The sequence below is a fragment of the Populus nigra genome, chromosome 2 (assembly GCF_951802175.1).
Source record: "Populus nigra chromosome 2, ddPopNigr1.1, whole genome shotgun sequence".
NCBI lineage: Eukaryota > Viridiplantae > Streptophyta > Magnoliopsida > Malpighiales > Salicaceae > Populus > Populus nigra.
In genome coordinates, this window is record NC_084853.1 from 47,870,227 (window position 1) to 47,922,982 (window position 52,756).

Sequence of the window (52,756 nt, forward strand, 5' to 3'; positions counted from 1 at the left end):
TAACTCCTTACCCTTTAAATCTAACAAAACCATCAAGTATTCCTAAAACCAAAACCACTGTTGCAAAATTAGCATAGTACAAAAGCTTTTAGCTATTAACTTTTGTCTAGAACCCTCTTACTTTGATTAAAGAGCTAAGCTTTGATCAATATTTGAGGGAATCCACCCAAAAACCTAGAAAAAACCATATAAATACTCTCTGGAAATTAGAAGGAAAAAAAAGGAAACAAAAGGAGAGAAAAAATGTGGGGAAATACTCTATTAATAGATACTATTATAAAGGTTCAAGATCTTAACATAGAAGGTCTAACAAGTTTTGAAAAGAAAGAGAGTGAAAGGAAAAGAAAAGAAAAAACAACAACCTATAGTCAGTAAGTTTGGAAAAGGTATAAACATGTAAAAACTCAAGGGTGGAGTCTATAAATACTCTCTTTTGATGTTTTTGAACTTATTTTAATGTTATGATGTTTTCTAGTTTTATTTTGTTTAATACATAAAAATATTGTTTTTATTGTTTAAATCTTGTTTAGAGTTGCGGTTAATGTTACTAAGTATCAAGATAATATACTTGTGATTGATTTTAATAAAATATGGTAGTTTTGTATTTGCTAAAAGTTGGTAAAAAAGAATTTCTTCTTTTTTGATTTCAAGAGTTCTGATTTATTACATTCTTAAAATTTTTATTTTTATTGATGATGTCCCAAAAAATTCAAGTTATTTGAGAACAAGGTTTATATGTTCGATAATAGACTAATATTTTATTTTTGACAATCTGATTTATTCTTCTTAACCAAAGTGGCTAGTGGTTGATGTCTAATACCTGTAAAAGATCTTCTTTTTATGGATTTGAAGACTTTCCGATGAGTAAGTGAGTGAATTTTTTATAAAAAAAACAATGATATTTTTTAGAGAAAAACTCTGAAAATAAATATGTAATCGTGAGATAAATTGTCCGAGAAAAAATATCTCTGATTTAAAATAAAGGATGACAAGATTTTTATAAATACATGTATTTAAGCTCAATAATTAGCTAATTCTAAGGGTAATGAGTATAATAGCTCATCATATTTATTTATGTGTTGGTTCAGTTCATAGCCGAATTCAATAATATTAGATCTGGTAGCTTAACAAACCTATATTAACTGGAGCTTTATCCTTAGCTGAATTTAAAAATACTACTTGTCTAACTACTTGAGAATTAGTGGATCTCTTATCATTGAGATGAGTTCAGCGATGTTAAATCAAACTACTTGTCAAATTCATCTCAGCATTTAGTTTGTCTCGAGAATTCTATTTCTATTTCTATTTCTATCACGAGGTTGTCGATTAATGACATGGAGATTGTTCTAATTGAATATGTAATTAAAATAAATAAAATATTAAAACTTAATTCACGTCACTGAAATCGGTACAAATTTAACTAATTAAAAAAAAATTGATGTCCTGACTCCTGATTCAGACTTTATTTCGTAAGGGCATTTGGTAAGTTCGAGACTCATCGCGCATGGGCCTATCGCTTCCCCCACATTAATGCGACAAGTTATCATCAGTAGTGTTGTATTTACACTCTCACCACCCATCTTTCCTATCTTCTCCATTTCCTATCTTCCTCTGCTACAATCTTCTATAACGAAATGAGCTGGTGGTGGGCTGGTGATGTTAGTGCTGCCTGGGTAAAAAAGATCATATTTAATTTTATACACACACACATATATACTTGGTCAATTATTATAATTTTGTGACCTCATTAATTTGTTTCTCCTGCCATGGCTCATTTTGCAGAAGAAACCGGCAGTTCAAGGGGGCCAAGGAAGCGTAGCCTTGATAGTAGGAGTAACGGGAATTGTCGGCAACAGCTTGGCAGAAATCCTCCCACGATCCGACACACCAGGCGGTCCATGGAAAGTTTATGGAGTGGCCCGTCGTCCTCGTCCAAACTGGCATGAGAACTGCCCAGTTGAGTACATCCAGTGTGACATCTCCGACTCGGCGCAAGCAAAATCAAAGCTTTCTCATCTCACTGATGTTACTCACATTTTTTATGTCACCTGGGCCAGCCGATCCAACGAAGCAGAGAACTGCAAGATCAACGGCCTCATGTTCCGAAACCTTCTTCAGGCTGTTGTCCCCATCGCCACTAATCTCCGCCACGTCTGCCTCCAAACCGGAACCAAGAACTACATTGGCCCTTTCGAGTCATTTTATAATTTTGAATCCCATGATCCTCCTTACTCGGAGGATCTGCCGAGATTAAAGGTTGACAATTTTTACTACACTTTGGAAGATGTTATGTTCGAGGAAGTGGCAAGGAAAGAGGGAGTGACTTGGTCTGTTCACCGTCCTGATATCATATTTGGCTTCTCGCCCTATAGCTTGATGAATATAATTGTAACTCTTTCTGTTTATGCTGCTATATGCAAGCACGAGGGAGCTCCGTTGATGTTTCCAGGTACTAACGAGGCGTGGAACTGTTACGCGATCGCATCAGATGCCGATCTGGTGGCAGAGCAGGAAATCTGGGCATGTGTGGAGCCTAATGCTCAAAACCAAGCGTTCAATATCCACAACGCAGATTACTTCAAGTGGAAGCATCTATGGAAAGTCCTGGCCGAGCAGTTCGGGATAGAAAAGTACGGGTTCGAAGAGGGGGGGAAAAGAGCGACCTTGGCTGAGAGGATGAAAGATAAAGGGCCTGTGTGGGAGGAGATCGTGAAGAAGAACCAGTTGTCTCCTACGAAGTTAGAGGAGGTTGGGGGCTGGTGGTTTGTGGACACCATGCTTAGTGGTGATGCTTTTATATCTTGCATGAATAAGAGCAAGGAACATGGATTCTTGGGGTTTAGGAATTCCACCAAATCATTTGTGCACTGGATTGGTAAGATGAGATCCCAGAAGATAATCCCTAATTGAAGTAGCTTGTTTTCCATTTTGCTTGTATTAGCTGCTTCATGTTGGTAACTTTGCTGTAAGCCAGAGTCGAAAAATAAGAGGATGATGGAGAGGTTGGATTGCTCACATCAAATTTCACCCAATTTTAATTTGTGTTGACATTTAAGATTATATCGACAATGTGCGTTTCATCTTTGGCAAGATTGATGCATGTTTCTTTGCAGCTCATGATTTGTGTGTAGTGGTTTAGATGCGTTGATGAAGAAGGATTGCCATTTTTCTTGTTTTCTAGGGTAGAAAAGTTTAATTATTTTAGTATATTAGTTTAATATGAACAATACATTTTTAAAATTATTTTAAAAATAATTTATTTTTCTTATTAATATATAAATTAGTGTGAATATATCTGATCATTAAAAAAAATGATTTTAAGTTGTCAAGATGTTATTTTATATAAACTATTAGGAACCTCAGTCTTTTAATTTTAATATAAAGAAAAAATCGAGAACAAAAATGTGTTCATCGCCAAGAGAAGATTTGATTTGTAAATTAACAACCGATTTTATCCATTATCCCATTTCAAGAAATTTAAAAATTCTATTAATCTCTTTTACTTGTTTGTTTGTAAGAATATAAATTCTTAATAACTATATAATTTTTCCAAACCATTAATCAATTATATATAAAACTTCAAAAGCCCTTGACGACGAAATGGAAACAAATAAGATAAAATATTTTAGAATGGTGAAATAAAAAGAAATTTGTTTTTATGATAATTTTTTAGTAAATTTCTATACTTTAAACTATATAGAAAAGGGATATATTTTTTTCACCCATTTTTGTCAATATGATACAAACATAAAAAAACAGAAAATTGGCTGAAACATGGTTAAACACAAAGAATTTTTTAAAAATATTAATATGATAAATCCTATCTTTATATGATATTTATAATTTTTTATATAGACTTGAAATCGACCTTGACAAGATAAAAAAATTAAAATTCTAAAATAAATAATAAAATTCATAATAATAAAAAAAAACTAACAGAATTAAATTAAACAGAATCTTCGTAACCTGATTTAAAAAAATTCATGTAACAGATGGACTAGAAAAGTGATCCTCTGTGAACTTAAAAAATTTCCTATAAAAGTTTTACCTGAATTCAATAGTCAAATCGAATATTTTATCTTCCTTTAGTTATTTTACTGGTTTAACGTCAACAGAGTTTTTTTTAAGCTATCACTATCCCACTAGAATATTCATTCACAGAATCTGACCTCCATATCTCCGTAGAACTAATAAAAATCTTGAATTTATGCTACCCAATTAAGGCATATTTCATATATATATATATATATATATATATATGTTTTATTAACATGAATATATATATTAATTAATTTTATAAATTTTAAAATTAATAATTATGTAATTTTTCAATGATCCTAATATTTATATTACTTGAATTATTGATAATTTTTAGAAAATAATTTTACAATCTAACTAATTAAATTATTTTTTATTATAAAATTATATAAATATTTGATTGAGACACGAGTGGTATGATAGCTGATAGCGGATATATAAAAAAAAAAAAAACAATTTGCTGCTGTTGGGTTGGATGTTTCGAAAACAGCCAAGAAATCTCCTAATTCCAAGGTGCCCTGCTTTTCCTTTTATGACCGATATCAATGCCCACCTGCTTTTCTTTTGCCTTTACGTGTTCTTTTGAATCACAAGTCGAGATCCACTTTAAACACGTGGGCATTCAGCATTTCTTAATTATTAGTATAAATACTATTGATTTTTAAATTGAAGCTCTTATGTTAATATTTCCTGGAAGAATTATTTTATTTTATTTTATTTTATTTAATCTATCCTTAAATCAAAACAGGATTCAGTGAAATTGTTAACAGAAAAAATGTCACGTGTTAGCAGCGTTGGGAGATTAAAAAAATCCTTTCCGACAAACAAAAACCCGTCAAAATTGATATTTTACCCCCCTCTCTCTGTCTCTCTCTGCGATTCCAGCAAGAACCACGGTCAATCTGTCTCTCTGTTTGCAAATTTAGCAAGAACCACCACAAAATATGGTAATTAATGGACGAAAAGATAGTAGACTTAACAGAAAGATTAATGGCGTTTCGATCAATAATTTCAAATATTAATTTAGTATTGACCAATAATTGAGGTGATTCTGTACAATTTTACCATGCAACCAAGAAAAAAATCTCTTAATTATCAGTAATAATAATAAAAAAAATAAACTAGAAAATCCTTGGAGGTCGGCCGACGACTGTGTTCTCGAGCTCTTCGCCGAAGGGATCAAAGGCCCAAGAAGTAAAAGATATTATTGCTTGGGCTGTAGTGTTTCCGACTTTCCGTGAAGTTCAATTCAGCTCGCGCCACACTACTGTTATGAAATTCAATTTCTCAAGTTGTATGGGCGCCCAGTTTTAAGATACCCTATAATTAGTAATTGGGGTAACTGGCCCATTTTAAATCGGGAATTTGGAGAAAGATTTCTTTTGGTAACCATGGCGGATTAAAATGGTAGATACCGTTAATTAAAACAATATTGTTATGAATAGATTTTTAAAAATATAAAATTAAATTTTAATTGGATTTACAAATTAAACTGTATCAACTCCTAGTTGGTTTTTTTTTAAATGCAATATAAACTACGAATAGATTTGACCAAGTCAAGTTTAATAACAGTGAATAATAGGTTGGAAGGATTTATCTTAAATTAAAAAAAAATGTTAAAAAAAGGGAAAATGAATTTAGAAGATATTATTGCTAATTTTTAATGGGTGTTTTCTTGTTTTATTTTGCTTGAAGATCGAAACCTAAATCTCGAGATGGGGCTAGATCAAAATCCCCCTTGACCTGTTAACATTTAGCTGTGCATGTATTGATATCCAACCCAAAAAATATAAAATGACGAACATAAATACATGTAGAGTGGTGGACAAAAGAAAAATTCCATCGCTTTAACGCTTCCAAGTTTCGATCCCCCATCAAATGGTACATAGTCAAATGGTGATGTGAGCCTAACTCAAGTTTTTATTTAAATAAATTTTAATATTGATTTAATTAAATTAGAAAAATCTAGTAAATTGATTTGCGATAAATTGTCTTAACCAAACTCAACTAAATCAAATAACTAATCTGGATAATTATTGACTCTGTTTATTTTACGGGTCAAACCCGAACAAGGTCATACAACCATGGGTTTCAAACCTTTCTCCTGAGAACTATTTCTTTTTTTTCCTGCTTACTGAGAGATAATTATAAGTGATTTTGTGTTTCATTACTGAAACCGATTAATTTCACAACGGTGCCTCTTTGCCATCGCCTCACAGCCGTCAGCTAAACAATCACGCAAGACACTGTATTCATTTCAGGAGCCAAACTATTCTCATGTCCAGACTATTCCACAATTCATAAAAGCAACTAGATACACGTCAGTGCTCATGTCATCTGCCCGCTCTTTTTTCTTCAGAACTCTCTTATAAATCACAACAGCTAGCCTCCTTGATATTTCACTAACTAGAATTTTCCGTCTCTTTATCGATTATCCGATAACAAAATGAGCTGCTGGTGGGCTGGTGCCCTTGGCAATAACCGGGTAATTAAAACACAGCTCCGATATCTTTTGCCCCTGTTAAATTTATTTTACTAGAAAATATGTATGATTCTGTTAACGTATGTAGCATCTGAATGGTGTTGGGGTGTTAATTTTTGCAGAAAAAAATTGATGACGATGACGGGGCATCACGGGACTACAAGAGTGTGGCGCTGGTGGTGGGTGTAACAGGAATAGTTGGCAACAGTTTGGCTGAGATTCTCCCACTTGCGGACACCCCTGGCGGTCCATGGAAAGTCTATGGTGTTGCTCGAGGTAAGCGGCCTAACTGGAATGAAGACAACCCTGTGGAGTACATCCAGTGTGACATTTCTGACAGGAATCAAACACAGTCAAAGCTCTCACTGCTGACGGATGTTACTCACATCTTTTATGTTACCTGGGCCAGTCGAGAGACGGAGTCTGAGAACTGCAAGATAAATGGCCTAATGTTCCGCAATGTTCTCGAGGCTGTCATCCTTAATGCTCACAATCTCCGCCACATCTGCCTCCAAACCGGCACCAAACACTACGTTGGGCCCTTCCAGTTCTTCGGCAAGATTGAAGCCCATGATCCGCCCTTCACTGAGGATCTGCCTAGATTGGAATTCCCCAACTTTTACTACACTCTGGAGGATATTCTGTTCCAGGAAGTGGCAAAGAAAGAAGGATTGACTTGGTCTGTTCACCGACCTGACAACATCTTCGGGTTCTCGCCTCATAGTTTGATGAGTATTGTTCGCACTCTTTGTGTTTACGCTGCTATATGCAAGCATGAGGGAACTCTAATGCGGTTTCCTGGGGTGAAAGAGGTTTGGAATTGTTACGCAATCGCCTCAGATGCTGATCTCATCGCGGAGCATGAAATTTGGGCGTGTGTGGATCCTAGTGCCAAAAACGAAGCATTTAATATCCACAATGGAGATGTGTTTAAATGGAAGCATTTGTGGAAGGTTTTGGGAGAACAGTTTGGACTAGAGGAGTATGGGTTTGTGGAGACAGAGGAGAGGATAAGCTTGGCAGAGACGATGAAAGAAAAAGGAGCAGTTTGGGAGGAGATAGTAAGGGAGAATCAGCTTCTGCCCACCAAACTGGAGGAAGTGGGGGCGTGGTGGTTTGTCGATTTGGTATTTGGCGGGGAAGTTTCTATACCTAGCATGAATAAGAGCAAAGAGCATGGGTTCCTGGGGTTTAGGAATTCCAAGAAGTCGTTCATTTCTTGGATAGAGAAGATGAAGGCTAGCAAGGTTGTGCCTTGAGAAACTTGGGCATGCTGGCTTTTGTTGGTAATGTGATTTTTGTACAAAAATAAGAACCATGTAGATTGTACCATGGGGACAATGGGGAGAAACAACGTTGTATCATTTGTTGAGAACAGTCAGTCTGTTTTGAACTACTAATAAAAGAATGTAACATAGCCTGTTCATGCACCATTACGCCCTTCTAAAGAAATTTCCTGGTGTCAGATCTAAGCTTCCGGGCCGTTTTCTACACTGTTTGGAGCTGAAAACCATAAAAAATGATGTTTTCAAGCTTGAAAGGCAAACAAACACGTAGACAAACGGACACAATTTGCCTAGAACCAAGTTAAGCGAGATAATCTGCACACTGTTTCCCCTCTATTTTTTCGGAAACATTATCACATAATTTGCTGGATTGGTAATTAAGGAGACAGTTCATTTCTTCATGACAAGAATTCTCATGGATTGCTCGTGTTTCGGGCCAAAACATAAACAACCAGGTCTCCACCTGGGCACCTCACATCCTTTGGAAAAACTTACCCCGACAATATTGCTTAAATCACTTCGGTTTGGGGACTTTTGGGCTTCAGGTGTACCGAACAATCCCAGAAAAATAAGATGCCATCATGGCATCAGCTACCACTACTACAGTGTTAGATCACACGTGAATGACCAGACTCATGGTGTTAGCGCGCACGTGACCAACCAAGATCAAAACCTAACCCCGTCCATTTTTATAAATTACTTGCCCGACTCCCTTGGATTCCCATGTGCAAAATGGCTGGGCAGAAAACTTTCACTCTCTCACAGGTGGCCCAACACAGATCCAAAAAAGATTGCTGGTTTGTCATCAACGGCAGAGTAATCCTCTCTTCGGAAACATATACTCCTATATTTTTCCGTTTATGTTTTGCGGGTAACGAAGTTGTTTCGTTTTAACAGGTGCTCGACGTGACAAAGTTCTTGGACGAGCATCCAGCAGGAGGAGAGGTGCTTGTAGAGGTTGCAGGAAAGGATGCGACGAGGGAATTCAGTAACATTGGACACAGCAAGGAAGCCCAAAACTTGCTCCTGAAGTACCAGGTTGGTGTTCTTCAGGGTCACGCTTTCAATGAGGCAGACAAGAATGCTTCTTTCGTGGAATCCAAGCACAAAGAAATGAGTGCCTTTGTGATCAAGGATGATAAAATGCCCAAGTATCAAGCTTTTCTTGAGTTCGTCCTGCCATTACTGTTTACTGGTTTCTACTTTGGTTACCGGTATCTTTAAGAGTTGTCTGTCACTTGATCAGCGACTACCTCTGTAAGGCTTATCGTGAATAAAATGTATCAGGAACATTTCCTTTCCTTCTCGCATTTTTTCACTCATCTTGAGAGGCTCCCTTTAAGCACATAATCTAGGTGATGTCCAATTGTAGTCAGATAGTTCCAATTCCCCCACTTCATGAACAACTATATTTAAGAGTGATCACTTTTAGTTTGGTTTAATTTTCACATGAAAAAATTAACCAAACCAAAATTATTATTTTTAAAAATTTAAAACTGAAACCAACTCAAACTAATTGGTTTCAGTTCGGTTCGACTTCTGTTGTTTAAAAACCAGCAAAACCAATAAGCAAATCTCATTTTTGTTGTTCAAGATCTTGTTTCCGGTTTACATGATTGAATTCTATTTAAAATACAAGCAAAATCAAAGTTGCAAATTACAACATAATAAAAAAAACAAAAACCCACAAAATATCAAGGAAAATAAAAACTAGAGATCGATTGGGATCGGAAGGAAAACAAATCTACTCATAATGAATGAGTTGCATCCAAATGAAAGCTTAAATTTATACTTCTGTCAGACCTTAGTCATTTTGAAGAAGCAATTAAGCAAAGGCATCGTCATTCTAAAGAAGCAATTGCTCTAGGTTGAAGTAAATAGTGAAGTTGATGAATTTATTAACATGAAGAGAAGAGAATGTGACAGAGAAGATAAGATTGAGGGATGAACTTGAAGAGATAAGAGGCAGAGAAAGAGAGAAAACGAGGGGTGCTACGAGCATTGATTTAGATTAATGATTATAAAAGGGTGAGGAGGCTGCGAGAGTTGGTTTAGGTTAGTGATTATTTATATCTTTTTTTATCTTTTTAAAATTATAGTTGAACCGATTTAGTTTATTCCAATTCAATCAGTTTTAAATATTTAAAATCGAACCGAACCAGAAATTATTTTAGCTTTTCTAATCGGGTTAATTTAATATTTTTTCTCAGTTTGGTTTTTTCGATTATTCTTTTATAATTTTCTTGGTTTTTTGAATTTTTTGCTCGTATCAAATGAAAATTCCTCAGTAGCTTTGAAAAAGAAAAGAGAACTGTTTTTTACCAAACTGTAAAAATACGACACCAAAGTGGCTTTGAAAAAAAAAGATGTATTACAGGATCAGATGGCACTTGAGAAATGTTCCTGGCCAACTTTCTCCGCCATCTCTTGGCTCTTACAATCAGACAACATAATCAAAAGTTTAGGAGGAAGAGCGAAATGGTGGTCAGGAAGGGGAAAAAATGGGTGAGCAAGGGGTTTATTTACAGAAATAATACTGGCTACTGCATAACAGGAGAACACATACCTATACTGAACCAGTCACTTGATAATAATGAAAAGCTCTTGTTCTCTCAAAAACATCTTTCCGCATATCACCACTGTGATGCCCTCCGAGCCATTTATTGCCCCAGGCTGTAATTTGTAGGATGAACAGCACCTTAAATTGCACGGAGCACAATTAAGACTGCAGATAAACCAATAAACATAAGCTTCTATAAACCAATAAACTCATACTAAAATTCTTTATCATCCAAAAACTCTTTAAAAAAGAACCATCGTAAGTTTTATTGATATGGGTTTCTAGATATGTCCATGGCTGTCTTCACAAGTTTTGTTTTCCTCATTTTATAAAATGATAGTTTACCATAATTTTACGATTTTTTTTGGTTCACAATGAACAGTTATTCATAACAATATTACTGCAGTTACAGGTGGTTTGAATGCTTTCATTCACTTATCATTCCACTCAAAATTATGTCAGTTGCATTGTAAATATTGGAAGAAAAACAAGGGAAGCTTCGTAGCTTTATTTGCATATCAGTTCAACCTTGTTTACACCTGTTTATACCAAATTAGTATTGACCAAACTCAATCCAGTGCTAAAGAAGCAACACAGAGCAGTGCAAAAAAGGTAACAAACTACTCTGAATGATGACTGACTTCAAAATAAAGCAAACCTATGATGGCTCATATGTTTCTCCTTTTCAGTTTTTGTTTAAAAAAACTTTAGCAAAAGCATTCCCAAGTGCACACCCAATTAAGAAAATTACATGATTCAAATAGAAAGTCCTTAAGTTGATAGACAACTATGATCATCATTTGATGCAGCAGCTTCTAATTTCTACCTGAACTATGCATTACCTATTCATCTAATAAAATGAATTAAATGCCTGATAGCAAAATGCAACGACCAAAAATTAACAACAAAGAACATAAAGTAATAAACATCATATATACCACATCATCTCATCTTGTTGCAATCTTGAGATTTTTTCCAATCTAATCACACTCTTAAAATGCTTGTCAAACTACATGCATCCAGTAATTATTTTACGTCAATCAATTTATATATATAACCCAATTGCTGTAAAGCCTAGAGTGCTTGTTGGAAATGCAACTACAAAATGAAGAGTGGCACATTTGTAGCAACATATATAACCCCACACATGCAACAAAACAAGATTTGAACGAATCTAAATAGCTCACCAATTAAGCAAAAGAGAAAAACAACTGACAAGGCTGCTTGGACAGGCCGACTATATTGCATTTGATACTGGGACCGTTGAAGTTGGCGCTGCATAGCTCCATACCAGCCATAAATTTGCTTGTCATAACATTCATTATAACTATCTAGGCAACTCTTACTTTTCTCATAGCATGCATCTATGCCCTATACAAAATGTTAAGAATACCCATTTCTATTAATTAACGATAACATAAACATAATAAGAAAATCAAGAAGCAAATCCCAATCAACAAGTCAAATAGAATAGAAATACACCAACCCTAGTTAACTGTGAAGATTGCAATGGTATTGTATCAGATTCTTGTTGACGATCCATTGCCTTCCATTTACGAACTCCATTCTTTGGCCAGTTGAATTTAGAAACAGATTCCATAGAAGATACGATTCCAGACAAACTAGGTACCTTTCGTGGGGGTCGCGGGATGGGGGCCTTCTCATTACAAGGATCAGACAGGCAAACATCTTCAGCTATAGCAATTTTCCACGCACCAATATCAGCACTAGCACTAGCCGTCCTCCTATGCCCATGCAACTTCTCGTCCCTGGGCTCCAAGGAGGAGCACATGACCAAATTAGTCAAGTTCTTTGAAGAATGGGGGGTAGACTCTTCACCTCCTCGTGTCATCCCACTCTCCATGACATGATTTTTTGATATATTCTCTCTAGATGTCGTTGGTGGCCCTGACAAAAACAATGCAAGTTCATTGCACTCCCCTTCATCCAAATGCACCCAGGGCAACGAAGTCTTGCCCTCTGAAAGGGCACATTCCTTTAACGAATTTTCTATTCTTAATATATGATCTTCGATCGCGACAATAAAATCACGATGCCTGTCTCTCGCATCATCAACAGAGCTTTTGACATAACTCGACCCGACAGCCCGAGCAAACTCCTCTAACTGCATTGAGTTTTCCCACCCCAGATCAAATTAAACTCAACTAAGGTGATTAAAACAGAACATTCAATAAAGAGTAGAGGGAGAGATGACCTGCCATTTGGTGGTGCCTAGCGCAGTATGTAGGTCCCGACATAGTTGCTCGGAATCCCACATGCTAGATTCCTCTTTCTTTGAATGAATCCATGTTCTATACGTTGATTCCATCCTTCATATAGCATACAAATTTAACAAAAAAATATATCAACATAAAAAAAAAAAACGTCAATAAGACAGGCATACTCCCTCAAAACAACTAGCTTTAATAAAAACCTTAAAAGGATAGAATAAAAAAAAATTGCCTTCGCTTCCTAAAAGTACGAAAACAATAAATTAATCAAATATTGTGTTGTTTCACCTAAACTTTTTAGTACCACAAGCGAAACTTAAGAGGTAAGGTCAGAATCTCTCGTAAAAAAAAAAAACCTAAATTTAATCAGGAAAATATGAAAATCTCTAATAAAAAAATAAATTTAATCAGGAAACAAATAATAAAAATTCAAATCTCTCATGAAAAAACTATAAATTAGCTAATATTAATTAGAAACGGTACCTGTCTGCTGATTCTTGAACTTCCTCAGCCGCAGAGAAGAACGGATCCTTCTCCCACCGATCAAAACTTGAAGCCATTAAAAAAAAAAATTAATCGAAGAAAAAAAAACCCTACCTTGTAGATTCTGTGAGTATTAAGCTTCTTCACAGCATTTGAATGAAGATGCGGATCCAAAGCAATCTAAATATTTGCGAGAGAAGAGGGGGGGGGGGTGCTTTTTTTTAATGATTTTAATTGTGTTTGATTGGAGCCACAGGATTTTAACAAATAAACTGCATCGACGACCGAGGTTATTTCTGTACTCGAATGGTTAGGCTGCCGCGAAGGAGAGTGTTTTTCTGAACGATGACGTTTCAACGCGGGCAGTTTAATCAAACTGCGGTCAAAGTTGGTGGATTTATTTGGGATATAAAATATGGCAAACGTCATTACACTAGCGCCAAATTAAGAGTAAGAACTTTACCATGCAATCGGACTGTTTTGCCAAATCTCCTTATCCGTATTAATACGGACAAGTTCTGTTGCTTTTTATTTTTTCAAGGAAATTCATTCAGATAATACAATAATTGTCGTAATTGATATAGAAGAAATTTTTTACTGTCCGAATTAATTTGTATATATTTCAACTAATTTTATAAATTTTGAAGTTAACGATTATATAAGCCTCCAATGATCATCATATGAACAACTACAGGGCTCGAACCTGAGATCACATAAGAAACAAACCTCTTGGTTCCGAACTCTTACTACTAGGATCTAGAAGAATTTGAGTAACTAGGTTGTGAAATTAATTCCAACGTTATTAGATAAATTTGAATTAATTATGTTTATTAAATAATATTTTTTATTTTTTTAGAATTAATACTAGTTTAATCGTGGCTAAAAGAAATGCTAGCACTAATAAAAAAAATCAATAAAACCTATAAAATTTCATGGAAGTAAGATGAAATTGATCCTTTTTTTAATTTAGCAGTTATTTTATTGGATTAACTTGTAGATTATTAAATTAATCTAAATCAATTATTTTTATTAAGTAATATTATTCTGTATTTTAAATTAATTAAAATTATCCCAACTAAATTTGACTGGGCTACTAGATCATCAAAAGTCAATTACGTTTGAATAAAATGTCTAATCGATGAAAAATAATTTGTTTAGAAAAATAATAGATAAAACCTATATAGTTTTAAGGAGGTAAGATGAAATTGATTTTTTTTTCCTTTTTTTTCAGACCGATATTCATAATCAAAAGGCAAAAGCCCAAGGCCGAAGTGTAGATTAACTAAGAAAAATAAAGAGCCCCCAATTACGTTCGAAATCGGGCTAAGCCCACACAAGAAAACCATCAGCTCCAGCCCACCAAACCAAATTGAGGAACCAGAAACATACCCGATTATGCCACGTAGCTCTCATCTTAGCCGTCAGACTCACCGGGAATTCCAAAAGAAAGGCACCTCCATTTCTTAAAAAGTCACTGGACTCTGGAGCAGGGTTTCACTATTATCGCGCGCAGCCATGGACGAATTCGAAATTCTCTGCGAAGCAGCGAAGAACGGCGACGTAGACAAAGTTAAATCTCTCATAAACTCAGGAATCGACGTTACTTACTTCGACAGCAATGGCCTCACTCCTCTCATGCACGCCGCCAAGCACGGCCACGCCGCTATCGTCAAGGACCTCCTCGAAGCTGGCGCACCGTGGAACGCACTCTCTCCTTCCAATATCTCCGCGGGAGACTTCGCCATGGAAGCTGGCCACCAAGACGCCTTCGAAACTCTCCTCAACGCTGGTACGATAAAAAAATTTATCCTGGCTCCTCTTTAATCAACTCCAATCGTAATTAATTAAAACAGCTTCGGTTTCGTTATAATTACTAAAATAACCTCTAATTGAACAGGGATTCAGTCTGAGTTAATATTAGGAACAATTGCCAGGAAAGAGAAGTCAAATTCTGGTTGTGGTGAGAATTACTTGGAAGATAGGGTTAGTTTTAGTGAAGACAAGATAATGGACTCGGATAGCAAGGCGATAATGATGGCTTGGGAGAAGCCATTGATGGAAGCACACGCAAAGGCGGTTTGCTCAGGTGGTGGTCATATACTGAACATTGGCTTTGGAATGGGGCTTGTGGATACAGCTATTCAACAATATAATCCGGCTATGCATACAATTGTTGAGGCGCATCCGGAGGTTTATGAACGGATGATTCGAAATGGTTGGGGTGAGAAGGATAATGTGAAGATAGTATTTGGGCGGTGGCAAGATGTTCTTTCTCAACTTGAAACTTATGATGGTAAATCCACGATGCCCGTTTTAAACATGATTGTGTTTGTATTTATATTTTTGCAAAAGGTTGTGGCATATCGTGATATGCATTGTTATTGTTGTCATTTCAAAGTAACAATGTATAGCTTCTGTGATTTGAGTTTGTTAGAGAAACCTACATTGCTGGCTAACAGTTTGTTCATAAGTTCATCGTATTGTTTGATGAGAAATTGAGAATGCATACTTTTGCACTGCTTGTTTAACTCACAATAGAGTAGTAATTTGTTTAGCTCTTAAGCAGATTCTCTTTGCGAAGATGCACTGTATATCTGAATTTATGTTCATACGAGGAATATAATATGCTGTACTCTTTTGTGGTGTGTGCACGAGACAGGTACTGAGAAATGGTGCTTCTTTTGAATTTAAACCCCATCAACTTCCTAAAGAAAATAACCCAGTCCTCATTGTGGATCTTCATTTAATGTCAGCATTGAAAAAGTCATACATTGTATCATTGGGAGCATGCAGTGCAAATGGATTCATGTTTGGTCATGAAGTATACTAACTTGAGTTTCAACTTCTCATATTGCTCCACTTTCCTTATAAATCTATCTTGAATAATTCTTATCTACCGGTAGTTTGAGTATGGATATTATTTTGGTCATTCTGTAAAGTCTTAGCAGTGTTGCAGACGTAAGGAAAAGTTTCAAGAAGTTTTGTAATGTCACCAATATAATGAAGTGTATTCTTTGAAATGACAGCAGAGCAATTGCGTATTATATAACTTTCTGAAATATGGGCTAAATTTGTGCAGGTATTTTCTTTGACACTTATGGAGAATATTATGAAGATCTGAGGGAGTTTCACCAACACTTACCTGCGCTATTGAAGCCTGGAGGAATCTACTCTTTTTTCAATGGACTTTGTGGAGGCAACGCATTCTTCCATGTTGTTTACTGTAATTTAGTCTCGCTAGAACTCGAGCACTTGGGCTACTCTACACAGTTAATTCCCTTGCCTGTTAAGGATTGTTTGGGAGAAGAAGTTTGGCAAGGTGTGAGACACAAGTATTGGCAGCTTGATACATACTATCTCCCTGTTTCTCAGTCTATCGAGGATTCATGATGTAACCTTTTCTCCATTTTTTAGAAATCTATAAATTATACTTGACAGTTCAGTTTTGTAACAATTTTATTCATTGATGCAATTGAGGAGTATCCTTCTAATGTCTTGAGGTTGATGGATTGCTCACTGCATTTTGTTAATTTGAGTCTATTTTAGCATTGGAATGCAACCTACCATTGTTTGATCAAGAATGAACCTTAGGTTATAAGATTATGAAAAATGCATTAGCAACAAAAGTAATTAGTTAGTTAATACTTTTTCTATGATGCCGTAGCCCTGTTAGTGAATCAGTTGAACCAGGCAATTGCTAAATTTGGAGAGTTTTGAAATTTAGATGAAGGTTAATAAGAATTGATATCTGCTTTCGATGTAAAGGAATGACATGGAGGAATTCATTTCGTAGGGTGTCAGAACGGTTGAGTGGCAGGAATATCCACAAATTTTCTTGGTATAAGAACTTAACACTACATTGTGTCTATATTGTACCTCGTATCTCAGTTAAATTAGCTCGAGGGATGTATTTGATGATTTCACACCCCCTCATCTTATTCATCTTAGGTTGGGCTTTGTAAAATTCCTTTTCCCAGTTAGTTTTTGGGCATATGTTAATTTCACCTAAGCAGTCACAAGAAGTTCAGTGTGTGAGCATTTTTGTTCTCCTCGCCTGTCAAGCTCAGTTTGATTTGATGTATTGCTATGCAAACATACTCAAGTCCCTCGATCTCAGCCATGCAGTGTAAATTGTTAAAGGATTCAGATTGAGAGGCACTAAAAGCAACTGGAGAGTCATTTTCAATCCACACAGTTCTTTCCATTATCCTCTGTACAATTATTTCCCCCCCTTCTTTTTTATATGCCCTCTGATCACCTCAGAGAGCAATTATGAACGCAACAGCTTGCTGTACTGGAACAGCTGTTAGAACATCAGGGAAGAGATTGAAAATACATACAAATTCAGGCACTTGTCCCGTGAATGACAATCATTTATGGGATTTCTTCAGGATTTCGGATCATGTCCAGCTGAAAGCTATTGGACTGCCTACAACATGCTTCCCATCTGACCACTCCAGGTGAGCAAAGCTGTTTGTACCGGAAGGCATGGATGTAGCAGTGAAAGTCACTGTATAAGTCTTTTTCTCGTATTCTTTAGCAAAGCTCAGGGACTCTGGCTCAACTAGGATCTTAACTGACGGAGTTTTTGAAGTCATGGAAAGCTTGTATGTTGCTGGAGCACCCACATTTGTCAGAGTCCTGGTGTATTTGACTGTACTTGTTACACCAGCTCCGCCCCCTTTGCCTGAAGCAGTTTCTAGTGGAACAGAGAACGATGGGTAATTAAGATCCCCCAGACTGTATTTCTTGCTCGAGTCGCAAGTGAAGTCTTTGTTTGTGATTTGTTTAATGTCAGATGCACTATAGTTTAGAGCACAAAAGAAGTTGATGTAGTCATCAACAGAGGCATCATAGACAAGGCCAGGATCAAGGGCTGCTACTGGATTTACATGTCCGGCGCCAAAATCAAACGGCGTTGATGGTTGTCCCGTAGCCACGTCTAATATGTTCTCTCCATTTTTGTATGTTGCATAGGCTGTGGTCATGAGAGCGGACTTGATGGCTGCTGGACTCCAGTCCTGGTGAGCAGCCTTGACGAGCGCAGCTAATCCACTGACATGAGGACATGACATTGATGTACCTGAAATGATATTGAAGCTCACATGCCTCTTGTCGCTTGTTAGCCCAGTTGGACCAACTGCCCCGGTCCATCCCGCCAGAATGTTGACTCCTGGTGCTATTAGATCTGGTTTTAGTACTTCTGGAGTTACCAGATTTGGACCTCTGGAACTGAATGCTGCTAACACTGGCGATGGCTCAACTCCAAGCTTTGTGCCTCCAGAAGCAATCGTGGCCATTGGCTTTGGATCAGAGAAGGCATAATTCTTAATTGCATCGGCAGTTCTTTGCCCTACAGTGGATGTGGGTAGAAGATGTGCATCAGCGACTAGCTCTTCTCCATACAGCTCTGTGTTTGCTAAAATCATCCCTAGACCACCGGAATCTCTCACCACCATGCCCTTTTGAACCCTACTATTCAACCCTCGATCACATATCACAATTTTTCCTGCAACTTGTGAAGGAACCAAAGTTCCTGTCATGCAAAGGTTGCCGCTTGTTGAATTGCTCACATTACCAGCATAAACAAGTGGCAACAATGAATCAGATAATGGCTTTCCACTATAAAGTGATATGCCTGAGAAGTTCTTTCCATTTCCAAGGCTCACATAAGCTGGGAAATCACGGTCCAACGTTCCAGCACCCACAGTGGTTATCCAGGGAGCAACATTAGTCAAGCTGCCTGGGCTGGGCCCACCATTTCCGGCCGAGCATGAGACAAGAATTCCCTGTGCAACTGCCCTGAAAGCTCCAATCGCTACTGTATCTCGATTGTAATCTGAGATTCCTCCTCCAATGGACATTGAAATGACATCAACGCCATCTGCAACAGCCTTTTCCATTGCTGCTAAAATATCAGAGCTAAAACATCCACCCAACCAACACACCTTGTAAGCTGCTACTCGAGCTCGTGTAGCCATTCCACGCGCTGTCCCAAAAGCATACCCAAAAAGGCTAGCTCCTGAGACAGCTGACCCTGCTGCTGTAGTTGCAGTGTGAGTTCCATGGCCATCATCATCTCTTGGTGACTTCGATTCCATTGTCTCATCGATAGGTCCAAATGCTGCTTCATAGCCTTTTGAGAAATATTGTGCACCTATCAGTTTCCGGTTACAGCTCGATGAATTGAAGTTCTTACCCACCTCGCAAGTACCTTTCCAGGTACTTGGGATGGGGCCAAGCCCTGTGTCATCAAAGCTTTTTATCTCTGGCCAGACACCAGTGTCTAGTACTCCAACGATCACCTCGCTTACGGAGGCAGACGCAGGGGGCACAGCATCGCTTTTCTCCAATCCAAGGAACTCAGGGGAATGAGTTGTGTGCAGCTTGTAAATCATTTCAGGGAGGACCGATAGAATTCCGGGTTGTTTTTCAAGTAATTCAGCTTCCTCTGGTGTGAGTCGGGTGGAAAATCCATGGATTATGTTGTTGTAAGCGTAAAGCATGTTAGCAGATTCTGATACAGATTTTAAAGATGAATCGTACCATTGGAAATGATCTTCGTAAGTTGCTGCCATCTTGGACATGTCCATGTGAACTATGAAAGTCTTCTTCGTCTGCTGCCTCTTCTCTTCTGCTACCACGTGTGTGTAACAGCAGCACAGAACCAGAAGTGTGGCTATCAGTTGAAGCCAGAGGTTCGAGTCTTTCACCCTCATGACCTGTCTTTCCATCTTCATGTTGGAGAATTCAGGCAGTATAGTGTTCAACTTCTGACGACTGTTCTTTTTTTAAAGTGCAAGGAGAAAAGAAAGTGAGGTTTGCATAGGACAGGGAAAGATTCTCTTGGCTCCAAGGTAGGTCTCCATGAGGTTTATATATATAGCATGATGACAACTGGTTTGACTCAAATGAATTATTGTTTAGAACTCTGAAAAAGATTCGGAGCTATGCAGAGGAGGTTATGAAGCTGATCAAAATTAGCAGTGTTTTATAACTAATTATTTAACCTCTGGAATCTCTTCAAATGGCACTGCTGTAGTATACTCTAGTTTTGTTTTATCCAGAAACCAACCAAGTTTGAGGATAAATGCACGAGTAAAAGCATTAAAGTAGGCATGCACGATGATGGCCGATAAAAGGCATAGTTATCGAAACGGGTCCGGGCTTAACCCGACTTAGAAGGCTTTTATAGCAGGTTTTAATTAGATCACTTCAATGATATTATTTTAATTTTTTTATCATTTCATGATAAAAAAAAAATTCATTAAATTTGACTTGGTTGTATCAACCAATCAAACCGGTTCGAACCTGGCCGGGCCATATTCTATATCCATGAGTTACCGGGTCGACCAATTCAACTATTTTCTTACGCGGCTTCATTATCTGGATTCCCGAATCTCATTCCAGTTAATGGCCGGCATATTTATCTGTGTTAAAAGGAGAGCTCTAGAGGTGATGTATTTTGCCAAAAAAAGGGCGTTGCTTGGGACGCCGAACTTCCAATTCAAAAGGGTGGGATGTCGAAGAAGGATTACGAAATTTCGTGTAACATTCAAGATTCCGAGGCGTTTGCTAGCATTTCAAGTCCAATGTCTTTGGATTTCTCTCAAAGACACTTGAGAAAGTGCCTGATCAATGATATTAATAAGCACTTAATTCTTGCAGCCACATGTTTTGTAGACGGATGCAGGTATACATCCATGTCTTAATTCTCCGCAAGCAGTTTGGCCACATGATTTGCAGGTTCTATCTGAACAATCCCACTCAAGAGGATAAATGAGATAGACCTTGGTGGTGGGCAGGGATTTGTTCAATCTGCCATTGTTTCTAAACTTTACAGGTCATCATGCATAAGAACAAGTGCTCTTGGGTATCCTTGATGCTTTCAAATTTGTCAGAAATCATGGAATCCTGCGTTCCTTTAACGTAATAATAAAATAGCTGCATGCACTTCCACAACTTTATTGGGAAAATAAAGTTTTCATACAGGACAATCGAAGTGTGTTTTACTAGGCGAAGATTTTTGCTTGGCTACGAAGAACGCCAATCATCAGAGAGCTTCGACAATTATTTCTGTGATTGCAATTTTTTGTTATCAATAATATATGTTATCCCCATCTGGTTTAGGTGAAAGATATGATAAAATATGTGATCTGTTTTTACCCAACACATCACTTCACTTGCAGAAGATAATAATCTGCTTAGGTTTAGTGGAAATACCACCAATTGTTTATCTCAATTATATACAGAAAGATTGAAGTCGAGCCCCTTAATCATAGTTTTTACATCCAATTAGGAAACTAAACTGAAAAGTTTTTTTATTTTAATATTGATTTATCGGGATTTGAACTTGGACTGAATTACTAAAAAATCAAGAATTTTATCGTTCAATTTAATTAAAAAAATACAAGTTGGTCCGAACACCTATAATAAACCAAAAATAAATCAAACCCGAATCAGTGCTTTAATTCCAGATTTTCTAGATGAACATGTCGAATCCAACAAAATTTAACCAGTATCCCTCTAACAACTGTCTTGACGGTCAATTATCAATACCAGATTGTGGTGGGTGGATGCCTAGTCACAGGTCAGATTTTTGGGGCATCTAGATTGAGTAATGGATGGTGGAGAAACGAGTACTATACGAGAATACTTTAAAGAAAAAAGAAAAGCCAAGAGCATTAGGTAATGCTGTGCAATTATCAGAAAGTGATTAGAGGCCCTAAGAAAAAATAGCCTTTTCTTTGATTAGATAATTGAATCGTTGTAGTGTTTAATCACAGCAGAGATCCAAATGGGTGTTCCTCACAATCTTCCAGAAATATTTTTCTTGACAACAAGCTGGAATGGACCACCACCAGCACTAATAATTGCTTGATTGTTTCAGAACCAGGAACAGTTTCTGCATGTAAATAATTACACGCTTATCCATCAATCACCGTAACTTGTTAGTCTGCTTTTGTTTGATTCATGTTTAAATGCGGATTAGCTGTGGAGAAACGGACTGGCACCCAGGTCGAATCAGAATCCTGTTCATTTAGGCTGGGTTTTAAAATTAATAGGGTTAATTCAATATAATCTGATTAAGAATTCGGGTTAATTTATTACCTGTTTTTTTTTTTAAATAATCAAAACATTTTGTTTTAATATTTTTTTTAAAAAAATTAGTTTAATAAGATCTTGCACATAATCTAAAACTTATTCGGAGCCAGGATTAACACCTACAGTAATATAGTGTTTGGTAGTGTAGTAGCGGTTGTTTTTCAAATAAATTTTAGTGCTAAAATGCATGTCAATGATTTTTTTTATTTTTTAAAAATTATTTTTGACATCAATACATCAAAACGATCTAAAATATACAAATCATATTAAATTTTAATAAAAAAATTATTTTTTTAAAAAACACGGTGCAAACCGCGTTACAAGATGCATTCTAAATATAGTGACTGTCAACAGATATATGTAACTGCATATGTTCTAGCAGTATATTTTGCTACAGAGTATTTGTATCTCACACTTTTATCATAAAGAATGTGATTACCATAGATAAATCCAGTCATTTCTCTTCAGTTTTTGGGTTTTGATGGAGTCGGTGTTGTGATCGAGCAGTTAATATGTGAAAACAATGTGAAAATTGGACCATTTTCCGTGCTCAAACTTCCTTTTCGTGCTGGTATCTCATCAATTGCAGTTATCAACAGTCTAGTCGGCGAACACTTTAAACAAAAGGTATGAAAAAAAGAAATTAAGGATGGAAAGAAACAATGGTTGGCTGTGGTTTAATAACTTTGAAGAGCTGTCTGGCTCTAACTTAATTAAGATCCCTGTCCTTGTACAAATCCCCTTGCAGTGGGGTATGGATTATGATCGTTTGGAATCTAGATTTCCATGGACAAAAGGATGGCAATGGTAGCAAGTGCTTGTTCCTTCCTCCATATCTACGATTCTGTATACGAGTTTTATCAATTTGTCACTCCTCAAATTACAACTTTCTTTATTTCATTGCATGACCATGATAGATGTCGTCTTATTTATTAAATCTTGCCGAGTTGATGCAAGTAATTTATAACTCAAGTTTTATGTAGGTAGTGTTTGTAATTGAATCAAGTAGAATTTTAACTTGGTTAAACTCATTTAACTTGAACGATTAACCTGTCTAAATCTAACGAAGTTAATTTCTTGTAGAAAAATAAATTATTACTGTTTTAATTAAAAAAAATGATGATTAAAGATTAATATAATGATCGATAACTCAAATTTATTTTTAAATTGTTTTTGAGACGAGGTTTGACAAGTATAAATACCATCTTTTCTCTATCAACTATCTCTCTATCAACTATCGAAACCCACAATAACTAGTAAGAAATTTTATGAATTTTTGGATAGTTTGCTTTTGATTATGATAGTGAGATAAATTTAATTCCAAAACGTGAAAATTGATCACAAGAACCATCTAATCCTAGACCGAAAATTAAGAACAATAATAATTAATATAGGTGTAGCCAGGAAATTTTTATAGGAGGATTAAGATTAGAGAAAAAAAAAATTGGAGGGTTAAAATTTAAATTTTAATAATTTTAATCGTAAAATTTTAAATTATTTAAAGAGAAACCAAGATTTATTTATTTTTTCAGGACCAGGCCTCCCCTGACTCCGCTCCTAGGGTTGCTGTGCGCGCTGATTTTCTTGCACTCCATACATGAGTATGCTAAGATTTGACCGTGTATTTTATGTGTTGAGTTGTTGCCATTGCATGTGTAGAAAATGGACAGCACCAACCATTGACTATTGACAGCCACCATTGTTGAAGAAGAGCTGGAGTTGACAGCCACCTTTGTTGAAGAAGAATAGGAGTTGGTGGCATCATTGTTGCCTATAAAAGGACACCAAGAGTGAGAGCAAAATGAGATGAGAGTAGTGAGAATGTGAAGAGTGTAGAGAGAAAGTGAAGGGCTACAATGGCAGCAGCTGCAAGTGCAGCAAGAGAGCTAGGAGTAGAGTTTGAGTGAAGTGATCCTCCTTCTCCATGTATTGTGTTGTAATCCTTTCTCTATCTCTAAATAATATGGACTCTCTCCCGTGGATGTAAGCGGTTTTGCCGAACCACGTTAAATATTGTGTCTCAGTGTGCTTAAGCCTCCAATATGCAAATATCAGAACATTACCGGTCGGAATTCCCAACATTATGTTGGTGAGAAATGCTATTTTTTTAGTCGTCAATTATTGCCAAGAAGATTGATAAGTACTTACTTGTAGTTATTGATTTTTTCTTCCAATCACTTTAAATTATCGAAATAAATCACTTGTTATTATTAAATTCAACATGAAATCATAATTATTAAATTTAGCTTAGAATTTAACCCGTAAAAGTTTAAATGATTGAATTCTTAAGTTAATTTAAGAATCACTTATTTATATTTTTACTTAAAATATATAATTATGCTGAGATTTGACCGTGCATTGCATTTTATTTTCCTGATCAAATTATCTCCTCGGTGCCAAAATAACTTAGGTTATGAACCATGCATGTCTCTGCATTTGGACAGTGACGAGAAGTGCAATTTTTTTTAATCGTCAATTATTGCCAAGAAGGTTGATAAGTACTGACTCAAAGTTCTTGGTTTTTTCCTCCAATCACTTTAAATTATCGACTTCATTTACGCTTTAGATTATTGGATTGTTGAGTTAAATATGGGAGGATCCCTCTGATATAACCCAAATCTATACTTTTGCTTAAAATAACATTGTTTCAGTTTATTTTTTAAAATGAAATAGTGTCGGCCTAAACAAACCATGACTAGTTTTGCTTTGCATGCGTTAACCTAGTCTTGTCAACCGAGTTTTGCCGAGTGAGTGACTGTTACTTGAAACTTAGCTACAGTAAGATTCTAATCGTATGTTTTCCAATCAACCCGGGGTTTCTCTGGTTAAAAAAGCACGCGTAAAGTCGCTGATTGTCAGAAGCAGATTTGAAAGGAAGGCGGCTGCATTAGGCATTGATTGAGGTTCACTGTTGCAGACTTGGAAATAAAGCGATCGACCACAGCAAATGTTTTCAGAATCTTCCCAGGGTTGCTACCATGTCACTGTCCCATGCATATCGACAGTCCAAATAATTGAGAGAGCAGTCAGTCAGCAAGGAGTCGTTTCTCTTTTGAATGCTCGCAATCCTCAGTGGTCCTCCTCTGATTACTATATTCACAGCCATTCAAGTTTTTCGTAGGCTAAAGTTAAAGACCTCCCCCCTGCAATTATACAGAGGGTAGGGTTCTATTCACGAACAGTCTCAACAATCATTAATTATGACAAGTCGTTGTTTCGCATCTGACCCAAGTCGAGCTAGTGTGAAAACATTGTTCTTGTTATCTTTGCTTTTCGAGGTCTCACTATGTTTTTTTTTTTTAAAGTTAATTATTAATTTAATATTTTTAAATCGTTTTAAAAAGTTAATTATATTTAATTGGTTATTTCCAGACAGAAAGTTATGAATACAATGTGCAATGAAGGAAAATTATTTCCATATCATACGGCTAAAACTTACAGGCAAGGATTGAAGGGCAGAAATAAAAAGTTATCTGGTTAGATAAATAGCTTTTGTTTGATGTACTGGATTTATATATAATTGTGTTACAAATCTTGTTTTATAAAAATTAAAATAATATTATTTTTATTTATTTTATATGTAAAAATTCATTTCTTATTAATTTTAACAAAAACATATTTTTCAAAAAATATATAATTAAAAATATTTTTATTAAATCAATTTCTTCCTTAATGTTAAAAGACATTATTGCAAAAATCCCATCAATGCGCTGGAGCTCATCGTTGAAAGAATTGGCTATCTCATTAAATGCTGACACGTGAAACAAAGACAAAAGTGCAATAAACTGAAAGAGCATCAGTAAGTTGCTTTCTAAAATTTTCTTTATTTAAAAACATATTAAAATTATATATTTTTTTATTTTTAAAAATTTATTTTAACATTATTATATTATAATAATTTAAAAATACAAGTAATTTTTTTTCATAAAATACTATTTCGAACCGAAAACATTGTTGTCTGAATCAAATAATAACTTTGATTTTACAGAAATTAACTGAAAACACAGTTATGATAAATCTAAAAACTGACAAGAAAAAATTCTGTGATGTTAAATTATCATATCAATTTATAATTTATAGATTATTGAATTAATTATTCTTATTAAAATAATTTTTTTTTATTTTAATATATACATATAAATTCATTATTACGGTGGAGACCAATTTTGATAAAATTACTAAAAACCTATTCAACTCAAAGATTCCTCGAATAAGCACGCATCAAGTTCAATAATCATGGTTAAAACAAACAGAAATCATGGGCCGTCAGACAGTCCTTGAGATTCTCGTGGAACCCATGTAATGATCCGAGCAGAAAGAATTATTCGTTGTCTTTAATATGGGTTTGATTGTAGGATCGAAAGATGAAAATCTTGGTTACCTAATACTAGAAGAAGGGCCCATGATCACTCTTCTTCATAGGCCCCAACTTCTAATTTACGAGCAAAGTCTTTTTCCATCAACCGTCTATTCGGTGAAAAAATTATTAAGGCCCCATTCATTTATTAGTACTAGTTTTTTTTTTTTTGAAAAATAAATATTTTGTAAATGAATTATTTTTTGATGTTTAGTAGTGTTATAAAAAATAAATTGAAAAATATTTTTTAGTGTTTGGCTATGTTATTAAAAATAAGCTGAAAAATAACTTATTAATATTTTTTAAAAGTTTATTAAAATAATAAGAAACAAATCTTACAAATTAAAAGGTTGAATGATAATGAAATTGAAGATAAAAAATTAATTTCATAAATTATCTAAAATAAAATAAATAATATTTAAAATAATAGATATGAAATCTAACATGTAAAAAAATTGAAAGATGATGTAATAAAAAAAATAATTATAATATCATAAATTATTTTAAATAAAATAAATAACAGTTAAAAGAATAGAGATCAAATCTATTAGATATAAAATTTTAATGAAAAAAATAATAAGATAAAAAAATATCAATTATAAAAATAAAGACCAAAATTTATAAAAATCAAATTAAATCAGATTTTAAGGGGTGAAATTGAAAAAAAAATCAAAACAAAATATATAGTAGTAAAAAATTTAAGAACCAAAATTGATAAAATCAACAAATAATATGATATTTCTGAATTTTTCACAATTTTTAAAATGTATTTTCCATCTAAAAAAACACTTTTTTCTAAAAACAAAACTAAATTTTATTTTAATTTATTGATGAGTTTTTCAAAAAAAAAAAACGCTTTTCATATTGCCTAACGAACTCGTATTCCTGTTTGAAGCGCCAGAGAGCACATTCTTTGATCTTTAACTCGAAGAAGTCTTGAACACGAAGGACACCTTCACGTAAATTTATCTAGCCTGTGTGGCCACTTGAAATTCGACTCTGGCCTCACCAACAAGGCCGTAATCGTAAAGCTAAGGCCTATAGCCCAGCAACTAACTTCCATGTCCATGACACCCAAAACTCACACACCAACACCGCATTGCAGTACCCTTGTGCTCATGCAAATAGCTCCCATCACCAGATTAAGCTGGCACGCGTCATCCAATCAGGCACAATCTGCAGGCATGCCCACCCCCTGAACCTGCTTCATAGCTCCTAGAAGCTAAACGTAGAATTTCTATATATAGCTTTAGCCTTCAGGCCACTACCACTACCAACAAATACTCATAGACTACTACCAGTGAGCTTGCAATAAGAGCGAGGCTACTAGACAGTAGACACTGTACCAGATTTTCATCCTTTTCTTTTCTTTTCTTTTGTCTCCCTCATCCGTGTTGTTTTTCTAAGAGCAAGGTTGGTTCTTTGTCAAGGTGCAGTTGATTTTTGAGTGACAGGAGGTATGGAGAGACAGCATGTGGTGTCTTGGCTTCTCATCCTCTTAGGACTCGGCCTTTGTAGTTATGTGCTCGCTGACGCAAAGAAAGAAGGGAGATTATTGAGGGGAAGAAGTTTTATGGACCGTGAGGTGAAACGTGTACTCGGAGTGAAGGCTGGATATCGGGTGTCTTCTGGTGGTTATGGTGCAGGTTCAGGCAGTGGTTATGGACAAGGGGGTGGACGAGGCGATGGTAATGATAAGGGCTATGGGCCGGGCAGTGGAGGTGGCGGGGGCTACGGCAGTGGAGGTGGCGGTGGCGGTGGAAGTGGAAGTGGCGGTGGCGGTGGCGGTGGCGGTGGGAGTGGGAGTGGGAGTGGGAGTGGCATGGGCCAAGGTGGTGGGTTTGGTGGCGGCTGGGGTGGCGGCTTTGGAGGTGGGTCTGGTTCGGGTGGTAATGGTGGAGGAAATGGGTATGGCTCGGGTTATGGTGGAGGCATAGGTGGTGGGGGAGGCGGGGGATATGATCACAACAATGTCCATATCACAGGATCTGGGTCAGAAAACCGATCTTGATATGGCGATGAGAACCCCTATGTTTCACCAATGAAGAATTACTAATTTCCCTAGTGTCTTTAAGCAGAGGATAAGGATGAAACCTCCATAGTAGCTTTTTATGTATTCTCTATCTTAGTGAGTTTGTCGATGTTTAGCAGCATGCTCTAATAAATAGCAATCGTTATCAGTATCCAGTGCTAGGGTCATCCATTGCTACCACAAATAAATGCGATAAAACAGTTAATATGGAAGCCGTCCCTAACAATTGAAACGAAATCTAACTTATTTATGCACTTCCAACACGGAAAATTAAAATCTGAGAGCCCTTGGAACAATTCTGGTGGACCAAAATCATGAGCTGGCAGTGCACCCAAATGGCCTTGGTCGTGTAACTTGCCATGCCAGCAACCATGAAATTCTTGCAAATTGTTTTACGGATCCATATTTCTATACTTATTTGGGCTGTACACCCAAATAATACCCTTACCTCGGTTGAGCATGTCTAAACTCCAAGCGAATGATATCCACCCTGTCTCATCTAAATCCCAATCAACATCAAGGGATGCCCCGTATTATTGGAGTTTACTGCTAGGGAAGAAAAAGGAGAGTTCTTACCAAAAGAAATAGATAGACTATAGACAACTACTTTCCCTCTCAACAATTCCAAACGTGAGGAGCACTTCAATTGCATGTGAATGTATTCTCGATAAGTATTTGGCAAAAATAGCATAATTAGTGCAAAACCCTTAGCACATTCCTTTCACGTAATGCCAATATCGCTTCATATATTCTCATGGATTAGAATAAAGAGTCAAACAAAGGACCACAAAGACTGGCATAAGCATCGAGTCTTAACCATGCCTCGGAAAGAATGGTGCATAAACATCATATTATAATTCAATGATTCCAACCAGCAGGGTGTATATACAAATGCATCAATGCACAACGCATAAATGTTATTAGTATCACACAATGCATAGTTCACTTCTAGGGACATATAAATGGTAGTATAAACAGGCAAGAACCTTACATACTTGAAACAGATTATACTTGGCAACAGTAATCGGTCTTGTTTGTGGTCAAGCCAAAGGAGAAGGGCTCCATGGTTATCTCAAGCAGCAGGGCAATGCTTGTCATTCTTTGGCCTGAAAAATTTCATGTTAAATAGGTTATGTGCAGCCCTAATTGGCTTGCATATTGAAATCATTGCAAGCATGACCCTTCCATAAGAAAGAAATGAGTGGCGAGACTACATGAAAATTCACTAGAGCAGTGCTCGGGAATATGACCCAAGTCATGGATGGCAGATTCCTCATAGATTGTCACTGGTGATTGTCTAGTTACAGATGACAGGTAAATAAGAATCTCCATTTAAATAAGTGGCAGAATCAATAAACTTTTCACATAAGAATGTGGTGGTGCAAGAAATGATGATCATCCACCCATTTTCCTTAAAATTTTCTTCGTTACATTTATAGCGTGAAGCCTGTGGTTTCCTTTTCAACAATAAAAAAACTGTTCTTTAAAGGGATCTGATTTTCTTGAAAAGGGATTTCTTCCCAGCCTCATTTGAGGAAAACACCCTCTACAACATTCCAAGAGGTAATTAAGGATTATTCAAAATAGACAGAAACCACCGGCCTTTTTTTTTGTTTTGGTGGATAACTTTAAGTCAAAAACCTAAGATCTCAACTCAAACTCCCGTAACCGACCACCTGAGCTACCCCATGCCAGGGGGCAACCCAGGGGAAATTTTAGTTGTTACTATAACGGTGGTGCTTGTTTTCCAAGTGGTGGTTATAAATAAACCTTATAAATCAGACTACTGATAAACGACATCAAATAAAGATTTCTGTAAAATATTTTCTACCTTTCTGCTATGCAAAGCATGGAAACTACATTAATCATATTGTCCTATGAAACTAACAACTTTCTATTCAAACCTTTTCAGGAACCCTCAAGTTCCTGCAACAGCTTAGGAGAATAAGGCATATGGAAGAGAAAGCAATATGCATGAAATAACAATTTGTAACCTGCTATCCAGGTTCGAGCCCCCTGTCGGATCACCTTCTTCAGCAACAGGCTTCGGTTCTGGACTCCTACATGTCCTACATATGAGAATAGTGATAGTATCATAACATAATAATAAGCTAATGAAAAGACAGAAACGAACTAAAAAATAAAGGATTGAAGGGGGAAATAGCCAAACACTCAGGACATACATTTCATCTGTAAAATTTGGTTGACGGGATGATAATGTACTTATATCTGGAGTCACAGCAACAAGATTTTCCACTTCAGATGATCCTGGTTTATTGTCTCCCTGTAAAATGAAATTAACCAGAGATTGTTCAGTCATTACAGGAAACATAAGTGCTCTACGGTGCAGTGGAAAATACCTACACTAGGTTTTTCTTCCATCCACCCCGGTGCTTTCTCCAATACAAGGGCAATATACTGCTCCATAGCCGCCTCTGGACTCATGTTTCCCAGCCTTTGCCAAGCATTCCTTGCACAACGTAACCAGTGCCCTCGATCACTCATACATAGCAGCTGTCAACCCTGTTATTGTAACTAACTATCAAACTATACCGTGCAATTTTTTGGTATAGGCAGCCCCTAAGGTGTTGTTCTGAGCTTTCATTTTCTTTTTCTTAGGTGTACAATCCCTCTAGCACAAGATTATATGGTTGATGGCTGCCATAATCTTGTATTTTGTTTGCTAAGCTTTCTGGCTTTTTGGCTATTTCCAAACAATCGAATCAGTACCAGTAAAAAATCTAGGGTGGAGGAAAAGGTAAAGGACTTCGACCAAACCAATCGTGAAAAGGTTGGAGCGGCAAGAGCAACACCTCTAGTTTCCAAATAAAGACAATAGGATCATTGGGGTTTTTTTCTACATGAAAGTACTATGGTAGATCTAAGCAATATGGGAAACAGACAAAATGGCCATATAAACATCATTTATAGTAGTACTACGGTACTACCTGGATTTCTAACGATTTCCATGTGTTCGTATTCTGATTTTCTTTTTCTTTTTCTAAATAAAAGACTCTAACCTTGTTTGACATCCATTAATTCTTGATCCACATGCCGTGAATCTTCACTTTGTGTATCACTAAACCATATTCTCCCACCCAAGACTATCTTATCCTATCCTCTGACAAACTTAAAACCCCTAATGGAAAACGTTTAGCTGCTCTCATTCGGACAATTTAGCAAACAATAACAGAACAGAATACAGAGAAAAAAAAGAGTAAAGCAGAGACATTATGTTAATTTAGGAAAATTTAATACCACTTAGCACGAGCAGAAACCTTGAGAGCCATGGGAGGCTGCTCCCTGCAAGGCCCCTCAGTAGCAATCTTATGAAGTCCATACAACTCCATCTGCAAATCACTCCCTACACTTGCCAATCTCTCATCTTTATTTCCTGACTCCTCAACAAACTTCGCTGCTTCTCCAAATATTTTCTCCAATTCACTCCTTTCTATCCCTTCCCAATCATCATCATCCTCGACCTCGTTAACTTCAATTTCTTCAATCCTCTCTTTTGAATCACTCCCAGCAACCCCAATCTCCTCGACAACGTTTAATTCAACGCCAATCAGTTCCTCTTCTCTGTTTACTCTATTAGAACTAACCAGGTTTGCTTGCTTGACGTCTTCATCGTAAAAGTCACCTTCTTTTAGCCTGTCTTCTTCCTCCTCTTCTTTTAAAATTGCCTCGATCAATTCTTGAACCTCAGTTTCACTTTCAAGTAGTATCTCGTCACGAGTTGCTGAATCTTTAGCGTGCTCGACAGAAGAAATTCCTGTAACAAACTCATAGACCTTTTCTGTTACTTGTTCAACAAACTCTGTTCTCATTTCGCTCTTAAGCCCCTCAACTTCCAATCTTTCACGATACCGTAACTCCTCCATCATCCCCTTTTCTTCTTCTTCACCGACAATCTCTGCTGCAGAAAAAGCTTCTCGATCAACATTTTGAGTTTGAGAATCGTCGTGGTGGCTAGAATCACCACTGGACATGGCCATAGAAACAAGTTTGGCTATGAGAAAGGAGAACAGAACAGCAATAACACCAGTCACAAACAGTTCTTTAACAAGCTCCATCTTTATTTATCAAAGCAAAGAGAAGAAGCAGCGAGAAGGGGAAGGTCTTTTGTTTTCGATGAGGGAAGTGGAAAAGACAGAAGTAATAAAGGGATCGAAACAGAAGAGAAGGAGAGGGAAAGGATATTTGCAGGGAAGAGCAAAGCATATTCTGCATCTTTATTTTCCTTTTTGGTTAAGTTTATACGGTGATGTGGGTCCCAAATAGGCTAACACTATTGGTGTCTAAAAAGTGCACAATCAGCCAACTGGACCCATGGTGACTCGGCATGTTTGCCTTTTACAAGTGATTTTTAATTATTTTTTAAAAATAAATATCAAGTAAATATTTTTAGATTATTTCAGATGATATATTTATCTTCAAAAAAAATTAAATTGATTATGTTGATATATTTTTAAAAAATAAAATTTTTTTTGTGTGTTTAGTATTGTGTTGACTATGATTATGATTTGAAAAAATATTTTTAAAAAATATATAAATTGTAGTTATTTTTATTCAAGATTAAAAAAAAATTGAGATTTATGTAGAATTATGTGAGTATTAATTAATTAAATATTTTTAAATTTATAATTAAAACAAAATACAAACAGCACAGTATAAACAAACAAAACCTTAATAAACATTTTGTTCATGGTTGTCAAAGTCGGTTTGAATATGTTTAGGATTCATGCAATTAGTTTGGTGGAATCAAAATGGATTTGCTTTGAACATTAATCCAGTCAAAATTAGGTAATTTATAACCCAAACGTTCCATGCCAAACTCTACTCAAACAAAGCCAAACACAAAAGGAATTATTGGTTTTAATTTAACTGTGTTTGAACTGGACATGTTATATCACCTGATTCTAATCAAGTCAGCATTGAGAATAATTCAAAATAAATTTTTGTCTAGATCATGCTTCGAACAGCTAGATCACCGGATTATTTCAGAATTTTTGCTAAATAAAATTCAGTCTAGAGCATACTTCGAAGAGGTAGATCACCGGGCTGTTTCAGGATCTTTGCCTGCTCGAGACTCTGACCTCGCTGTGTGTGTTTTTGTTTTGTTTTACCACTTGCCATCACATTCTTGGAAAATCACTGTTCCACCTAACCAAAAGGTTCCTGAGATGTATCTATAGACCATAGTTTTTTCTGCATCTCTAATTTAATTCCTTTGAGATACGTTTGTAGAGGAAAATAAAGTTCGAAATTGATATAATTTTACTACCACAGAGAAAAAGTACGCTTGCCAGCGTCTCCATAAATACATTCCTTTGAAAAATGGATTTAGAAATTTGAATGGCACCACTTCTGTCAAACTTTCAAGAGTATCAGAACTAATAACCCATTGTTTTGCAGTCCAGCTTGACGGGTCGGATTGCCGGGACCAGTCGGATTAATTTGGTGGAGAAACTCGATTTTTCAAGAAAAAAACATCTTAAGTTAACGAAAAATCCCGGATTTTTTAAAAAAAACAAAATCTTTCTAGAGTTTTTTTTTTAAAAAAGTTGGGTTTGATCCAATTAGCTCACCTGCCATGAGTCTTGGCCAGGTCGAACTCGGTAAGACCGGCTCAAGACAAGCCATGCGTGGATCACGATTTTCTTTTATTCAACGTTGCTCGTGTGTTTTTCTTTGAAAATCTTGTGATGCACTGGCGTGCTTATCTCAATCTACGTATGGGGCGGTGATGCCTGCAGGTAAAGGCATCCTCCTTTAATAATGAGGGTGGGTTGCAAAGAGGAAAAATAATAAAACGATGGTGAGATAAGATAGGAGTGTGGGTCTTCGTTTCCCCTCGGACAACTATCCATAAATGATTCCATGGACGAAACCAGCCTAATTTCAAAGTATTGAATCTTCTCTCCGGTTGAAAAATCACTATAAATGAATCCCATTAATGCAATTAGTCAAATATACATATGTAAATTTCAACGAAACAAGCATAACCTCAAACCAGGGGAAAAAGAAAGGGAAAAAAAAAAGAATAGGAAAGAGAGGTAGATTACCCATAGTTTTTAAACCCGGCCCGGTCCAAGCCCCGGGTTCCGGGTTTTGACCCGGTCACTGGGTTTTGACCGGGTCGGCCGGGTCAATCCCTATTTTAAAAAAAATTCAAAACGGTGTTGTTTTAGTAAAAAAATACAAAAATCAACCGGTTGCAACTGGATTTTGCCGGGTCATACCGGGTCATGGCTTATCTTATTTTTTCATCACCCTAGCCCGATTCCAGCCCCGGACCGGGCCGGGCCGGGTTTCAAAACTATGAGATTAACTATCATGATTGCTAAACTCCATTTGTTTTAATGAACCAATATAAAACTTTACTCGGGTTAGTTTTTTAATTAAATAAAATAATATATTAATCTAACTAGATTAGTTTAGGCTGAACGAGTTTTTAGTGATTCATATAATTAAATCGAACTTTAATTAAAATTGACCGGTTCAACACAAATAGATAAAAATATTATCATCTTAGTCAAGAATTAAACCGATGATCCAAATCCTTTCAAGGTGGTCTCTGGATTAAAGATAAACATCTAGTCAACTACCTAGCAACCGGGCTAGATTGAAAATATAGAGGGCAGTCAGGGTTGATGGTTCCATGACGACGTGGGCCAGAGCCTAGTACTCTAGAACTTTCGACTTGGACCAGGATTCCACCTTCAGGGGTGATAGGCTAGCTGTTCATTGAAAGTGCAGGACTGCGGGCCAGATCAGATTGGTTTTAGTCTGGCCTTTCCAGGGTATTAGGCTCTTGCATAGGTGTTCAGATTTCGACACCAGAGAGTGGCCGTGCTCATGCCTATGTCAAAGGATTGACGATGAACAGTGGCAATATACAGTAAATCTTGGGTAATGATCACAATGCAGTTGAAATTATGTTTTTAAAAATTTTGATTTTTTTTAAAAATAAATATTTATATTTTTAGATCATTTTATATGTTGATATTAAAAATATTTTTTTAAAATAAAAAAATAATATTTTAATACATTTATAAACAAAAAGCATTTTGAATTGCAACTATTATCACAATCTCAGTTCTTATTAGTTGATTAACGATGACAATACCTTTTGCAGTTACCTCTAAATGCAAGCATTGTCTTTAAAATATTAAAAAAATATTAATTTAAAATAAAAAAAAAATAAAAATAAAATAATATTTTAAAAAAATGTTTTTAAAATACAAAAACAAATAGGGTCTAAATACATGATTTTGTTGCTGTTTTTTTTTACACCGGATCATACCAAACTTCTAATATTAAAATTAAAATAGTTAATGTTAGGAAAAAAACACTTACACACAATATCTAACTTCTGCATAAAAAATGACATTAGAATGAATAAATTTTGTTGTTGTTAAAAATATTTTTTAAAAATTATAAAAATATTATTTTAATATATTTATAAAAAAAACATTTTAAATTTCAACTATTATGACGGCTCCGGCTCTTATTGGTCAATTAATGATGGCAATACCTTTTGCAGTGACCTCTGAACAAGCATTGCCTTCATAATTTTTTACCATGACATGACTTATGATCGAAGCATGAAAGCTGATAATGGATTCTCTTGTGCAATGAGTATGGCAGTGGTGCGATCATTTTGATTTTTAAACCAAAATTTTGGATTCGTGTCCTTTTTATATATATAAATTTGGGACAAATTATCAATTGAAAATGGACTTATTTGTGTAAAATTCATTAACATTTATTTGTGCTATGTAGAATCATGCTATGGATAGATCTTATTGTAAAATTAATAAATATTATGTTATTTATCTTTGTTATTGTTTTTTTTTTCACTTTGTAAATTGTTCCAAATAAATTATAAAATCCATGGATTGGGCAAGCATCGTGGTTTGAGAGGATAAAGTGCTTGTGCTGAGAGTATGGTTATAGTTACTTTTTAAAATGTTTTTTATTTATAAATATATTAAAATAATATATTTTTTTATTTTTTAAAAATTATTTTTAATAGCAGCACATCAAATTGATATAAAAATACTGAAAAAATATTAATTTGAAGTAAATAAAAAAATAAAAAAAATTAATTTTTTTCAAAAACGTTTTTGAAACACAAAAATAAATAGGGCCGTGTACATGGATTTGTTGTTGCTTTTTTTTTTTCACTGGATCATACCAAACTTCTGATATTAAAATTAAAATAGTTAATGTTAAGAAAAAAAATACTTACACACAATATCTAACCTCGGCATAAAAAACGACATCAGAATTTTAAAACCATGGACTTGAGGAACATGGATTGAGAAGAGTGAAAGGAAGAAGAAGAAAAATGACGGATAACTTACCATTTATTTAGTTGTTTTACCAACCAGGAAAGAAAAATAAAATAAAAACCAATCCTTTAGTGTGTGTAATCAATCCACTCGAATGTTTGGTAGATAATTTTTTATATATTTTTACTCGACTTTTTGGATATTTTTTAATGTATTATATTGAGAGGAATAATGTATTTTTAAAATTATTTTAAAAATAAATATATTCTTAATTAAATTGATTAAAAAACACTATTATCAAATAAAATAAAAATAAAAGCTCGTTCGTGAACCCAACCATACAACCACCGTACAACTAGCAAAGAATGGCTTCTCCTAACTATTTAGGTGGTGGCCTAGTAGTAAGAGCTTGGGACTAAGGGGTTTGCTCCCTCTTAGGTCTCAGGTTCAAACCTTATGGTTGCTCATATGATGGCCACTGGAGGCTTACATGGTCGTTAACTTCAGGACCCGTGGGATTAGTCGAGGTGCGCGCAAGCTGGCCCGGACACCAACGATAATTAAAAAAAAAAAAAAAAAAAGAATGGCTCCTCCTTGAAGTAAAGAAAGCCAGCGTCAAAGACCCGAAACAATTAAACGTTTGCTGGTAGTCGCCGATGGTTGGGCCATTTATTAGGAGGCTCTCTGTTATTGGGTTGGATGGGTCCACCACTAGTGCGTGTTGTCAGAAGCCTTGTCACGCGGACCACCACGGTTCCTCGAAGTAAGGGCATCTTCCATGAAAGACACTATTCATTATAGCGTAATATAGTTTTTATGTTCATTTCAATTATAAAAAATGAATTATACATAATTATTTTAAAAATTTAATATAAACTGGTTGCGCTAATAGATCTAAAAATAAATGGTTTTTAATTAATTTAATATTAAAAAATACAATAAATAATAAAAATAAATAATTTTAATCAGCTGAATAAACTCGTTAAATTTATGACATAAATTATAACAAAAAAAAAATAAATTTAAAAAAAGTTAAAGAAGAAAACAATGAAAAAAAAAACATTATTATAACATATAGTATTTCAACATTATTACAAGATATACAGGAATAATATTTTTATAAGATAAATAATAAAAAAACATTTTATTTAGTTGTCTCTCTAAAACATGTAAAATAATATTTTATTTATTTATTTTTAGCTTTCTCCGAGAATGCTCTCACAAGCGAGCTCCAGGTGTCGTTGTTAATCCTAACAATAACCGCACCAAACTTTTCTTGTATTAATGTTTGGAAAGATGGTCTAAATTATATTTTTTTAATATTAATTTTTTTTATTTAAAATAATTTTTATTTTATATTTTTAAATTATTTTAATGCGTTGATATTACCATCACTATCATAATCTCAAACACGCCTGTTTCATTTGGTAGTGCAATGTGATTGTTTTTTTTAATTTTTTTTGTTCAAAATAATTTTATTATATTTTTTTAATCTTTTTAATGTGGTGGTAAAAAATAAAAATAATATTATTTTAATATATTTCCATGTTAAAAATATTTTGAAAAACAATAGATATTATATTTTCAAATATTACCTAAGTGGTGTTTGATATTATGACAAACCATATTTTTTAATTTTTTTAAATTTTTTAAGTTTTAAATTATTAATTTTTGGATCGTTTTAATGTATTGATATCAAAAATAAATTTCATGAAATTAAAAATTATTTTAATATATTTTTAAATAAAAATATATTTTAAAAAACAACTTCTATATCTCTTCCAAACAAGCAATTAATTTTAGAAAATTATTAAGTGATCAAAAATATTATTTAAATCTTAAATTCAAATAGAGAATAAACAAAAAAAAATATTTAACTGGGATTATTAAATTTTTTTTAAGGTTAGCTTGATTTTCAAACAAACAAGTGATCTAGTTTTGTTCCTTTTCTATTTTTTAAAAAAAACTGTGCGTGAACTTTCCACGGATGGGCCCTATCTAAAAATCAACTTCCACGAGATGAGATTATAAATTCTCCCACCTACTCCCGTCACATGAACGAGATCCAAGCCTGCCTTTAACGAAGTTTCTAAGCTATCTTCTTTGAATTTAAGGCCACTCGAATAAACGGGGTCGACTTTAACAACCTGGCCTGTAGCTGATTTTTCATTAAATTTTAATTTAATTTAATTTATTTAATATTTTTAAATTACTTTAATATTCTAATTCCAAAAATAAAATTTGAAAAATAAAATAAAATAGTATTCTAATATATTTATATTAAAAAAACTTTTAAAAAAGGCTACAGTCCCGAACAGCTCCGTAGGCCCATGCAAACCCCCACCCAGTAAAACAAAATCCGTCGGCGTAGTTCTAATGGAATTGTCCTTTCGGTTGGCTATCTTCTCTGAACATAAATAGGGTATCCTCTAGGTAGAATTGGCCGTGGTGTCCTCTCCTCTCTTTAAGTGGTAGATTTCCAAACCACATCTCCTATTCTCCAGTGCCTGTTTCACCAGAAGAAGAAAACAATGGGAGGCGGCAACGGGCAGAAGGCAAAGATGGCTCGCGAGAAGAACTTGGAGAAGCAAAAAGCTGGTTCCAAGGGTAATTGATTGACTGTTTATAAAACCCTAGCAAGCCTAATCTCTCTCTCTCTCTCTCTCTCTCTCTCTCTTTGTTTATTTGACTGCTCGATGTTTGTCCGAGGAGATCTATGTGGTCATGTTCATGTCCTGACTCGGTTTTGTTCTTCCGATTTATATGCAGGAAGTCAGCTCGAATCAAACAAGAAAGCCATGTCGATCCAGGTATTTACCGCTCTTGCTCTTCTCGGCCGCTAATTTTATAACAATTTAATTCATAGAATTTTTAAATTTACTTTATTTAGTGAAAGCTGAAATTAGGTCAAGATAGGTTGATTTTTTCAAAGAATCAGTTCAACCCGATCGCCCCCATACATACATGAGAGTATGTATCAGGGAGCAATGTAAAACTATTTTCATGATCTTAGCCAACGGCTTGAGCTTTTGAGTTGAACTGGTTTTTTGATAGATTTTGGAAAGGATCTGTGTTTTTTACCGATGAATAATTACTTTTTTTTTAGAGATAATCCTCCTCTATAGTCACTTATCTAGGAAAGAATTAATCATTGGAAGAAACCCAGTCTCAACAACTAATCAATGATTAAGAATCATCTATACTTGCTTTTCCATGTCTGTCTATTGACCATTGCTAGGCTGCGGTTTAGTATTGGCTTTTGAATGAATTTGTGGCAATTGAGAGAGGCCCTGATCTTCTGTTCTATATATGCTTTTCTCTGGCTTCTATCATGTTATTGTCTCAGTGGAATTTCTTAGATTATCACGGTTGACTCGGTGAGATTACCTTCTCGTTAGGTCTCAACCTATAATTTCAGTCACGGAAGTATTTGGACTGAAAATCTTGTTTTTGATCGTCTAATAAACTGGTGGGTTTTGTTTGCAGTGCAAGGTGTGTATGCAGACATTCATTTGCACCACATCGGAAGTGAAGTGCAGGGAGCATGCAGAAGCCAAACACCCCAAATCTGACGTCTATACATGTTTCCCCCACCTCCAGAAATGAAGATGAAGCAGGAGAGAAAGAAAGAACTTGTGGGGATTGGTTAAAAGCTCCATATATATTGTCGTAGGTGATCGAGTTTGGAACTTTGCAGAGCAATTCGTTCAGATTCTTGGATGTTTTTGCTATGTATTGTGGAGTTTGTTTATATTACTATGATGCCTTAGTTACATTATTGACTTTATCTTTGCCCTCGTTGTTTTTGCTTTAATTCCTTCGAGATTACGCCATACCTAATTGCATGTGAAGCTAGAGTGTGCATTGCTATCCTCTGGATCACTCGAGGCACAAGTCCATTAAACCCCATTGAAATGCATCCCAGATAATGCTGTATTTGATACCAGAAACAAATCTTCATTAAAAATTTCTCCTCTCCAATTGCCTCCTGTGTTCCAGTTTATTGATAAGCTGCCACACAAGTGGTGGGAGGGGGGAGTGGGGGGGGTTATGTTCTTTATATTTTAAAAAACGTCACTGCATCGCATCATTTCAGGTCAAGGCTAGGTATAATTTAACTGATCAGTAATAAATAGTATCCTCAATGAGCTAGTCACGAAAACTCGGATCCGAAACCTCGGATTAGACGAAACCCCTTTTTATTCTGTGGGACTATTATGACTTTGTGTTGTGGACTTATTACGTTATTTATTTTATATCTTTTTTTTTATTATTATTATTAAAGTGGAGTTCTCAAATAAAAATGAAACGGGCCTCCGTTTAAAAAAGCACACAAAGGACTGGTCTCTAAAAAACAAGTCCACACTAACAACAAACCGAAGCCCGTCATGAATTAGGTCGGCCGAAACCCGATTCTAAATCATCAAGTGCTCAGCGTATAAAACTATAGTTGTTAAACACGAGACTACTAAAAAAAAACTCTTGATTTAAAATCTACTTTGGCTCGAGTTCTAGTCAAGTTGAACAAAATATTAGTATAACCTAGTCAACTAGGTTACTAAATAATCAATCAGGTAAACACTCAAGATTTGAAGAAAAAAACAAAAATAAATAAAATAACACCGTTTTAATAAAAAAAATAATTAATCTCATTTGATGAGATAATCCAATGATTCATGGGTTTTCATGTTAAACCAGATAAAATAGCTATTTATAAAAAAATTAAAGCACCATAATTATTAAAAATTAGCTTGTTGTCCCGACTCTTTCTAGGGTTTAATTTTAAAAAAAGTTAATTTCTTTAAATAAATAAATAAATTATTTTAATAAAAATAATTGATCTCAATTAACCTAATAATCCAATAATTTATGATTTTTTTAAACTAATCTCCAAACTAAATAAGAGAATTATATATAAAACAACCAAAGCATCATAATTATTAAAATTCAATATAGCCTGATAGTCCAACCCAAATCCTAATGGGATATAGGTTTTTTAAAAAACTAACTTGAAATTGAGCCAATTTGTTTTCTTTAAATTTTTTTTTTTGCTTAATGATGTTGTTTTGTTTTTCTAAAAAAATTAAAACAACATAAATCTATAAACCTAAGTTAACCATCTTAATCTTAATTAACTCGTGATTTAAATTTTTAATCAAGTTGGTGTCATGGAACAGATTGATTTTAATAACCTTGCAAAGCACACCTATATCACAACCTTTTCCTCTTTTTTTCTCAGTAAAATTTCCGTCTCAAAAACACTAAGCAAAAACAAAAACAAATTATTGGATTATTAAACACAAAACTGCTTAAAAATAAAACTCAGGATTTGAAATCTAATTTGGCTTGAGTTATAGTCAAATTGAACAAGATATTAGTATAACCTGATCAGCTAGGTTACTAAATAATCAACCATGTAAATACTAAAGAAAATTTAAAATAAAAATAAAATGATACCGTTTAAATTAAAAATAGTTAATCTCATTTGACAAGATAATTCAATGATCCATGTTTTTTCAGGCCAATCTCCGAACCAGGTAAAAAAACCATATATAAAACAGTTAAAGCACCACAATTATTAAAAATTAGTCCGGTTGTCCTGACTCTTGAAATGGTCTGGTTTTAAAAAAAAATTATTTTCTCTTGAAAAAATACATTATTTTAATAACAATAATTAATCTCGATTTATCCAATAATTTATGACTCTTTTAACTCAGTCTCCAAACCAAATAATAGGAGCTATATATAAAGCAACCAAAGCACCACAATTATTAAAATTGATAGGTAAATTCAATTCCTAATGGGATTTTGATTTTTAAAAAAATCAACTTGAAATTTACCCGGTTTGAGTTTTTTCAATTTTCTTTTGCTTCTAAACAATGTTTTTTTTTAAATAAAAATAAAATGATATAAACCCAAGTTAACCATTTTAACCAACTTGTGACCCATATTTTTGACCGAGTTGGTGTCATGGGTCGAACCGGTTTTAATAGCTTTGCAAAGCACAACGAGATTGCAACCTTTTCCTCTTTCTCCGTAAAACATCTCCCAGGAACGCTGAGCAAAATCAAATAGCTTCACTATCTCATCTGTCCCTTAATCTCCCAGATTAATCTCCTTCCTAGTTATTCACACCTCGTATACGAATACAATTATAAATCTTATCCACGCCAAAAGCAAACGGATCGTTGAAATAAGCAGCATAGTCGTAACATCAACCACAGGCTGTTTGGTTGGTGATGGACCCTAACATAATGAGGCTTCTCGAAGAAGACGAGGTAAGCATTATTATTTTTCTTCTATTTTCAACTTACGTTTGATTTTGAGGGGTTTTTGGAATTGTGCTTAAAGGACGAAACCATGCATTCCGGTGCTGATGTGGAGGCTTTCCAAGCTGCCCTGAACAGGGATATTGGGGGCGATGTGTCCACCTCGCAGCCGTCTGATTCGAGTGCGGGTATTTATTTGATCTTCATTCAACCACATTTTAATCAATTAATTCAGTTTCTTATAATTTACTGGCAGTATAGAATTATATGATTTAGGCTGAAATATGAGAAAGTGGAGATTAGGATTAATATGTAAGCATATAAAGTTGGAGAAATTATTATTTTTTTTTTTTGGGCATTGTGCTCGTTTAATTGCTGCAGGTTGTCAAGTAGCTAGTCAGTTTATCATATTTGCAGTAATACTTGTGCTTGTGTTTAGTCTTTTCCTACTTTCGTCAAGATAGTTGACGCAGCGAAAGATAGAAAGCTAGGATTTCTGAATTCCTAAATCTCATGGCCTTAAACTGTAGAGAAAGAAACTAGCGTATAGCTGGTTATAATTAGCTGACCTACTACAGAACCAGGGAGGTAGAATGAGCTGACAAAATTTTAGTCCAATCTAACAGCTAGATTAAAAGCTATGCCCATTCTTGTCAGAAAGCTTGTTTAAAAAGTACAGATTTCTTCCTGGACTTGCCGATACTCTTCTCGCTTTTCTGGAATATATTTAAAATATTGATTATTTATTGTACACAATTGTAAAATATAGTAGTTTTGTGCCATGAAAACAATCAAAGTTCCAGCCAACAATTTCCTAATCGGCCAACTGCAGGGAAAATTGGCAATGCCAATAATACCGAGGAACTTGATGCAAAAAATGTTCAACGACAACATCATCAGGAGCAGCACACATCTGCAATGGAGACAAAGCAGAATGGACCTAATGCTGAGAACCAACAGCAGCAGGGGGGTTTCCCACAGGAACCAACCCACCCGCCATTACTTAAGAAAACATCCCAAGATGATATTAAACAAGAGCTTGTGGAACAGGCTCCTCTCCAGACTCCTCAATCGATTGGGATGCAAAGCTATGAGAAAAATCCTATCCCAAAATCCGAGCCTGATAAAATGCAAAGTTCTGATGGTGATCCTCACTTTTTAAATTTTCAGAAGATGAGCAATCAGCAAACTGCAGGCACAGATCAGGCAGGCAACCAAAAGAATAGCAAGCAGATACCTTTTGCGATATTGTTGCCTGCCTTAAAGCCTCATCTTGATAAAGACAGAGAGATGCAGCTACAAACTTTATATAATAAACTGAGGGTGGGTCTCTGACATGAATTTCTTTGTTCTTGTGCTTTCTCTTTTATGCATGGGACTGGTTATTATTATGATATATCTTCCTTTGTTATTTTTAGAAAAATGAAATTGCAAAAGACCAATTTGTCAGACTCATGAGAAATATTGTTGGGGATCAAGTGCTCAGGCTGGCAGCTGCACAACTGCAATCACAGGCAAGTAATGCATGGGCTAGTGAAATTGTAATGAGCTTAGGACTCTCTTAGTGATATTGGGCTAAAACTAGCTTGTCCTGCACTGCAGCCAGGTACCAACCAATCCCAGTTACAGCCTCAAGCTGGTCGCCAGCTCGATGGGCGAATGCCTGCTGGTATCAGTGCTGCTCAGTTTCCTGATCCACATCATTCTGTACTTCATCCGAGGGGATCTATTCCTGCAGAACCATCTCATAATCCTCCTTCAGCAGTCCAATTGCAGACTGATTCAAGCATTGTCAATTCTCAGAAATCCAAAGCGGTAGAATGGAAGCCAGATTCTCTTGTAATGCAAGCGAGCCAATCACATTCCTCCAATGCAAGCATTTCCAATCAAGAAAGAGAGCGATCCTCTATTTCAATGCAAGGGCAGAACAAGCAACAACAACATGTGAACTTTCCACCAACTTCCTTTCCAATGTATGGAAGCAGTGGTGGTAATTACCATCCATATTCTGGGACAAATGTTAGTAATTCAGGAGCATCTGTGAAGCCACAACCCCATGATCCACAAACAAGGCAAATTCCACATCATCAAAATCTGGGTGTGACTCAAATAGGAGGGCCAATGCACAGCATGATAAGCACGCCGAAGTTTGAGAGGCAAAATTCTGCTGATGATCCTAGTAGAGTGCACAGTGGTTCTGTTTCCCATTATACAAACAAATCAGCATTGCAACAGAATTCAGCTCCTTGGCAAGCACCATCAAATAGAGAGAAAAGTCCTGCTTCATTCTCTTCGTTGAATTATGTAAAACCAGGTTTGCTTGAACAGGCTGGTGAGCAGCAGAACAAACCCCAGTTGTCGAGCCCTCAAGTGCTGTCTCCATCACCTGTTGAAAAGGGAAATGCAATTTCAGGAAATTTAAAGGATCAATCTTTAGACAAGCAGTCTACTAAAATTGTTTTTTCAACAGTGCCTCCCAATTCTGCCCCCCCTTCAATTGCGACTCAAATGGACCCCAATGGCCAGGTACTTTCATACTGATCATGAATATAATTCTAGCACATCTAGTTGTTAGGTCTTGATTTCATAGTTTATCTACCATCTTATAGGTCGTTTTTAAACCACTAGATGAATTCTTAATCTGACAGGTTAAACATTTACAGAAGAACACGACCATTTGTTTTTTGCATGGCTGCTTTACTCTTAAACTTTCTTTCTTTCTTTCTTTTTTCATTTTTACTTCGATCTTATGTTTTCAAGTGGTGAAAACCCCCCAGTACTTCCTACTAATTTGCAATGGATAATTAATTTCATGTAATGCTAGAAACATTTGATTTTGTTCTATTCTTGTTACCATGAACATTGATGAGGCTGGATTAAAATAACTTGTCCATTGGGCATAGGAGAAACTTGATATCTTATACCAAGCATCAATGAGAGCAAACATATATGATTGGGAAACAGGGATTGAAAAAAGTGGTAGAAATAATGCAAATTGCTCTGCATCCCTGACGCTTTGTCAATCAGTTAATGGTGGTTGGACCAATTAGCAATAGTTATTAGGTTGGAGTTTTTTGGTGCTGCACAAGCCCAACTCTTTCAGCCAATGATGATTTATCCAGCTGTTGAGATGAAACATGATGATGTTTTTTTTGGGTTAATCGGGTGGCCTTTTGAGTCTTGAGCTACACAAATGGGGGTAGGCCTCTCTCATTACACAATGAGCAAATAAACTGGAGTTAGTTGGACTTGAACCTGCTTCATTGAAGGAAGCTACTTTGAAACTGGTTGAAAAATGTAGCCTTCTCCAAGATCCTTGAAAATGAACCACAAATGTCATCCTGCAATTTGCAAAACTCAAGTACTCTTTTGGTGCGTGAATATGATGTATAGTGGGAAGAGATATCAAATCAAAATAGCAAAGAACAGTAAATATGATGTCTAAACTAGAAGAAAATTGAAGCTGGAACTGGAAAAATAAGTTTACAGTTTGTAGACAGTCTCTAAAACATAAACCGATTGATAAAATATACGAAATGTTTGGAATAATAGCATAGGCAGCCTTATTTATACTAGTTGTAGGTCTAAATCCTAATCCTCATCAGAAAAGGAAGCAGTATTAAAAGTTATAGGACTAATAGTGAATCCAAATAACACAAGCATTTTCTTAACCAAATAAAAAAACTAAAATTACTAAGCAAATAAAAATCTTCTGAAAGCTCCTGTGTCAACTTGGTATATAGCTAAAAGCATTCTCTGTCTTAACATTGGCTCCTAGCTCTGGTGGAATATATGAGTGAATTTGTCTTTACCAGCTTATTTCCCTGTGGTTTGACTCAGATTGAGAGTCAATATGGTATACAGATTCTCCAATCCCATGAAATTTTATTAAGGTTTTTTAATTTAACTCATCAGAAATATGTTTTTGCACTCAATTTCACAAACAAAACTGCTGGAATGATTAAACTAGACATTTTCTGTCCGTTGATGAATAATATCCTTTTTGCTTCTATATGTTATCAGGCAGGCTCGCGAATCTCATCTGTAGCTTCTCCTGCTGGAGTTAATGCAAGAACACCTCCCAAAAAGCCTTCTGTTGGCCAAAAGAAGCCATTTGAAGCACTTGGTTCTTCTCCACCTGCGTCAACGTAAAATAGCTCCTTTTATGGACCAAGAATGATTTTAATTGACTCATTTATTTCTTTAATTCTATTAAAAGCTCTTTTTCAATCATGTTTGATGCATAATCTATGGGATAACATGCAGTAAGAAGCATAAGGTATCTGGGGCTTTTTCGGATCAAAGCATTGAACAACTCAATGATGTCACTGCTGTCAGTGGAGTTAATCTCAGGGTATTTTTTGCAACCATCAAGATTGTGTGTACAAAAGTATCATCTAGCAAGGAAAAACATTCCTTTGACAAATAAGCTTGGAATTCTTAGGATGTTTTGCTTTGATATAGGAAGAGGAAGAACAGCTATTTTCAGGGCCAAAGGAGGACAGTCGAGTTTCCGAAGCATCGCGACGGTTTGTACAAGAAGAAGAAGAAAGGCTGATGTTGCAGAAAACTCCTTTGAAGAAAAAATTAGGAGAGATCAGTTAGTATTTTTGTTTTTTGGCCCCTTTTATGTTATGTCCGCTGTAAATCCATTTGTCTATGCACTTTGTGCTTTATGGAAGGCAGTATTATTCACATGGTTTGATATTTATCGGTCTATCTGTTACAGTGGCCAAATGTGGTTTGAAGAACTTTGGCACTGATGTGGAGCGATGCTTGTCCTTGGTGAGTTGCTAGCTCTTGGTCCATTTTTTGAGATAATTTTCACACGTTTTCTTGTGGGATTCAATTTTTAGTGTGTGGAAGAAAGGATGCGTGGACTAATAAGTAACATGATAAGGCTGTCAAAACAGGTGAGTTTTTGTTTTCTTTTCGCTTACTTCCCAGACTCTTTCTCTGTTCTTGGATTTATTTGCTTACTTTAATCATCTTTCATGATTTAAATTGGATCTCTACAGCGTGTTGATGCCGAGAAGCCAAGACACCAGACTCTAATCACTTCAGATGTTCGGCAACAGATCATGACAATGAACCGGAAAGCTCAGGAAGAATTGGAGAAAAAGCAGGCTGAAGCAGAAAAGCTCCAAAAAGTTAACGAAGTGGGTGCTTTGTTTGATACTATCTACTTTCTTAATATATGATTCAAGAATTGCATGCTCATATAGAACAATACACTTTCTTAAACTATCATTATATAGGATTCAAGAAGTACATTCATAAAGAACAATGCACAAGTACATACATAATATTTCTACATGTGATATATTTGTTCAAGCATGAATTCCTTAACTTTTCACGTACTTTGTATCTCTGTATACAGCCGGAGGGTGACAATGGAGGTGAAGGTGAGAAGGAGAAAGATGAAGGTCGAGTGAAATCAGTGAAGGTATTAAAGATGTTGCAAGTATTAAAAGTTTGCCTTCTAGCCAAATAAAACAAATCTCTGTTTTTCTAATTTCTATAACTATGTAGGTTAACAAAGAGGAGGATGACAAAATGAGGACAACAGCTGCTAATGTTGCTGCTCGAGCAGCTGTTGGGGGAGATGACATACTGTCAAAATGGCAACTAATGGCTGAGCAAGCCCGGCAGAAACGTGAAGGAGGGATGGAGGGGGCATCCGGTTCCCAGCCAGTTAAAGATGTGAACCGCAAACCTCTATCACCATCAGGAAGAAATATGATGGAAAATCTCGAAGCAGAAAAAAGGAGCCATGTGGTTCCTTCTTCTGCATCTGGTAAGTGTGACAATTCGAGGGACACATGCTGGAGCAAACTTTCTTTTCGTAATCACATTATGTATTATGGTGTTCATTACATTTGTTTGGTTTTTAACCTTACCTTTTTTCCTTTGACAGGAGCTGGTAGGAAATGTGGAAGGAATCAAGCAATTGTGCCCCAAACCAAGGTGGTTCGTACCATTTCTGTTAAGGATGTAATGTCAGTGCTGGAAAGGGAACCTCAGATGTCCAGGTCTACTCTGATTTACCAACTGTACGAGCGAATCAGGTCTGATGCTACAGCTGAATAACGCCACACGTGCCTCCCAAAAATGGTGTTTTTTTGTGTTTGGTACCTGACAAGATTACGGTCCTGAGTCCTGACTATTGCATGGCCAATCATCGTCTGATTTGGCTGGAAGGACAAATTTGTAAGATAAATCGTCGTAATTTTCTTGCCACTGCATGACAGGGCTCAGAAGTTCGACTTGTAAGCATCCATAGAATCTTGTGGCCGCCAAAAGATGTGCCTTGTTCAATGCTTTTGCTGCTCCTCGTGTTAATTTCACCACCTTAACTCTTGCTTTCCTCCGTGGAAGCAATATACTCTGATGTTTTTTGTTGTAAAAATTAGCGTTGAGCGGATTTTGTGAGTTTGGAACTCCAATCGAATAAAAGTGTATACTTGACACTCCGAAGCAGGACCATGCAAAATCATGCAAGATTTTATCATTGCAAGATGATTGCCACTCTTGTTTTCCAAATGGTACAAGGATTGCATGATCTCCCGTAACAATTTTTTTTTACAGAAATGGAAAGATTACTCCATGTTTGTAAACAAAAATAATTGGCCAACACAAAGAGGAGGTCATGGATTTTCATAGACATCAATGCATCAGGAGAAGTTACAATTGAAAAGCTTGAATATGCATCCAAGAAAATCTGACTTTCCTCGGTCAGTACAGATGCCGAGGCCCTAAATTGCAGTCTTCTACAGCTTACATGCGAACTCTGCATACCTAAAAAATTCTCAAGGCAAGAAGAAATGACAGGCACCAAGCAGCCAACGTGTTACATTTCCTTGCAAGTGATGGGGTCTGGAAACCAAGCCATTCAGTTAGATAGGTTGTGTTTCTCATGAAATGATCTGGTGCTCACTAATCCTTGGTGCAATGGGCATCTGTACCGTGCTGGACACAATGACTATAACCAACACTTCGGAGGAAATCCCGGATCTCTTTGGCACTACTGTTGCTCGCTTGCAGCAACCTTTCATCTTCCTCGTAAATTAGGTAGGGAGCTTCATCTTTGTTTCTTGACAGTAATTTCAATGCCCCTTTCAGTACATGATATTCCCATCCCTGGACATCTATTTTGAGAAGCAACACAGGCTCTGAATCTGTTATAAGTTCGTCAAGGGGGATGGTCCTTACTTGAAGGGCTATTTCTTCGTTGGACTTGAATGCCAACTTTGCACCTGTGGCTGAAACAGCACTATTGTCAAGCCGACCTACCAGCTGCCAGTTTAAAAGGACTAAGATGATGAGTATTCAGTACAACAGATGGAAGAATTAGGGTTCAAATTAGGCTAAATCAATCAACCAGTATAAATCTTAGCCCTAAAAAGAGAATTAAATTTTGGGAAAAGAGTGATTTTTTACCTTGTAAAAAGTGATATTGCCAATCCGATCAGAGACAGCAGCCTCAAAAACAGTAACCAAGTCCGCAACACGATTAAACCAAATCCCATCACAAATCCTCAGAAGGTTGTCAATCACTGGCTCAAAAGCCAGCACTTTAAAGCCCACAACCGCGGCTGCGAAACTCGCCATTCCCACATTAGCCCCAACATCCACAACCAACCCATTTCTCCCTTTCATTCCTTCAAGAAGTTGCTGAATCGTGGCTGAAATATCTGGCTTTCTGAAAGGCTTTCCTTTCAGAAGCCTGACAATGTTCTTGTGGGGCTTGTCGGGCAAGGACCCAAAATCCGAGAGAGAGTAGAGGAAGGGGTATTTGAGGTTTTCCACTATGTTGGCAACCACGGGGTGAGCTTGTGGAGATTTTAAGCAATCAAAGGGAGGGATTGGGTAAACTTGGGGTACATAAAGCGTGGAGTTAGGAGGATTCAATGTGGATCGAGCGTAGAAAAAGAAGAGAAACAGGAGGAAGAGAGATAGTGAGAGGAGGAGAAGGATTGGAGAGAGGTATTTTGGCTGTTTGTTGCTTTCTCTTTTCCAGGCATTTGCCATCCCTGAAAAGGTGAGGGAAGATTGGATCCAACCCAATCTAACCGTCGTGAGATGTTAATCACTTGATTTTATTAAGATGACTTTTATAGGTTTCTGCCCCCAAGCAGAGTTCTCGCTTCTCGGATCCGATCCTAGAACTGTTTCTTCAAAGAGTTTGAGTTTTGTTTTTTAAAATAAATTTCTTAATATTAACTCGTCAAATTTTTTTTTTTTTTTTTTTTTTTTTTTTTTTTTTTTTTTGATTATCGTGGGTGTCCGGGCCAGCTTGCGCGCACCTCGACTAATCCCACGGGCCCTGAAGTTAACGACCATGTAAGCCTCCAGTGGCCATCATATGAGCAGCCATAGGGTTTGAACCTGAGACCTAAGAGGGAGCAAACCCCTTAGTCCCAAGCTCTTACCACTAGGCCACCACCTAGATGGTTAACTCGAGTCAGGTTATTGAAAAACTGGCCGGATTTTCCCGGTTTGGTAGAGTCAATATATAGTTTAATTCAACTAGAAATCCGATATAAATTTAACTATGAATTTCAAATTTTCTAAATCTATTCATTTTCAGATTTAAACAAGGTTAGTTAAGTTAATTAAATTATTGAAAATCTTTTCATAATCAATTGGGACTAATGAAATAAAATTCATATCAACTAGAAACTTCGTACTCATTAAAAACATTGTTACAATCAATAAAATTTGATTTAACTCAATTAAAAATTTAATTTTAAATAAAATTAAAAATTTATTTTTTAATTTGTATTTGAGATTATAGTACAAAATACTTTTTAAAATAATTTTTTATTTAAAAATATATTAAAATAATTTTTTAAAATTTATTTATTTTTTTAAAAATCAACACATCAAAAATATAAAAAAAAGTATTAAAAAATAATTAATTTTATATATTTTTTAACTAAAAATATATATATAGGAAAAAAAAAATCTCTCCAGGTTTTTTTTGGAAGCAAACAGAGAGAGAGGAGCGAGCAGAAACAGAGGATAAGAAAACCCAGCGCACAAGGTATACGATACCCAGAGTCTCTATCCCCTCGTCATCATGGGCAGCATTGCCATAAGAACAATTAGCAAACGCTTTCTCCATGGAAATCTCATGAGGCAAACATGTATTAGAAACACAGAGTCTCTTTCTCCTCGTCATCATTCGAGGCAAAACAAGAGTCTCTTACACTCTCTACAAACCATCCCCTTCACACCCATTTTCAACATCACCATCAGGACCATCTTGTTCGAATTCTAAATCCAAAGTGGGTTTATAGGATGGTACTTGAACCAGCTGGAATCACACCCAGTTGTCACAAAAACTTTCACTACTTAGCTTATTTACGCTGCTGCTGATTTGACCGCTCAGGTGAGCCCTAGCTTCCTTCAATTTACACTAGTTCAGTTCTGATTTCTAAATGGGTATACTAAGCATTGTTTGGGGGCATAACTTGTGTTTGATGAAATGTTAGTTGAATTTTAGTATGCCAACAATTGTTTTGTTATGAAAAAAGAATCTCTTCATGTAATTGACAAGGCATTTGAGCCTTCGTGGCTTCCTATGTAGGATACTGGGGGGGCTTTGATT

At 35.8% G+C, this 52,756-nt stretch overlaps 11 protein-coding genes across 13 annotated transcripts; 7 read left to right on the top strand and 4 right to left on the bottom strand.

Annotated features, from left to right (window-relative positions):
* The first annotated feature begins 1,474 nt into the window (after positions 1 to 1,474).
* Positions 1,475 to 3,086, top strand: LOC133681539 (3-oxo-Delta(4,5)-steroid 5-beta-reductase-like). The gene is made up of 2 exons (XM_062104604.1): positions 1,475 to 1,673; positions 1,783 to 3,086. Exons 1-2 carry the CDS (start codon positions 1,635 to 1,637, stop codon positions 2,908 to 2,910), a joined length of 1,167 nt encoding a protein of 388 aa, XP_061960588.1. The 5' UTR covers positions 1,475 to 1,634; the 3' UTR covers positions 2,911 to 3,086.
* Positions 3,087 to 6,250: 3,164 nt separating this feature from the next.
* Positions 6,251 to 7,953, top strand: LOC133681351 ((S)-8-oxocitronellyl enol synthase CYC2-like). The gene is made up of 2 exons (XM_062104384.1): positions 6,251 to 6,523; positions 6,643 to 7,953. Exons 1-2 carry the CDS (start codon positions 6,485 to 6,487, stop codon positions 7,777 to 7,779), a joined length of 1,176 nt encoding a protein of 391 aa, XP_061960368.1. The 5' UTR covers positions 6,251 to 6,484; the 3' UTR covers positions 7,780 to 7,953.
* Positions 7,954 to 8,520: 567 nt separating this feature from the next.
* LOC133681354 (cytochrome b5-like) lies at positions 8,521 to 9,107 on the top strand. The gene is made up of 2 exons (XM_062104388.1): positions 8,521 to 8,622; positions 8,704 to 9,107. Exons 1-2 carry the CDS (start codon positions 8,530 to 8,532, stop codon positions 9,028 to 9,030), a joined length of 420 nt encoding a protein of 139 aa, XP_061960372.1. The 5' UTR covers positions 8,521 to 8,529; the 3' UTR covers positions 9,031 to 9,107.
* A 1,047-nt stretch (positions 9,108 to 10,154) lies between these two features.
* Positions 10,155 to 13,427, bottom strand: LOC133681353 (uncharacterized). 2 transcript variants are annotated; one of them, XM_062104387.1, is made up of 5 exons: positions 13,081 to 13,427; positions 12,586 to 12,696; positions 11,853 to 12,491; positions 11,554 to 11,737; positions 10,155 to 10,531 (listed from the first exon to the last, which is right to left on the bottom strand). In XM_062104387.1, exons 2-5 carry the CDS (start codon positions 12,622 to 12,624, stop codon positions 10,506 to 10,508), a joined length of 888 nt encoding a protein of 295 aa, XP_061960371.1. In that variant the 5' UTR covers positions 12,625 to 12,696; positions 13,081 to 13,427; the 3' UTR covers positions 10,155 to 10,505. The 2 variants fall into 2 exon arrangements, with proteins under 2 accessions (XP_061960371.1, XP_061960370.1); XM_062104386.1 differs by having other exon boundaries at positions 12,582 to 12,696; positions 13,081 to 13,425.
* Positions 13,428 to 14,516: 1,089 nt separating this feature from the next.
* On the top strand, positions 14,517 to 16,571 carry LOC133682353 (protein arginine N-methyltransferase 2). Its single transcript, XM_062105659.1, has 3 exons — positions 14,517 to 14,869; positions 14,978 to 15,373; positions 16,160 to 16,571. The coding sequence occupies exons 1-3, from the start codon at positions 14,596 to 14,598 to the stop codon at positions 16,468 to 16,470; spliced, it is 981 nt and encodes a 326-aa protein (XP_061961643.1). The 5' UTR covers positions 14,517 to 14,595; the 3' UTR covers positions 16,471 to 16,571.
* Positions 16,572 to 17,239: 668 nt separating this feature from the next.
* On the bottom strand, positions 17,240 to 20,129 carry LOC133682352 (subtilisin-like protease SBT1.7). The gene has a single exon (XM_062105658.1). It carries the CDS (start codon positions 19,818 to 19,820, stop codon positions 17,481 to 17,483), a length of 2,340 nt encoding a protein of 779 aa, XP_061961642.1. The 5' UTR covers positions 19,821 to 20,129; the 3' UTR covers positions 17,240 to 17,480.
* A 7,872-nt stretch (positions 20,130 to 28,001) lies between these two features.
* LOC133683046 (glycine-rich protein DOT1-like) lies at positions 28,002 to 28,553 on the top strand. The gene is made up of 2 exons (XM_062106559.1): positions 28,002 to 28,305; positions 28,375 to 28,553. Exons 1-2 carry the CDS (start codon positions 28,002 to 28,004, stop codon positions 28,551 to 28,553), a joined length of 483 nt encoding a protein of 160 aa, XP_061962543.1.
* Positions 28,554 to 29,407: 854 nt separating this feature from the next.
* On the bottom strand, positions 29,408 to 32,801 carry LOC133682771 (acyl-CoA-binding domain-containing protein 3-like). Of its 2 annotated transcripts, XM_062106287.1 has the most exons (5): positions 31,833 to 32,801; positions 30,939 to 31,044; positions 30,758 to 30,858; positions 30,569 to 30,643; positions 29,408 to 29,680 (listed from the first exon to the last, which is right to left on the bottom strand). In XM_062106287.1, the coding sequence occupies exons 1-5, from the start codon at positions 32,648 to 32,650 to the stop codon at positions 29,647 to 29,649; spliced, it is 1,134 nt and encodes a 377-aa protein (XP_061962271.1). In that variant the 5' UTR covers positions 32,651 to 32,801; the 3' UTR covers positions 29,408 to 29,646. The 2 variants fall into 2 exon arrangements, with proteins under 2 accessions (XP_061962271.1, XP_061962272.1); XM_062106288.1 differs by lacking the exons at positions 29,408 to 29,680; positions 30,569 to 30,643 and having other exon boundaries at positions 30,824 to 30,858; positions 30,935 to 31,044.
* A 6,420-nt stretch (positions 32,802 to 39,221) lies between these two features.
* Positions 39,222 to 40,661, top strand: LOC133681591 (uncharacterized protein At2g23090-like). Its single transcript, XM_062104677.1, has 3 exons — positions 39,222 to 39,481; positions 39,644 to 39,684; positions 40,361 to 40,661. Exons 1-3 carry the CDS (start codon positions 39,406 to 39,408, stop codon positions 40,478 to 40,480), a joined length of 237 nt encoding a protein of 78 aa, XP_061960661.1. The 5' UTR covers positions 39,222 to 39,405; the 3' UTR covers positions 40,481 to 40,661.
* Positions 40,662 to 42,879: 2,218 nt separating this feature from the next.
* Positions 42,880 to 49,620, top strand: LOC133681860 (transcription initiation factor TFIID subunit 4b-like). Its single transcript, XM_062105031.1, has 14 exons — positions 42,880 to 43,152; positions 43,226 to 43,331; positions 43,976 to 44,466; positions 44,562 to 44,661; positions 44,750 to 45,669; positions 47,167 to 47,291; positions 47,410 to 47,497; positions 47,608 to 47,743; positions 47,873 to 47,928; positions 48,000 to 48,056; positions 48,162 to 48,302; positions 48,524 to 48,589; positions 48,676 to 48,940; positions 49,061 to 49,620. Exons 1-14 carry the CDS (start codon positions 43,114 to 43,116, stop codon positions 49,231 to 49,233), a joined length of 2,763 nt encoding a protein of 920 aa, XP_061961015.1. The 5' UTR covers positions 42,880 to 43,113; the 3' UTR covers positions 49,234 to 49,620.
* A 149-nt stretch (positions 49,621 to 49,769) lies between these two features.
* On the bottom strand, positions 49,770 to 51,342 carry LOC133681861 (uncharacterized). The gene is made up of 2 exons (XM_062105032.1): positions 50,584 to 51,342; positions 49,770 to 50,439 (listed from the first exon to the last, which is right to left on the bottom strand). Exons 1-2 carry the CDS (start codon positions 51,172 to 51,174, stop codon positions 50,080 to 50,082), a joined length of 951 nt encoding a protein of 316 aa, XP_061961016.1. The 5' UTR covers positions 51,175 to 51,342; the 3' UTR covers positions 49,770 to 50,079.
* Between the last annotated feature and the right edge of the window lie 1,414 nt (positions 51,343 to 52,756).

What these genes read in the sequence shown, in the direction of transcription:
- LOC133682771 (XM_062106287.1), bottom strand. Translation starts at nt 32,650, where the DNA reads ATGGAGCTTGTTAAAGAACTGTTTGTGACTGGTGTTATTGCTGTTCTG. An exon ending in GTTTCTGCTCGTGCTAAGTG is followed by an intron (nt 31,045 to 31,832) that starts GTATTAAATTTT and finishes ACGTTGTGCAAG; the next exon opens with GAATGCTTGGCAAAGGCTGG. An exon ending in CCAAATTTTACAGATGAAAT is followed by an intron (nt 30,644 to 30,757) that starts GTATGTCCTGAG and finishes TCTCATATGTAG; the next exon opens with GACATGTAGGAGTCCAGAAC.
- LOC133681539 (XM_062104604.1), top strand. Translation starts at nt 1,635, where the DNA reads ATGAGCTGGTGGTGGGCTGGTGATGTTAGTGCTGCCTGG. An exon ending in GTGATGTTAGTGCTGCCTGG is followed by an intron (nt 1,674 to 1,782) that starts GTAAAAAAGATC and finishes CTCATTTTGCAG; the next exon opens with AAGAAACCGGCAGTTCAAGG.
- LOC133681351 (XM_062104384.1), top strand. Translation starts at nt 6,485, where the DNA reads ATGAGCTGCTGGTGGGCTGGTGCCCTTGGCAATAACCGG. An exon ending in GTGCCCTTGGCAATAACCGG is followed by an intron (nt 6,524 to 6,642) that starts GTAATTAAAACA and finishes TAATTTTTGCAG; the next exon opens with AAAAAAATTGATGACGATGA.
- LOC133681591 (XM_062104677.1), top strand. Translation starts at nt 39,406, where the DNA reads ATGGGAGGCGGCAACGGGCAGAAGGCAAAGATGGCTCGCGAGAAGAAC. An exon ending in GCAAAAAGCTGGTTCCAAGG is followed by an intron (nt 39,482 to 39,643) that starts GTAATTGATTGA and finishes ATTTATATGCAG; the next exon opens with GAAGTCAGCTCGAATCAAAC. An exon ending in AGAAAGCCATGTCGATCCAG is followed by an intron (nt 39,685 to 40,360) that starts GTATTTACCGCT and finishes TTTTGTTTGCAG; the next exon opens with TGCAAGGTGTGTATGCAGAC.
- LOC133681353 (XM_062104386.1), bottom strand. Translation starts at nt 13,157, where the DNA reads ATGGCTTCAAGTTTTGATCGGTGGGAGAAGGATCCGTTCTTCTCTGCG. An exon ending in GTTCAAGAATCAGCAGACAG is followed by an intron (nt 12,697 to 13,080) that starts GTACCGTTTCTA and finishes TGCTATATGAAG; the next exon opens with GATGGAATCAACGTATAGAA. An exon ending in TAGGCACCACCAAATGGCAG is followed by an intron (nt 12,492 to 12,581) that starts GTCATCTCTCCC and finishes AACTCAATGCAG; the next exon opens with TTAGAGGAGTTTGCTCGGGC.
- LOC133681354 (XM_062104388.1), top strand. Translation starts at nt 8,530, where the DNA reads ATGTGCAAAATGGCTGGGCAGAAAACTTTCACTCTCTCACAGGTGGCC. An exon ending in GGTTTGTCATCAACGGCAGA is followed by an intron (nt 8,623 to 8,703) that starts GTAATCCTCTCT and finishes TCGTTTTAACAG; the next exon opens with GTGCTCGACGTGACAAAGTT.
- LOC133682352 (XM_062105658.1), bottom strand. Translation starts at nt 19,820, where the DNA reads ATGAAGATGGAAAGACAGGTCATGAGGGTGAAAGACTCGAACCTCTGG.
- LOC133683046 (XM_062106559.1), top strand. Translation starts at nt 28,002, where the DNA reads ATGGAGAGACAGCATGTGGTGTCTTGGCTTCTCATCCTCTTAGGACTC. An exon ending in AGGTGGCGGTGGCGGTGGAA is followed by an intron (nt 28,306 to 28,374) that starts GTGGAAGTGGCG and finishes GCATGGGCCAAG; the next exon opens with GTGGTGGGTTTGGTGGCGGC.
- LOC133681860 (XM_062105031.1), top strand. Translation starts at nt 43,114, where the DNA reads ATGGACCCTAACATAATGAGGCTTCTCGAAGAAGACGAG. An exon ending in GGCTTCTCGAAGAAGACGAG is followed by an intron (nt 43,153 to 43,225) that starts GTAAGCATTATT and finishes TTGTGCTTAAAG; the next exon opens with GACGAAACCATGCATTCCGG. An exon ending in TGGAGCGATGCTTGTCCTTG is followed by an intron (nt 47,929 to 47,999) that starts GTGAGTTGCTAG and finishes TTCAATTTTTAG; the next exon opens with TGTGTGGAAGAAAGGATGCG.
- LOC133681861 (XM_062105032.1), bottom strand. Translation starts at nt 51,174, where the DNA reads ATGGCAAATGCCTGGAAAAGAGAAAGCAACAAACAGCCAAAATACCTC. An exon ending in GCAATATCACTTTTTACAAG is followed by an intron (nt 50,440 to 50,583) that starts GTAAAAAATCAC and finishes TTAAACTGGCAG; the next exon opens with CTGGTAGGTCGGCTTGACAA.
- LOC133682353 (XM_062105659.1), top strand. Translation starts at nt 14,596, where the DNA reads ATGGACGAATTCGAAATTCTCTGCGAAGCAGCGAAGAACGGCGACGTA. An exon ending in CGAAACTCTCCTCAACGCTG is followed by an intron (nt 14,870 to 14,977) that starts GTACGATAAAAA and finishes CTAATTGAACAG; the next exon opens with GGATTCAGTCTGAGTTAATA. An exon ending in TCAACTTGAAACTTATGATG is followed by an intron (nt 15,374 to 16,159) that starts GTAAATCCACGA and finishes AAATTTGTGCAG; the next exon opens with GTATTTTCTTTGACACTTAT.